Source organism: Rhyacophila brunnea, unplaced genomic scaffold (genome assembly GCF_057557595.1).
Source record: "Rhyacophila brunnea isolate RB1 unplaced genomic scaffold, BYU_Rbru_1.0 scaffold_23, whole genome shotgun sequence".
Classification (NCBI taxonomy): Eukaryota; Metazoa; Arthropoda; class Insecta; order Trichoptera; family Rhyacophilidae; genus Rhyacophila; species Rhyacophila brunnea.
Window position 1 is genome coordinate 11,294,412 of NW_028232893.1, and position 58,143 is coordinate 11,352,554.

The window sequence follows — 58,143 nt, forward strand, 5'->3', positions numbered from 1 at the left end:
CCTGGGAGGCGATCTCAGGAGACTTCACGAGAACTGGGGCAATTTACACAGGCAAGCCGGAAATTATAGAGTGCTCTGTCATATATTGTTTATACGATGAGCGCGTCTCCTTATTCCAGACTTATCCGGGAGCCGCTCTTGGGCTCGCAACAATCTCGCGAGAACGTTCGCCAGGATGCACGGTATTCGCGGCAATATAAATGAAGCGAAAGCCGAACACAAAAGTCGAATATTTTAAAACAAACTCTTCAACTCAGAGCGACGCAGCTGGATTCAAATGGTTATCGGCTAGAGAGCAAATTCAGGTAGAGAAATAAAATTCGGGTCGGAGCGATTTGCGGATACGTGTGTTCGGTCCGAGCGCTAGGAAGCGAGTCCGCGTGATTTTGCTTGCCGTGTTTAATGAATGGACTACGTTGTATTTGCGTTAATTCGTATCGCTGAGAATCCAAAAACGGTGACTCATGGGGCAGGCGGGCACAATGCGTCATCAAATCCAGTGTGCGCTGGCGTATTTGATTACGTTGTATTTTCGATGATTCACATAGAAAATGCGCGAACGCCCCGCAAGCCTGCTTTAGTGGACTTTATGCCTTATAGATAACAATATTTTTTATATAAAATTTAGCCGTGTTAACTAAACGATATTGTTATTATTTCAGATAATTCCAACTCAAATTTAATCAATGAAATAAGAAATACGAGTGAAAATGGCTTGAATGGCTTTTATTTACTCTTTGATTAGTGATTGTTTTTACAAGATAATAATATTTATCCATAGTCAGTATTCCGTATTTATTTTGTATTAATTTAATTAAATGTATAATAAATAAAATAGGCTCCAGTTAATGAGCCCCACGAAAACATTTCGCTTCCACAAACAAATTGCCCGGTCAAATAGCCTCGATAAAACGGCTCACACTGGTTGAAATTAAACGTCACTGGTTTTAATTAAAGTGCCACTTTTCCTACTTAAAACTTACCGTTCAGCATATAATATACATATCATAAATATTCATGAAGCGTGTTATCTTTCATATTAAATATTATACCAAACAAACCTCGTATTTTTTTTAAATCTTAATTTTCTCGGTTATGCGTTAATACGGAATACTGACTATGGATATATATTACAATCTTATAAGAACAATCACTAATCAAAGAGTAAATAAAAGCCATCCAAGCCATTTTCACGCGTATTTCTTATTTTATTGATCAAATTTGAGTCGGAATTATTTGAAATTATAACAATGTCGTTTAGTTAACACGGCTCAATTTTATATATAAAATATTGTTATCTATAACGTTATTTTGAAAATTGTTCCTTATTTTCGCATAACTATTTAGAGCAAAGAGATTAGACTGTGGAGAGTGAACATATCGTCATTTTCGTACGAACACGTACGAAGCAATACGAAACAGAAAAAAAGTCTGTTGGTATTACTGTAAGCTGCTACTTCACTATCGTTTGCTTTTGTGTTGTAAATAAATGTTATTGTATTTTACAAAGATTTCAGATGTTATTCGGCTAAAAAAGTTTTTTAAAGGAAGAATACAAAGGAGTAACAGCATTTCGGAACAATATATGCATATTATTAATTATACATTTGACACCCCGGAAGTCCGGGTAGGGAAGGGAGTCGGGGCCGCACAGCCCGATCCGATCTCCGCGCTCGACTCTCCGATCGGCTAGGCGTCAATTACGCCCTGGTAGCGTGCCGTCGGTCGGCACGTAGGAGTCACACGACCTGCTTCCACCCTTCGACTAGCTCAGTGGTTGAAATTGTTTAGGGCGGTCAAATAAAGCTGGGTTTTGGTGTTTCGGTAGAGCACGTTCAGTGTAAGGTTAGGTTAGGTTAGGTAAAGATGCAGGATTGACAGTTGATTATGTTGGATCTTCACAATGAAACACACGTGGTTCGTAGCACAGAGTTTTATATTTAACAGTTAGGTTCACAACAAAAAAACATACACAACACAATATCAATACACATTAATAATTTCGCCACAGTCCTAAATTTGTTATTGATGAGCGCCGTGGACTGCGGCAATTAAAAATTTAAGGATTTAATCCTTCCACGTTACTTTGTAACACGTGAACGCTGAAATTATTTTTGACAATCGGCGAAAACACTAGGAATGGTACGCGGAGACACCCTGTCCATCCTACCCAACGGCCTCGGTTTTACTGCCCGCCAGATTACATGCGTCCGATGCCCGGTCACCAACGCATTTCCTAGAAGTGCCTTTCGCAGGTTAACCCAACCCGCTTATGCGCCTGCGGCTACCGACTTTGCAATTGACAGTGGTAAAAAAAAATCCTGGACCGAAAACTTCGCGAACACACTTTCTTTCACGAGGTTTTACATATAGCGGATTACAAACAAAATATAATAAATAAAATAATACCTATTACATTTAAAAATATTTTGTCAGAAGAGCACTTTCGCAAGGAAATTCCGCGATACAAATAAAAGTACAGAGCATTCCACCTGATCGAGCAGCGACAGAAGGAAATCCGGCTTGGCGGACTACAAGAAACATGAATGTGGCATCCATAACTTCGCTCGTACTTTACCCTTAAGGGGTCCTCCATTCACGTATAAACGTGGAGGTATCACATTGATAGTTTTTCCTAAAACATCAGCTGTTACAATAACAATTATGTCAAACGTCAAATGTTTACTCTCCAATGTCTTGTGCCAGGGCCGCACTCGTAATATTATTTTGAACCCAAAATATAAAATTTGTTTTTCAAAGTAAAAAATATTAGTACTAGTTAATGACATTCATTATTTAGATAAATTTATAATAGTTTTCAGAGTTAAATATATTTTGCCCTGCACCAAAGCGGAGGCATTCGTATGCATCCAAAATTAAATATATATATATATATGCAGGGCTTCTCTGATAATATTATTATGTTAAATAGATAAAATATTGTAATTAACCATATAATCAAATGTTCAACATACCTACCTGTATTTTGTGTCTAATAGGTTTATATAAACAAGTAATTTTATACACAATACCTATGTCAAAAACGAACCCATGTTATATTTTTATTTCATAAAATATTTTCAAAATACACATGTGTAAATAGGTAGGTAATATAATAAACTTTTTTTTGTTTGTAATTACATAACTGTAATTATTTGTGTTTTTTATTTAACCGTTTTATCTAAACAATAATGCTATGTTATTTTATATAGAACAATATGTAATAACAAGACCATATTTCTTATTACAATATTTAACCATTTGCTATTAACTGATTTGTGTATAATTTTTCATAATCTTATTGTGTTTTTTGTGTTATTAAAAATAAAATACTTTCATCCATTTGCATTATTTTTTCTTACCCTGAATCCTAATAAAGTTTTTATTGCGGGAACTTTTTATAATGAAAATGCGTTTATCATAAATTTGTTGTAAGCTTGTGTTGATAAAAAAAATACTCAGTGGGGCATTTTTATGTCCGAGTATGGCCCATTAGCAGCAAAGTGTACCTAATTTCAGAGAAATAGAACTTTCTCTCACAAAACGAGTACACACTGACATTAATTTGTGTGCTACCTCTGGGGAGGAGTCCAATCTCTTTGATTTAGAGCGTTTTTATACGAAGTAAATGCTCGTCCGTGGTGGTTTGACGGACGCGGCGCGGTGGCGGTGCGGGCAACTCAAACGTATGAACATGTTTCGACGTGTCCGTAGACAATGCGCGGGGACGGGTGTTCGCGCGTGTTGTTTTGGCGCGTCTAGCTCGACGCAGGCAAGATCGTACATGCGGTGGGCTCTTCCCATACTGCGCGCATAGAGATGTCCGCACTGAATAGACGGGCGCCGACGCGGGAAACGAGCGAGTAGCGGGTGTCTCAAACCATCATGAGCTTACCGCGCGCGTCTGGTGTATTTGTGGTATTATTTTCACAAAGCATAGATAGTGCGAAGTGATGTAAAGTAGGTATACGTTTTATAACTTTTCACTTTTTACTACACTGATACGCCTCTTTGCCTTATTACGTCGCATAAAATTATATCAAATGATATTCACTTGTATTAATTAATATGTAGTACTAAATAAATATATATTATGTAAAAATAATACTTTAAATTTCAATAATTCTTAACGCACATATAATATTGTATACTTATCTTAGGGTTCAAATAGACTATATGACGATCGGGCACATATATGCTAAGAGCGTTTTAGTGTCTATGGTCAAATCTATGCCATTCCGACATATTATACATACATATTGTACGAGAGCTATGACATCGTATTTACACTCTGTGACACCCTGTGACACAGGACGCCAACATAAGAAACGGGTTTTTCGACATATATATGACCGATCGTCATAGAGTGTATTTGAAGCATAACTTATATTTATAAAGGTAGATACATAAAAAAATGTTTTTTTGTCTATAATTATTCAATATTCTTTCTCATTTATCTCTTTATCTAATTTCTCTGTATTTCAATTATAATATGATTAACTATAATTATTATAATTTATATGGAAACTTTGCTTGTTGCAATATCTTTTTCTCGTCTATTTTATACATATTTGTAGTCTATGTAACTGTTTGTTTTCCTTAATAAAAAAATATAAACATAATAAAAATAAAATATATTAAGTAGGTACATCATTTCCATCCTAGAGCCAGGGTGCAAAGTTATGAAGCGTACATTCTACACCTACATTCACACCATATGAACCGAAAAGTCTTTTTTAAACTTTGACTTACATATTATCCAATTTATAATCAAATTATAAAATCGACCAAGGGTAGGTACTTGATGGAATTTGAATTTACCAAATAAACAGGAATTAACTGTATCAGATGACAGTATGTATTCACCATTGGTGGTGTTTGAAGATGCCAAAAGGCGATAGTCGGATCGCAAAAAATGACTCAAAAAGAATAGAAAAAAACTTACATCAATTAGAATATTTTCTCATGTTACTCTTTTTCGAAGAACTTGTCTGGTTGTTCCCGCAGTTTCTTGTATAAGTTATAAAATTCTTCTGTTAAATTAGTGCTTTCCATATTGATTTCATTGGCCCCATATTTTGCTGCAAAGTTTTGCCATTTCAAATAGGAGTTTTCCAGTAAAAACTTTTCTGTGTTTATGGTTTCCTATCCCTGATTTGACGCTGAACACGACTGGACAGCGTTGCCATGTCTACTGAAATTTCAGTAGATCTACTGATATTTTTTGCCAATATACTGAATTTTTGATTTTTTTTCGAAATTCATGAAATCTACTGATATTTGGCTATTTCCCATATTTTTAAGTCAACGATGGTGAATTTATTAATAAAGTTGAAAAGATTTACGCACGCCTTTGTTGATTTGGATACACGCTTCTAAATTAACAAAGGATGCATTGTTACGCTACCCAATACCGGCATTTTAACCCACTGACATCATCATTGCTTAGAAAATAATAAATTAATACCTACCTATTATTATTTATTACGTAAAACGTCACACCATAACGTAACATGACTCAATAATCATTATATTTTAATGCTATGCTATGTGTGACCAGCAAAAATAAAATTTAATGGGGATGAACAATTGCATCATTGTTAAGTGATAAGCTGATAAGAAGGAAACCGAAGAACAAGAGACATTATTCAAACATTTCAATCATTGTTAGTACAAAGGGTTTTTGTCCACAAATATTTTTTTTAGAACGCAAAAAAACTTTTTTCTTCTGGTTTCAAATATTTTTCTTATGCACGTAAGTTCGAATGAATGATACTTTTTGGATCCGGCTCAGGTACATAAAGTAAATTTGAACATTTAATTTGGTTAGGTATTAATTACTGAATAGCAATTTTAAATTTTAGGTCAGGTTTCTCAAGAACCTTTCAGCAAGTAAAGGTGAATGTACATAATTATATGATATAACAATTTATAAGTCTTCCGATTAGTGAGAGCGCCACATGCTGATTTTGATAGGTATATCATTCAATATTTTTTATACTGTGGTGAGCTTAGTACTAAATTCGAAAACCGGACAATTTATGGTGGCATATCTATAACTAAAACTTTCTCATGATATTTAGAATGAAAATAAAACTGAATAAAACATCGCGAATGGAGAGATTTCCTTTCTATAACCAGGAATTATTTTAATTACACCAAACAATGGGATCTCGAAACTCGAACAAGGAACAACTGGGTACCTACCTAGTACCTACTTTTTATAGTTTTGTTTTCATCAGATTGTTTAGAGTTTAGACAGTCGAAAATGGTTTCTACTGTGCCCTTAATTTTCATCAGTTTTATTCTAGCATTCTCCGATAGCAGCAGTTATAGCAATATTAAAATTATTAATACAAGTTCGTTAATATTGATACCTATTATTTTTGAACTTCTTAAAATATTTTTCCTGATTCATTTGTTATTCAGAAAACATTTTAAATTGTCCTTAGTAGTAATCGTGAAACCAGTGATATAAAAATAACTAGGTGCCTACTTAAGTGTAGTGATAAATCGTATTATAAACTAACATTATTTTGTGTAGAAAACAATAATAACGAAAACAAACAATAAATCAAACAATAAATAGATGGTGATGAATAGTTTTATTATTGTCATTTTATTTCATAATTATTATTACAAGACCATAATATTCTAAAGTAGCATCAAGGTCGTTTGTTATCTGCACAAGGTGAGTTCTTTCCTTATTTTTAAATCATACCTATCTGATATACTTATTGCATTTTCTAAAATCTACTAATATTTGTGTTTTCCATAATATTTGTGAGTAAATTCATGATTATGTTAATAGTAAACTTGACATGATTAATGCACTGAAATGAAATGAAATGCAATGAAAATTTGGAAAATAAGTTTGCAATGGAATATTTCTTGAAGCCCTCGCTAATTATTTTTGAACTTTCTGAATTTTTTCTAAAAAAAACGAGACGTTAATTACTTTACGTGTAATTTTTTGAAAATCCAGAAAAGAATTGGTCATTCAATGAGTAGGTATTCAGAATCTGAAATCTACTGATATTTTGTCAAATCTACTGAATTTTTTTGTCACATTCTACTGAAATTTTAAATTTTGACTTGGCAACACTGCGACTGGACGCGCGCGGGCTACTACGGACACTCTACCCGTGCCCGTCCCCGCGCCTATTCCGCGTCGTACACGCCCCATGACTACGGCCAAGCGCTAAGGCTCGCACAAACCAACGCGAATATTCACCAAGTACCCCGTCAAAATATCCCGAAAAAAGCACCCGCCATCGGTACGGAAGGTCCGGTCAAAAGAGTCTCAAAAAAAGCCAATACCGCTGTAATGCTCCCTACTTACCTGTTGTTAATGAACAAACGTAACATTTATTCACGCAGGCGATCAAAAGATACAATGAAAGCTATATTATTATTTGAATGCTCGATACCGAAACGTCAAACAATCGCAGCGCTCCATATTGAACTTTGTAATATAATAACTTAATTCCCTTCCGAAATCTGAACGTCGCGTGCTCTTTTCCCGTAAGCCAATACGAGCTTGATTGGCGAATATTCGCTGCGAATAATTCGCTTTGGTGGGTGCACGAAGGTCTTAGGTTACTTTATAATTATTTAAATTTTATGAAATGCATTGGCGAACTCTATTATGCTATACTGATTTTTGAAAACGGCGAAAATTGGGAACATGCGGCCCGCGGTGAAATATTTCTTCTAAAAAAAACAAGCCGACTATGAAAAATTGGGAACCTGCGGCCCGCGGTGAAAAAAAACCTATATACCTATTTTCAACAGATGACAACGCGTACTATATTTTATCCCCAAATACTACAATTTTGGAGGCTCTGTACAATTCCACTTTCAAAATATGGCAACACTAAACTAAAACGTCAAATTCGCACGAACTTGATTCTGACATTTTGTGCTGTCATATGAGTTATAAATTAAAATAACATTAAGTATAATGATTTTTGAAATGTGTTGGTTATTTGACTTTATGGTGGAATCTAAATATTTTATTGTTAAATCAACGAATTAGTAAAGTGTTATAGCGTGCTAATTATTATTATAAAAACTAAAAAATGCTGAATCTAGAAAAAACTGCGCAAATCGTGTTAAAAAATCACAGATTATGTAATGCATTATCGTTTGTACCCAAATTCGACCCGGTAGACGAGGCAGATTGTGAAAAATTGAGGAGATTCCTAACGCAGACTGAAAAAATTACAGTTGTTACTGGTGCTGGAATATCCACAGAATCAGGTAGGAAAGCATTTTATTTTGGTTTACGTATTTGGTGGAACTCCATTTTGACTCGAATGGTGGTACCATAGAGATACCTATTCAAATAAAACCGCAATCACAGCCACAAATGCAAAATTACACTGTCAAGATGACAGCACTAGAGAGGTATCTAGGGTCTTTTTACTGGTTCTCCGCCACCGCTCGCTGTCATCTGTCAGTGAGCGCAGTGTTGCCAACTGAACTATAATTATAGTACATTTTGTTTCGCGTACTATTAAAAAAGTATAGTACGTCAAAAATACCACAATTTTGAAAAATGGAATTAATTGAATTTGCCAGTTGTGCGAATATTCCCCATTGCTTATTTCATTGCGTTTAAAATTTGTCTATATTGTCGATGTTTAAAGTTCCGTAAAATGTTCGTACTTCAATCACAGCAATTCGTAATAACGTGAAGCGATGGTAGTAAATATAATCCATATAATATAAATAATATAAGATCTCAGTGTGCGATATTAGTCAACGGATGTAGTCTTGCGTTGTATACTCTAAAAAACTAACGTGACAGTTAATAACGGCGGCCGGTGTTAGCATTTTTTGGTCGTAAGAGGTGTTTTAATAAAGCAGGGCATCGGAATTTCTCGAATCCGTTATGTTTATGTGACAAACAAAAAACTTACATTTTCAACACGTCCTATAATTTTTGCCAAAATACTATAATGTCTTGGACCGCGTACTATAATTCGATGACAAAAAGATAGCTGAATTCCAAAATGGCGACTGACAAATAAAGACGACGGAGAACCAGTAAAAAGCACCGGCATCTATCCCAGCACATTGTCATCAGCTTGGTTCATGGCAGAAAGTCCCCCAGGACAGGCGTATGGTGCCCTATCTGTAGGATATACTTCTTCTTTTATTGTCGTCTTCTATAGAAGGTTGGCGACCAATTTGTAGTGTAATGTCTAAGTTCAGTCTTGAGTGAGTCACACCTTATCGTTTGACTATCAACCATCATTGACAACAGTAACTACAATTCATTTGTTTAATTTTTTATCAAATTCGAATTTGCCCAACGGATTTTCTTTTGTTTATTATTGAAAATTCTTATACTTCAAATACATTATGAAGTACGTCGTGTACAGACCTACAAACTTATCTGCAGAATGGCCAAAAAGGGAACTACGAACTACCATAGGACGCCATACAGACACATCTCGAAAGCCTCCAGTCTTATTGTTTGTTCCTTTACCGTCTAGGCTTCAGCTCGTAGACCAGTACGGGTATGATGTCGCACGTGATCATCCTCCATTGAGTGCCCAGTGTTAGGTATGTCTCGATTGCAGAAGACATGTGTAATTTTTTCAAAAGTAATTCTTACCATCTCAATCCTGATCTTAATCTCATGGTCTGGGCTCCAGTCTTCATGTAGAATATTATGATTGTCAAATAACAAGGATTAGGTATATCGAATGATAAGACATTTTGAGAAATTAAAGTTTCAGTGGAACTCGTCAACATATCTGGTTCTGTGCAATAAGAAGCAATCTCTGCTTGTTGTCAGCAGTAAAGAACTGAACTGTTTAGGTATTAAGCCCACAAAGTGTGGCAGGACAACATTTACAGATATGTCCGATGAGTAGGTAATGCAAACAATCACACGAAATACAATATAAACTTTTAATAGCACAATTGTACATTAACTCGCGGGGCGGTAATGGACCTCAGGCATGTCATTTCTTCGCCATGCACCGAAATGGCACACACCACTTACTACAGCAACGTTTTGCATTTGGCATTGGTGCTATCGAACTGAAATATTACCAATTGATTCTTTGTGTTAATTTCTTATGTAATTATTACAGTTGCATCTTTACGTTTCTACTTTTGAAAGTTTACAGGTATACCTGACTACAGGTCGGAGCACGTAGGCCTATATGCCCGGAGCAATCACAAGCCCACGCAGTATAATGAGTTCCTCAAGTCGGAGTACATCAGGAGGAGATACTGGGCCAGGAATTTCGTTGCATGGACCAAATTTTCTCAATTCCAGCCTAACGTGATACATTACCGACTAGCGGATCTTGAAAAGGTTTGTACCTTACATTGTACCCTAGATTGGCATTACAAACTTTTCTGATAGATGCACAATGCCTATCGCTTCCATCTCATCGTCGGTATTGGTAGAATTTTATTACATCTACTTTTAAATACAACATTTTTGTTTTCAAATAGCAAATGTCAATATCAGAATTATTTTCTTGGCAATGTTTCAGCAGGGTTAGATAGTCTAATCCTGCAAAAAAGTAGGCATAGAAAGTGAATCAAAGATTCTCTTTCGAAATCTTGAGCAAAATGGGATAATTTGTTTTCAAATGAAATAACTTCTTCTAACATCGAAAAAATTGTGTTTCCTTACCCCTATAGTTTGCGATTAAGCTGATTTAGATGAGATGTAACGTCTTCCAAGAAATACAATTTTTGGATCAACTGATCGTCTGATATTTCTGGATAGTGAACACCCTTCTCAAGGAGAAATGCTTTAATTTCTGTTAATCAGGAAGCGAAACGTTTTAAAACATTTCCTCTTGATAATGTGTTGTTCTGTCTTACTGCCTTGTTTCTGGTGTTTCAGTCTCAATTATTTGTCTGTGAGCTGCTGAATCAGCCTGTAGTCTCTGTAGTCTCCTGACTTTTCCATGAAAAACTTCGCTGAACTAGTTCATTTGTCAAGAGACAACGCAGAGCTGAAGGTTCTTCTTCATCCATGTTTCTATTTTCTTATTGATTTAGGTTACGTCATCCTATCAATATTATAAATAGATATGTATCCTTTAATCTTTACAATAACACATTGATTCCTCGATAATAGTCACTCAATATGATATTACCGCACTCCAAGCATCTGTCAAACTATTATGAGACTGTCATTTGTTTTCTTTTATGAAATAAATGATTCCTTTGATTTTTTAAATTAAGAATTTGCGTTTATAATTATTGTGTATGTGATACTTTATCATGCCTCTTATTATTTGAGCTGCCAATGCTTTATTTTTAATAATAAAGAATTGAACTTTCTTAAATCTTGTATGTAATTTAATATGCAATAAAAAAAAAATAATATACACTGAGAAGCCTATAAATGACAACACTCAGGCGTATTACAGGAAAGCGATCAGATAAAATGTGAATACCTAGATCCTAGAAATTAGTGAAGTTAAAGATGTAATCAGATGGTGAAAAAAACAATCACAAATGATGTGATCTACATTATGCAACAGAAGATCTGCGTACTCACTCTCCATTTCAATTAAAAAGTCTTTAAATTGGCGATTATTAAGAGCTTTAGCTATAATAAAGTTGATAATCTTAATCACCAATTCCATAACTTTGCAAATTTGTTTTTGAAATGTCTGCACACAAAGCGCTTCTTGACAAATGATGCAATGGTAATAAAGTATCGAGTGATTCAAAATAGCAACAAACCCTTTTCTTACGCCGGTCATACTTTTCGCCCCGTCTGTTGAAATTGACACAATTTTATCGAGTGGAATATATAATGTTTTTCCATGCATTTAATTACAGCATTTGCAATATCCTCTTCTCGTGTTTGATCTTTGACTGGCAATAATCCTATAAGTTCTTTTTTAGGACCGGTAGATGAAATAAATCGTACTAATAAACTCGTCATACCCACTAAAGAGTGCGTTTTTATTAACTAAATGATCCGTGCTCCTTTATATCACAGACAGTCCTTGATAATTTGGACTTTCACCAATAAAATTAAAACTATAAATAAATTTTCTTTTGACACCTCGTTTCCACCGACTGAGCTAGGAACATCATCAGACCCTAAGGGTATGTCATTAGGTTAGGTTTTCATTCTTAAATTCTTGAATTTTGCCAAAATCAGAGATGACCTTATTGGTCATCTCTTTCCAATAAGAAAGCACACGGCAAACTGTTCTATGGTGAAATGTAATACGTACAATTAACATGTAACTGGAATAATTAGGTGCGAATGAAATATACGAGATATTTCGTCTCTGGCCATAGATTATTAAATGAAATATCTCATCTCTGGCAGTGATCCTGTTTTAAAAGAGTAATTGACTCCTGGATATTCTTCCAAGCAGCTGACGTTAATTCTGCAAGTTTTGATGCCGGTGGTTTCTTTTATCTTACCAAATGCAGTCATCCTTTGTTTTTCACATGTGGTACCTTCTGTTATTATATTAATAATTTAACATCATAAATATTCACATTATCTAAATTACATAACTTGTAATATTTACTTGAAAAATATATTGCTATCGTGACAATTGTATTATTTCAGAACGGCAAAGTAAGCTGTATCATAACTCAAAATGTGGATCATTTGCATTCGAAGGCCGGTTCGAAGAATGTCATCGAACTACACGGAACGTCTTACAGAGTTATGTGCCTGAACTGCACAAACATATTTCCAAGACATGATTTCCAAGATATACTTCTGGACCTGAACCCAAAAATGAAGGCTGACACAACCATGATTAGACCAGATGGAGACGTTGAAATGACAGAGGTGAATTATTAACAGTATTAGTACGGAGAAAAAATCTGTATAATATTTTATCTGTAAGCCGGCTCTCACATTTAAACTCGCCTCGTCTTCCAACCCTTCCAAGAACGTCGATCCGGTGTTGCATATGAAGATCGTGCAGATATACGTAGCAACAATCGCACGTAACCTTCGAAACGTCTAGATATTTGTATGTGGCGATCGGCCAGCCGGTATAGGAATGACCCATTCACAGATGTTTGTGTCATCGACTCAGCCCGAGAAGTGTGCAATTTGTCGATTGCAACAGCAGATGTTTTTTACAAATTCTGCGGAGCTCCAATTGGCGACGATGAAGTTACATCGACACATTGCAGGCGAGACGAGTTTTGATGTGAAAGCTGGCTAAGAGGCAGTTCAAGTATTATGCCTTGATTACACGTAACGAGTCCAGTGGCGAGACAGTGTTCTCGGCCGAGTGCTTGGTTCGTATAAACATATCACCGAGCGCTCGCGCTAGTAGGATGGCGAGACAGTCACTCGGACTCGCCACAAATAGTCGAAAAGAGAAAAATACGTATAAACACTCTCTCGGCCTAGTGACATTTTGCTGTCTCGCCGCTGTACTCGTTACGTGTAATCAAGGCATTACATAAGTATGCTTCGGTGCGGTGCAGTGGCACACTCAGGATTTAATATTGTAATATTGGGGGGGGGCCCAAGGAGGAGAAAGTAAATTAGTCCCATAGGTTCCTTTTCTTCTTCATATAATTATTTTTATATATTTTCACAATACACGGCTGCATATTTGTACAGTTTCTCCTAGTTTTTACTAAATTGGAGGCATAGTGTCGGTTGAGTGTGTCAGTGAGCAGCGACTGGCGGATTGGCGGAGTGACTAACAGCGACCATGCTGGACATGTGCGCCTAGTATGCTAAAACATTACTCAAATAATATCGACTGTGCTACCCGCTTGGTCTAGAGAGCTACAATATTTATGCCGAATTCCACTGAAAAAATGTTTTTTTTATTTACACTACCACTGACTGTAGTGGGTGTAGTCGTTCTTTTCGCCGAATGTTTATCGTCAATTTTTGGTTTTTTAATATTGAGGTTCCAAAATATTAATTGAAAATGGACAAAAAAAAGTATTATTGCATTTAACTTGTACACAAACCTACTCAACACAACACAGCCTAATTTATCGTTTATCGGTCTTTTGTCTATTGCACTCGGTGTACCTACACCATGCCCCCCACATCCTGAAACGGGCCCTCAGGCTAGGATATTTGGCTGGCCCCCTACCTACCGCTAAGATTAAAGGCAGTGTGAAACACTACATTAAAGTTTTTCAAATTGTGTTTTAGTTCAAATTGAGTGTATTTATATGGTGAATTATTAGTGATGTTTAACAAATCTACTTTAATAATGGAGCTGTCGAGTATCGACATAACAGTGGCGAAGGGTGGAGGTAGGCTGTTAAGATCCGCCATAAACAGTGCACATTAAACTTTTTCAGACATACATATTTGTTTTCATTGAAATAAGACTACAATTTACAGATATTGTTGGTTAGTTTTTAAAATTCAATTAAACCCTGAGAAACCAAGCCATAATAGATAATAGTCAAAAAATACATGTCTATATATAAAATATCTAAAATTATGCAATTAAATCATACATAACTTTGAATATTTTATAAATAGAATAATATTTTTTATTTATTATAGTTTGGTTTAGGCAGGGCTTAATGAATTAAAAAAAATAACCAACAATATGTGTAATATGTATTTTTAATCCAATGAAAACAAATAACTATGAATGAAAAAGTGTGCACAATTTTGTCGTATTGCCCAAATTAGACCAAAACTATTATGGCTTCGTTTAGGCAGGGTTTAATTGATTTTTAAAAACTGACTAACACCATCTGTAAATTGTAGTCTTAGTTCAATAAAAACAAATACATATGACTAAAAAAGTTTAGTGTGAACTATATATAGCGAATCCTAACAGCCTACCTCCACCCTTCGCCACTGCGACATAATAATCATAAAATATATTGCACAAATATATAATTTAAAACGTTCATGGCCATGACTTTTTTACTATTAAAGCTAATTTATGATGAGTGTTTATCTCACTTATCTGGTCAACCCGACACGCCGGCCACCCACTGCCCCGGCCCCCAGACTAGAGCCCTGTCAGCCCTCCCCAGCCATGACCTACACCACTCCGGAATTCGGATGGACGCCGAGATTTTTTTGACAGTTCAATTAGGGATTGGGTTTCTAAAAAAACCCGACATTAGAGAATCACAAATCATTTTTTTGCCGTGCTTTTGTTTGTCTAAGCATAAGGTATAGTTTATTGGCTTTCAATTTCAATGTTTAAAATCATTCTGATAATTTTTATGTTTGGGGGGTGCCAGGGCCCCTTGCCCCCCCCCCCCCTGGGTGCGCCACTGCTTCGGTGGTGCGGTAGAGATTGTGAACGAAAATACTCCTTTTTTTTTCGAAAATTTTGAAATTCTCATTTTATGAGAATGTAAACAAAATTATGGAGAAATGATCAGCAGCACATATGCAAATCAGTGAGACTGGACGACACTATTATTTCAAAAGTCGCCACATTAACTTCTTGCACTAATAACTCGAGCAGTCTACTTTCATACATGCTGTGTTCTAAGGCTTGATGGAATTTTTTGTGTTGTGGTAGACGTTTGGTTACCAGAGCAAAATCAACATTCTGTAAGTTTGTGGATGGCTGCATGTTGATAGCCGCCATATTTGTTTTCAGTTTTTGATACGAATGACATACGTGTCTCACATACTTGTGATCATTCATCTAAATATTCTCTTGGCAATTTTTACTGAATCTGTGAACTTACCTAATACATGAATAATTACGATTCAATTCCATAAGAGATTTGCCTCAAATCATTTGATCGCTACGTATTATCATAATATGCTATTTATAGTCTAAATTACTCGGGATTCATACTTCCATAACACACATAATTCGGAAACAATATAGGTGCCGGACGGGACTCGAACCCGCATCCATCGGATTCTGGCCAATGTACTTGTGTTTCTGAATTATGTATGTTCAATAAAGAATGTTACATTCTTATATCTTGTGAATTATTCGTTAAATACAAAAAATAGTTTGATTTAAAATCTTCCATAACAATAAGATGCGAGCGAAAGTACCTACTTTCGCTGCTACAAATAAATCTGAAATGTGAAATCAATCACAGCTATAGTGCGAAATCTTTACAGTGATAGGCGCCGGCTTGGAGAACTAGATCCCCACCTCTCGCGTTTCAGTACTTACAATACTTCGAAATCGAAAACCATAGACAAGACACAACACGAGCGCCGCCGCCAGATTAAGCTAAAGTTAAAGATTTCGCAGTCTAACTTAAACGGTAGTGCACAAGTCCTTTTTTCTTATCTTTAATAATTCATGTTTATTTTGTTTAGGACCAAATGAGTGGTTTTCGAGTACCGCCATGCCAAGAATGCGGAGGAATCCTCAAACCGGATATCATTTTCTTCGGAGACAACGTGCCAAAACCTCGTGCAGCCCGGGTGCGGGAGGAGGTGTCGAACAGTGATGCGGTGCTTGTTCTTGGGTCGAGCCTTTCCACATTTTCCGGCTACAGAATAATTCTGCAGGCCAAAGAAGAGAAGAAGACGGTTGTCATTGTGAATATAGGCAATACCAGAGCTGATAAGGAGGCCGATTTTAAGATTTCGACAAAGTGTGGTGACATCTTGACACGAGTTTGTGATAATTTATGATGAAAATGTTATTTAATTGTATAATACATTGAAATTTATTTTTATATAAATGATGTGTTAGAAATGTCAGATTTATTAAGTTTTATATCCCTTTTATGCGGAAGCGTTCTTCGATTCTAATGTTGTAAGATCGTCCTGTTTGTCCAATATATTTAGTTTCACAGGAGTCCCAGTACCACTTACAATAACTAGGGATATAATATGCTAGAGGTAGGCTTACCATAATTATGAAACACTAAACCGGGACACGAACGGGAGATAGGGCAAAAAAACAAATTTAAACACTAAAAATTGTTTTATTATTAAAAGTATGTACAAAAGAAGAATGCAGAAGGTCTGCTGTAGCAGAAATTCAAATTAATTTATTTTTGCGAAACCCTCGAAAATGTCCCTCTGAGTCGAACGAAACCGGTCCAGATATTAAATAAAAGTGGAACAAGTACGATTTGATATTATTGACAATCATTCATCCGCAGAACAACAGCCGGGACAAAATGCCAAACCGGGACGTATGGTAAGCCCAGCTAGAGCACGTTTTGTTAGGGTGTATGTAAAGTTATGAGAGTTACACAAAAATCCGTTTTGGGAGACGCAGAATCAAAAAATTAAATTTTATTGTGCATATAAATGCATATTTGAGACATTAGAGCAGTGGTCTCCAAACTTAATAAGGATGTGAGCTACTTTCAGAAATTGAAATTGTCTGGTGAGCTACTTATACATATTCCATCTTTATATTTTTTTTATCATCCTTTAAATACATAATTATTATTTATTTTAATTATTTATTACTTAGGACATCTGAAACGGCGGGATTTTAGTACGTTAATATTACAGCTAGGATCACATTTTAATAAATTTGTTTTCGGAGAGCGTTAATTACGCTCCTTTCTGTTTCGATGACAGAATGCTTCAAAAATGAATGAATGATGCAAAATGGCTGACCAACCGCTTATCCGTTCTGAGCGTGCGCGCCGCGGTTTTTGTAATAATTTAGTGCTGCCAGCGGTCTACAAAATGCAATGTTGCCAGTAACTTTTATTTTTTGACAAAGTACTGAATTGCCAGTTTTATTATTCATTTATTTATTCTCGCAATCAACCCTTACTATGCGTCGGCTTGATAATGGTTCGGCCCCTTTAGATCCACAGAGACATCCCCAAATGGGAACCATTCGGGGGTGTAACACTACCCACCAGTTATTTTACTTCCTTATTAGTAATATATTTCCAATTGTAAATTTATAAATTGATTATTGGTCTAAATATAGTCATGTTGATAGAAATATAAGGACACTATCCCTCCATTTTGTACGAGGCCCGCCAGGTCTTCGTTTGTTTTCCGACTTGACTAGTCCATCCTGTGTACATGGCCCAGCCATGTAAGGTGGCCCAATTTGATGGACTGTACGATGTGCGGGCCAAAGCTTACGGTTTTTTTTATTTAAATTTTTGTTTTTTCTTTTAATACAATTATTCAATTAAACAAGACAACTCCTTCTGGGAAGAAACATAAACTGCTCTCTCCCATCTGGAGAGACACTTACCTCACTAATCTTAGAATAAGCTTTTCCACAGCAACACCTCAAGAGAGGCAACGGCATGGGAAACCCTACGAACGACCCACCCCGGGGGGGTAAGGTAGTCCCCGAGGACTGGTACAATGCACAATCTGACCCCTCCTCCGAGGGCTCTGACACAGAACACGATTCCACCAAATCCGGAAAGGAAACGGTGAGAACCAGGGCGGAGGCTGCCGCAAAGGCCAAAATCCTTGCACGAAAGCGGAAATGATCCTAACGGACACCGCCGCGAAGACCAAAGCATCCGAACGCTAAGCGGCCGAAGTAGAAAAAGAGAGGAAAGAGGCGGCAGCGATCAAGGCCACCAAGGACAAGGTGGAGGTCAAACAAAAGAGAAAGAAAAGATGTTCCCTTCGTTGAGTCAGCCGATGAAACACCACAGAGCTCCAAGGAAACCCTGAAAACCGACCCCACCCGGGAGGACGATGTGACAGCCAAAACAAAAACAAAAACGAAGGCCAAAAAGCCGTAGAGCGCTGCTCCCTCCGGGGACAGGACAGCCGACTCAGATGTGACGGACTCCCAAAACGCGGCCACCAAGGTTGCCCAAGCAATCAAAAGAGTGAAGGAATTACTGTCCGTCGACAGGCACATCTCCACGGCGACAATAAGGTCCATATCAAAGGAACTGGATGCAGTGGTCACGGAGACTTGGTCTCTCGCAATTAAACTCGAATCCAGCAGACCCATACTGGAAGATCATGCCTCTTTCAGAAGCGCGGTTGGCGCTGCCACCGGTGAAGGAAACAAGCACTCGTGAAGCGACATCGCTCGGAAAGGCGCCAAGCTGGTCAGGTAGACCTCTCCGGAATGGCCGATTGTGCCACCAACAACTGCTCCGCAAGGTCTGGCGCGTCTTTTCCACACAAAAGGGATGGATTCCCCGGCCACCAAAGAGGTCGTCGAGAAAGTCATCGTGCCGCGAGCCTAAAAGTCCAAATAACGGGCTTAAGAATGGTACGTGGAGGCAGGGTGATCATTCAGCCCAGAACCGAGGAAGAGGCCATTGACTGGCCGCCGCCCCTGGTCTAAAAAAAGCCGGTCTCCGGGCCGAAGTCGCAGGGAAAAGGCTCCCACGGATAATTGTGTTCAACGTACCGGTCAAGACGACCTTAAGGAAGCCATTGAGTCCAACACTCAAGAGGTCGTGGGTCTCCCCTCGGAGGCAAACTGCCATGTCAAACTGAGCCACAGGTCCGGCCCCAGAACCGGGAAATGTCACATGGTGATATAGGTCCATCCTCACACGGACCAAATTGGCAACGCAGATCTGATAACAATCAAAACCAACTCTGCGGCATTCGAGAAAATTAATTTTTTAAATGTCGGTTAAAACCGGTTCCCCGGTTAGTTATTCGCAAAATAACCGCTAACCGGGTGGTAATTTTCCTACAGTTATTGGAAGCCCTAGCGGCCGTGCATACATGACGGGTGGCGGTGGGAACCTAGGTAGTTTGTATTTCTATCTTCGTGTCCACCCCAACGGTCCGAAAATTCCACATAGCACACTCTGCTCAAATGAGCCCAACCATCTTTCCATGCCTTTGGTCATACATGACAACTGGTATTATTGGTGTTTTGTACAAGATGCGTTTCAAGTGTCACTTTAATATTTTGAAACGTAGCACCTTCATTAGACCGAAGAGACATTTGTTACCTAGCACGATTCTTCGTTTAATTTAGATTCCACTGCTAAGGATTTAGGTAAAAGAAATTGTTGATTTTTTCCACATTAACAGTGAGTCCTAGTGTGCCGACGTTTTTTTCAAGGTCCATAAAATACTACAGTATTTTCATTATTTATACGTATTTGCACTCTGGCCCATGATAATATTTTATGCAATTGTATATGGGTTTATTGACATTTAATGACTAAAATCGGTTACCTTTTAATCATTTATTGAATTCCTAATCACTTTTATTGAAATATCTCTGCTTCTCCAGGAGTAGATACGAAATCAGAGGTTTTAAAAGTGTTGAATTAATAATATTTTTTTTTCTAACATATTTTATAAACATTTTTGTGGTAGGTAGAATAAATTATAATAATAAAAATAGTAGACCTCCAAATAAGAACCTCATATTATTGATATGCTGAATTTGTGAAGTGACACATTTTCTTGAACCTATCATATTGTAGGTTCAAATTCAGTCCAAATATTTTTCAAAAAAAAATCTAATACTTATGTATGTTTCTGAGGTGTTTCAAATTGGTATATTATTTATATATATCGGTGTGTATGAATACAAAAGTTATTCATTTTTTCATGAGCTAACATTACAAATTATAAGTTTAAAACATTCACAAGATGGCATAAAAGATGTCTGTTATTATTGCGTTTTTATTGAATTATAAAAACATGACTCATAAAAGAAAGCAATTCAATGAATATTTGTAGAGGCACAATTTTTTTTTAAATTTTTCAAGAATTCAAGATTTAAGAAACCATTATTTTAATAACGTGTATTTGACGGCAGTACGTTTTGGTCGCCGTGGAGGATTTCGGAACATTAGTGTATAGAAAATTAATAATTGGTTCTTTAATTAGTGTACAGGCTTAACGGTATGTAATGTATTAGAATAACTATTATAAATTATTATTTTTTAATTTTTTTTCTTCTCTATTGATAGCATCTAATATAATTATTATATTGAGGGTTTCTTATATCCATCAACCGTGTTAGTCTAGGATCAACGAGTTCAGGCAATATACAATTCATATAAATCTTGTCAGTTGTGATGTAAAGAGTAATATTGTTTTTATTATTCAATGAACTAGGTTCTTACCTCATTATATTTTTTACTTGTGTTAAATAATTACTAATAAATGCCTAAGGTGATTCCATTCAATTCAACTCGGCATTAAATATATTAAATTCTAATGGATTTAAGTTTTGTACTATTTCATTTGAGTCGTTTTATGCGATCCTGGTTTCACCTTTCGACATCGTCAGGCACTATGCGCACTCATCAAATACACACTGACAACGAAAGCAGCTAATTCTCACTTAACAATAAATTAATACAATAAAGTAAGGTAAAAACTTTATCACCTACCTATTAAGTCAAAGATCACTATGAAAAATTTAACAAACAATTAATTATGAATAGTTGAATTGTGGCAGTATGAAAAAAAAGATTTTACCACAAACCATCTGAAAAATACATATATCATAAAACATATACGTGATTTTGTGCCCCAAAAGACTTTTTTTATTATTATTTTAACTATTAATAAAATTGTGACACATGTTTCAGTGGCCATTACGATGACAGCATTCGAAAACGTATTTTACTTTAAATTTTCGGTACTGTTCGGTTAAAGCGGATACAGCGGAAAACGCATTTTGATAATGCCAATAAACATACTCCTGGATACGTACGTCCCTTTGAAAATAACAAAACATGGCCACCCAGGTACATAAAAACTGTATTAAGTACATGCAAAGTTTTTCAAATCGCTTAAAGCCTAACCAAGTAGGTACATATTTATCAAAACAATTAAAGTCCACCTATATTTTATCTAAACTGCTCAAGACCAAAATATTTTTTTTTTATAAATGGGTCACCGAACGAATACCTTCAGTACTTCCTTGTAGCCATCGTGGTTGTTAGATTCAATTATCTTACAATATCTCACATGCTGCAACCATTTCAATTACAAGATAATAAATAATATAATAAATATAATAAAACTACATTTTTTTCAGTTTGACATTCAGTGGTACTATATGATGTTTGATATTTTAGTCAACACAAATTATAGCACCTGGCATGCGTCCTGTGTTCTGAATAGAACGATACAAATAATTGCGACTTGCCAATTTGATTGTTACTGCAAAGAGAGTAGAGGTAATTTTTCCATGAGTCAAATAATATTGCTTCGAATAATTATATTTCTAAATTGTCTGAAAACAGGATAAATACATGAAAATGTACGACGACGTGTTTTGGTAATATAGCATCACTAATTGTACCGAATTTATGGGGTTTTATTTATTTTTTTATTATAAATTATTATTTATAGTATTACGGAAATGTTATTTTATAATAAAAAAATATTTTTATTGTGCAGAATATATTATTTTGTGAGAAAAAATCATTCAAAATTGGCTGATGTATACTCAAACTAAAATGGCTTTAAAATCTTTATTTTTCTGAAATTAAAAAAAGTACGTGGGTTAATCAATGAAATGTATTGTTTTACCCATTTCTCTCATACAATATATACCTGCAAAACTATTATTAAGTTCAACATTCATTGTGGCGTGACAGTCGTTTTGACCAATTTCGAAAACAGGACTTACTATTTGTCATTTATTTTAAAAAGTAAAGCGATTCGAAAAATTTTAATGACACAGAACGTTTTAGTTGAATACTATTTATTAGATTTTAAATAAATAAAGAGTTTATTGTGTATAAATTCGTTTTAAACATGCTTATCATTTCCGCGATTCCGAGAAGACAGGAAAAAACGGGTCCAATGTCCTTAATATTCATTTTATGCTGTATTAAATACCTAAATAAGGTTATACTAATGTTTCCTGAAAACCTATGTGAATTTAATCAATTAATCTTTGAAGAGAATTTCATGGAATTGTTGTCCATATCTTCAATAAATAATTTTTGCCTTTAAAATATGTACCTATCCGTATTATTATATTTTGTACCAGTTGACAATGTCCCTTTGATCGGATGAAACCGTTTCTGATTATTATTAAACTAACTGGAATAAATACTACAAAAATATAATGTATTTTATTTTAATTAAAACAATCTACTTCCACCAAGAATTGACAGTTATTGTAACAATTATAATACATCAATACAAACATATTATTACGATAAACTACCCTCGTTAACTGCCAGGATAACAGGCACTCCTCGAAACTGCTTCGTTGTGGCAAAATAATACATAAAATAAAAAAAACACAAGTAATTGGTTTGATTCAATTTATTATTCTCATATCATGAAGGCCCATATTTCGGTTTGTTACATTATTAATACTTACTGCATTAATTGTTCTTTTGGTCAACGTACCATCCAATTATTGACTCAACAGTAATACCAACACGCAACCAAAAATCGGTTACAAAACACGCTTCCAACAATCTCACACACGGACCCAATGCTATAATCAACTCGTCAATTGTTTTATCCGTACAATTCAATTGATACCACCAAAGCATGTTATGTGTATTACTTAATACAAATGAGGTAAACATACCACTATTACAGGTAAAAAGAGCCCTCCAACTGTCATTTGTACATCTGTTATTTGTTATCAGGTTTCAAAGAACTCAAAATAGAAAAAAAACATTACATCGGAGAGTTAAATACTTATTGAAATCCCTTAAATTCATCGTGTTCACTTTAGGCAACTATTTTACAAATTTGTTTTGTGAATGAAAATTTATTTAAAGACTCGCAGTTATCTGCAGTGGAAAATGTGTGTTTACAAAAAAGTTGTAGTTTTTATTCATAGGTGACACTATAGATTTAACATAATATAATAAATCATTAAGTTTAATATTATAAATTTTATGTAAGTGATTTTTACCTATAAAAAAAAATATGCACACTACGCTGTAGAAAACAGTGAGTACATAAATAAAATTTCATTCAAACAAAAAACTATAATTAATAACGTGGTCTGTCGAAGACGTGCAACACCGTGTATTTAAGAGTTATGGATGTATCTACACTTGATGACACATTGACAACAAAAACATTTTAACGATGACCGAAGGGCTTGTTATGGAATATTATATTGCCGACGCGTACAAATCTATCGTAACAGGTATCTAATCGAATGTAGGAGATTTTATTGTATTTCTGAGTGCATATTGCATTGATTCTGAATATGGACCATCAGTGTTTTTTGCAGCCGAGAAAAGAGTCAATAAAATTAATGACGAATAATCAATAACCTTCTTGATAACAGTCCTTGTGAAATTCTGATATTTTTACAGAAACATTAATTTCACAGATCCGGCACAATGTCTTGTACAGGGCATGCTGTACATTTGAATGCAGTGGGTACATCAATTTAAAAGGATATTCGGGAACATCTCTGATATGTATCAAGGCAATAAATCATTGAATTGCTAATTGATTGAGCATTTCATAGAATACTTATGTTGAATTCAAATGCATGTCTGGTTTTATCAGATTTGCAGTCCATATTGCATCGATTTTTGGCTGCGTGCTTTTGAATTACTGTGAGAAATCATTATCATCATCATCATCATCGTCCACAAAACATGTCAAGTGATAATCAAAAAAAAAAAAGAAGAAACTGCCTAAGTATACAACGAATCACGCTTAATCGAATGCGGCGGTCGATATGTACAAAAGTAAAATATTGAATACACAAAAAATTGATCTATTGCGCTTGGAAACCAACAGAGGAGGCTCCACACTGGTGATATTCTTTAAGTGGTAACACTCCACCAGCAAAGTGCCCATCACATTCTCATGATAACAATAGACACCCAAATATGAGATATTTTCATACATGCTGGAGAAGCCATTTTTTATGACATCCAGGGGCATCTATTGAATTTTTTTTTTTCTGCACCAAATAAGATACATAAGCAGGGTTTCCTACCTAATAGCACACATCTCAACCCAGATCCCCCCAATTAGCAACGGGCAGACATTGAATGTTGACTGCTTAAAAACCTGGGGGTGCACAACACTAGAGATGATATTTCACAAACAGAGCTCACTATCAACTCAATGCGGAATGTTTGCAACTCATGACTATACACGATTAAAACCAAATGCTGCATGTTCAACGCTTGCAATCCATTCAATGGTGCTGCACCTAATGAAGGCTCAGAGCAACCGTATACTGAGTTCTGAGAACAGATGCTTGTGGTCGACACCGAGTGTGCGGTGAGTATGACTTTGGGAGTAACGATGAGATAAGAGTGCATACCACGCCGCCTCCTGGCTTGGCTAAGTGCTACAGATGCTTGAAGAGAATCTCAACCAGGCGTGACTTTTACCCGCTAAATACCATCCACAAGGTGTATACGACAGAACAACAGGATGCTGAGATTACCTGGGACAATGAATCAAGCCTGGCGAGCGACAGGAATTCTTGGATGCGCTGTGTCATGCCCATTTGCTTTGATTAAGCAGCGGACATGTACTAAAAAGTAAATAGACAATAACTATAGGTATTTAACAACACGGTGTTTGGCCCTGCTATGTTGAACTGGCCAGCACCCATTTGCCTTATTCAAGCGCAATAGATCAACCTCACAAATACAGTCAAATAATAATCTTAAAAATATGTTAATTTAATCTATTAAATTGCCTAGACTTACCTCTCCAATACGCACGTATAACGAATTTTTATAGCAATTCTTTACTGTCTTAAAAAGAGTATATCGACACACTAGCCAGGACTTCTGCAGGATCCTAGTTTTGCAGACGAAACCAACGAAATACTCACTCGCATGTCGATCCACCCTCTTTATCCAACATAAAAGACAGGCACACACAAAACATCATCGACACTCCAACTACGATAGAATCTATTTGTGTTGTCTTAATTACATTATTTTTGTCCTAAGTCCAAAGCACACTGGAAGCGCCACCTACGGATACGACGACGTGCGTCGTATCCAGTGCGCTTCGAACCTTATGTTGACAAAACGTGATCCATATGAAACGTATGATTCTAGAACTAACTGATGGTAAAATACGGTGTAACATCTGCTACTTCAAAAATAAATGTCACCATATTTTAATTATCTATCATGAAATAAGTTACGGCGAATCGACTTGAATTAGAATTTCGCTATCTTAATGCAGAACTAGCTGAGTTAGCACATGGCCAATCGTTCACGAGAGATTTTCAAGTTACTTTTGCTCACGATTTTTACAGTTAATTATGTCATATCATGATTTTTGATAGACAACATCGGGCATGTCTGATATCAAATATGATGTGATCCACTATCCAATACCAAAACAGGCGGTGATTCACCACACTCTCCCATCTCTAACCGTCGTCAATTTAAATAAACGTATTATATTTGACTGAGGACATTGAGGCGCAGTGTTGCCATCTTTTTCTTTGCTGATTATAGTACAGTTGGCAACACTGTTAAGGCGTTAAAAATTAACTAGACTTGTTTTTTAACATCGCAAAAAAAATATTCAATTTCACATTCATCATGAAAATGACCATGGTATTCAATATTAATCTATTCTCCAACTGCGTGACTGTAAGTGGACTATGCCTCAATTTTAAGTATTGTAATTCACATTTACCCTTCCTCTCACATCTGCAGCAAGCCATAAGTAATGTAATACGAATCAAAACATACAACGTTCACATAAGTTGGTTAAGGAAATAAAAATAGGAATGGATGATTAACGTTCCGCTCCTCCTTTAAAATGTCAATGAGATCATACTTTATTACATTTTTATGACTCGATTACTATCATGGTGTAATCGATGCGTTAGACATGCCTGGATTACATGAAGAAACATTTATATTAACTCAGGTCACGCCAAACTGACAAACGTCCACAAATGCTACAGATTTATGATTAAAAATGCATTTAAGCCAGTTCTGCATTAAGGTAGCGATTTGTTTCTTTTCATTTCATCACGATTTGTAAAACGAGACAGTAATTTACGAACGCGATTTAAAACCGGTATAGTGCGTGGCTCTATTGTCAGTTTACGAAACAAAATTAATACTATAGTACTCCCTAAACTTATTTTGTATTATTAAAAAAATATTACAAAAAAAAGAAAAACACGCGTGGCTTTGGAAAAATGGTACAATGGAAACCACACGGATATTATGTCTGATTGTATCGATTGATTTCAGTTACAATAATAATAATTGCTTAAAAATAAATGATACAATTTTCATAGCATTGTGTTCACCATGCAACCAGTTGTGGCTGACCTGTTACAGCAACTCGCATGACGTTTCTACAACCGAGTGGAGTCGTATAAAGCTATCCCACGAACGGTTGCGACCACCCGGTGAACACAAGGCCTCAGTTAGTGACTGTTCAAGATTTCTTCTTCTTGGAATATTATAAAAAGTAGTCGGCTTGCGGTTTCTTGGATGGAATGCCTCTGGACTCCTGCGGCGCTGCTTCAAATATCGTGAATTCCCTTTGCAAATTCTCGTTCAGTTCCAATATAGCAGCAACGTTTCCGCACCTGCAAATACAATGGAATAATGAAAAAATTTTATATTCAATACACCTCAGTGCGATTGTAAGTTCCGGAACGTGTCTTCATTCTCAAAATATTATTACGTATTAGATTCAGTCCTTCATAGTCGTAGTCAAGATGACGTCGAGTGACGTTTGTTTTTAATATCCACTGGCCTCAATCCTGCAATATTCATTTCCGTTCTATTAATTGCCGTCGTGTGCAAGTCTCTTTCGTTTCGTGTGACTTTAATAAGGAACCTATCCAATGACACTTGCTTTTGCCTATTTTTCAGGATTTCTAAGCGAGAGAGAGAGAAAACAATCGGCTTAGCTGTGATTACGTGATGCTCGGCAGTCAAAGCGTATACGTACTACTCATTTTGCAAGATCTCACTCGTTTGCTTGTATTGCAAAACATTCGCAGACCAAGTTACTCGCAATCGAATGTACATACGTTCGTTGTTTCTCAAAGACAACAATGATTTTGCATAAATCCATAAACTTCAACATCATTTCGTCTGACCGCTTTAAAACTTATTTTGAATGAAGAAGCCATACTTAATTCAGAAACTAAAACAATAACACTCAGTTACGCAAGACAATCAACCAATTGCTAGCAAATTGAAACAAGTTTCACATGCAGACGCATATTGACTTCAATGACGATTCGCTATTGAATTGAAGACGGCACCAAATCATCGGTCAAAAGACACTAATCCTATCTTTCCACCAGCAAAGGCACGATTAAAAAATGATCAAAGTGGCCAAACGAACCTATAGCAATAGTTTGGCGCTGACCAAACGGTGAGTACCGTCTCTTCAAAGTGCCACTTGTATCCTTCCATGACGAGCTGGTGCGCCCGGCAGATCATGTCAATGTCATTGGCTGCATTGAACTGGACCACCACATCGGATCCGAAGAGATAGCCAGCTCCTCGGGGTGACACGCCCCAGCCTAAGGTGTCTGAAACAGAGGAAATAAAGTTATTATACTGTTATAACTTTCTGACAATACCATAATAGAATTATGAAAGTCTTTACTGTGCGAGTTGCCAACGATTTTATTCAGTTGTCAAAAATCAACAAACAAAATCACTGTAGTTTTGTGGTTGCCGGAAGAGAATTTAAATTTACTATTTCACAATACTGGGGGATAAATGCCACGGCGAATGAATGAATGATTTTTCTCTATCATGATATCATCGTTTGTTAGCTGTGTGCAAACACAATAAAATTATTTCAGATACTGAACAATACCGAATTTCTTAATACAGCTTCTTACTGAGTTTTTAATTGTATATTGCCTCAACATAATATTATTAATGAACCAAAAGCGGGAACCAAATTGAGGTGCATGTCGCGGACTATCACGTGAACTCACGGCGATAAATGTCTATGGTTCGTCATTCCGCAGAATATTTTGAAACATCACCATCTCTGTAAATTCACTGAAGAATGACACTGATTGACACTGATGAAGAGTGCCAACTATAATGCATTAAGGGGGGACATGCTCGTCGAAGGTCAAAATTGAGTTTTTATTGTATTTTCAAACCATGATCCTGGACACTCCTTAAACGTTGTAGATAATCTATTTATATAATTTTGAAGCCTTATTATCCTTTATAGTTATTTTAAACATTTGATGACTGCATGAAGTATTTTTGTTACATAAAATAGTATTCTTTTAAACCTCTCGCTCTAATGTTTTAGAATATAGTCATATTTCGGTACAGAACTGTGCAGTGGTGTTAAGATTTTTTACATTTATTAATTTTTAAACGCATTTATAAAACCATTAGTATAATTTATTACGAGATAATTTTTGTAAAATATTCACGATAAAAAATTATTTTGATAATCTCTGTGATCCCAAATTTGACAAGAATTAGGCATTTTATTATTCAAAAAATCGGCAAGATTAACACATTTGAAGATGAATCTAAAGATACTTATAATAAGCTATGTCTTTGACCATTCAAGTGTGATAAACATCTTATGAATAATGATTGCTTTATAATAATTATTGACCTAAGAATAAGGTAGTGTTTTTTTGAAATACGCCATTTCTTTTGTCATTCCCTAGTGGTTAAGCTACAACATACGGCCGTAGCCATAAAATGACAAACTATAATTAAAGTAGGGAGTAAAATTATGTTAACGCGCGTGTTTGAACATGTACTTAACCGATTTATTTTTTATTTTTTTTTAAACGGTACATGTCCAAACACGCGCGTCAATATCATTTTACTCCCTACTTCAATTATAGTTTGTAAATTTATGGCTACGGCCGTATGTTGTAGCTTAACCACTGAGGAATGACAAAAGAAATGGCGTATTTCAAAAAAACGCTACCTTATTCTTAGGTCAATAATTATTATAAAGCAATCATTATTCATAAGATGTTTATCACACTTGAATGGTCAAAGACATAGCTTATAATAAATATATTTAGAATCATCTTGAAATGTGTTAATCTTGCCGATTTTTTGAATAATAAAATGCCTAATTCTTGTCAAATTTGGGATCACAGAGATTATCAATATAATTTTTTATCGTGAATATTTTACAAAAATTATCTCGTAATAAATTATGCTAATGGTTTTATAAATGCGTTTAAAAATTAATAAATGTAAAAAATCTTAACACCACTGCACAGTTATGTACCGAAATATGACTATTTTCTAAAACATTAGAGCGAGAGGTTTAAAAGAATACTATTTTATGTAACAAAAATACTTCATGCAGTCATCAAATGTTTAAAATAACTATAAAGGATAATAAGGCTTCAAAATTATATAAATAGATCATCTACAACGTTTAAGGAGTGTCCAGGATCATGGTTTGAATATACAATAAAAACTCAATTTTGACCTTCGACGAGCATGTCCCCCCTTAACAATTTGAATTATTATTAATTATTCATGCTAATTTCAATTAATTCAACAGTTTCTACGTCTGCATATGTTATAATTACAATGCGACATGACACCCACAGATAATATTTTGAAAAGAACCCAACCTGCAGACCATAGATAATAGACCACATTATCATAGAAAATACATAATGCCAACCGCTAAAAACAAAAAAACCTGATTTTGACATGAAAGTCGAAAAGTGTAGGCATGTGGAATATGATAAAAACATTCAAAACGTCATGCAGGTGTCGATGCAGTGCAATTTTTTCAATTCAATTCAATACTGTTTATTTATTTTACATATTGCGGACATTACAAATTATAAGTTTAAGACGTTCAACGTGAGGCGACCTCATCGTTGTTTTAGTGATTTCGGCAAATTTTTCCAACTGACAATGTTCGTTTAAAGGTTCAAAATGTGCTACGGGATGGGAGCATCAGTCTGATAACATTTTAAACACCAAGAACAACAACATTACACACTTTTTTTCCCGTAGCGGCAGCTTACTGTGACGTCACGTGATAGTCAGCGACATGCACCTAAATTTGGCTCAAGCATTACTTTCACAGATATCTGTTATTCCTTTACAAAAGATTCCAACAAAAGAATTAGGAATCTTAAAGTAGACAATATTTTAACATGATTATGTTGGTTAATTGCACAGATAATATATTGACACCACTAAGTTGGCATTTTCGATTTGTAACTCAAGGACATAATGGCTGCATAAAGACTGACCATAAGTGTGAGTGAAAAAGCATTTGTTATAACCTGTATAGCTGTGTTTAGGCCATCAAATCCCTTAGTTAGTGAGCTGAGATTCTCCTAACAATCCTAACCATTGAACACGTATAACATACATATTATATTCTAACACCTCCCGTAATCTTTATTATGGTATTGTATGAAATTGGTCAATTACCAACCACTATTAAAAAAAAAAATTATTGTGTTTGATCCAGAGATGGTCAAAAAGATTCCATTTAGGTTTTGTTGCCCTGCCGCAACTGGCAGGTAGAATGAGACATCAAGTAAAGATTAAAAAAAACCCAATTTATTACAAAATCAGACACTGCAGGACCACCGCATCACGCTAAAAACAAACATAAAAGTAACGGACCTTCAGGGTCGCTCCAGAGAAGGTCACACATGGGTCCATCATGAGGCACTTCCTGTTTTCTGTCGATAGTTCTGATTTGGTCGAGGGTCTGGATTGAGGGACTGAGGCCGCCGTGCACGCAGAAGATCTTTCCGTCGATGATCGCCGATAAGGATAAGTAGTCAAATAGTTCGGTGCAGTATCTGAAAGTGTTCATAGCACAAAATATGTATTAAAATAAAGGTGTTTTGATGATCGCAGTGTGTCTGACAACAAATTCAAAATGAGAAAATTGCTGAATCAAAACCTAAGCTGGATCAAAGGTTTTATAACAGTTTTTGAGTCAACATGACGTACATATGAGGCGTCTAATTACAAAAAGCGACAAGTCCACAATTCAATATTTTCGGGAAACGTTTTTATGTTTCAAGCTTCAATTATTTGTTTTAACGTGAGATTATTTTTTCCGTTGTATTCTATGTCGAAATTAGAACCAAATGGCAATTTGTTTTAGCCGATAAACTCTTAAGGTGATGTCTCTAGGTAAAGTTGTTATCGAAAAATAGCTAGAAAAGTTTATTAATCGGTAAATATATATTCAAAAGTAATGAGAAAAATAAAATAAAAAATTAAGATGTATCGTGGAGTTCTATATACCAAAAATACGTGTCAAATTCGGTACATTTCTATCGGGTGGTAAGAATGAATTACATAAGATTTATTATCAAAATTACGATAAAAATGTACGTAAATCTATTACCTAGGGAAACGCTAAACGTTAATTGGAATTTATTATATCCTTATATCTTTTTTTTCAAATTTAAAAAACATCGATTTAGAGGTTAGAAAGCATGCAATTAAAATCGAAACATCTCGGTTCAGACTTAATTTATCGCAAAAAACGATTAGCGTTTCTATTAAAAATATTATTTAATAATTTTTAGGCTAGTTATTTAAATTTAATCTTGTATTTTTGTATATTAACGAATCGATTGTAAATAAAATGAATATTTGACAAGACTTTATCGACATATGCTGCTAACGCGGAAATAAATCGAACTATTTTTGAAACAGTACTTGCATAGATTAAAAAATACATACACACACACATACATTGAAAATAAAGGTTCGCCAGGTACGAAGACAAAAACTGTGTTAATTCTGCTGTCAATAATTTTTGTTTGCGATATTGGAGCATATGTCAATGGACTACATATATCAACCTCCACTTTCTGAAATAGTGTTGTGTAATTATTTCAGATATTTATTACTGTTTTGACGTACCTACCTTTTATAAAGCGATTTTAAAATAAATATAGTTTCATAATAATATAAAGAAAGCATACGAGCGAAAATGCCTAAGATACTTCTGACACACATCAAATTTAATCTTTGTCTAGTAACTGTACAATTTATCCATATTTATGTTAAGTGTTTAAAATGTTATAAGTAAAAAAAAAATCGTCTATTCACGTGGTAGTCGCGAAAATTATGAACAATATACAATGTTAAAAATAATAAGAATTGTTAAAATTCGCGGCAAACACATTTTGAAAATAGCCGATATACTGGATTATTTGTTAGTTTGGGTTAGTTTAAGTTAGATTAGGTAATCCTAACAAATAATCCAGTATATAGGCTATTTTCAAAATGTCTTTGCCGCTGTATCCAGGATAACCGACTTGTACCCTAATTTTAATTACATACATACTATTGTACTATATTTGGGCCATCAAACGTTCATTCCTGTCTACGGCCTTAAAATTATTATCTACGTGCCTATATAACTGTATGCCGTCCTGTCAAAAAGTGGAGGTTGATAATTTAGTATGTAGAAAATAGAAGTTATTATTAGTCTCCATAAAATATAGGGTAAACAATTCAGTGAATGAACACATAAGAGGTGAATTTGAAAATAAATTAAATTAAAAACGATTAAATGAACTAAGAAAATTATAACAATAGGTAGGTACAATAAATTGTGTATAACCGTGGTATTACTAATTTTATGCCGTGATGCTTTGATAGTTGAACTTTTCATAATATTTGGATCACTATTTAGTTGCTCATTTATCTGCTACATCATAAAGTCGTAAATATTGTTTTTTTATGAAGCAATCATAAATACAAAAAATTAAGATCTACTTTTCAATCATAGTAGATACCTAGTAACACCAACATAAAATACCGTTTAAATATCTATGATAATATAATATATATTTGATGGCCCAAACATTGTCACCTAATCTTTACCCCGGCGGCTTTATAAAACTCGTAACTAAAATCCCTTGGAAAATCGTCAAACTATCTTTCTATTTCAGTTTAAGTCTTCGCTCTGTGTATGCACTGGTGTACACTAGGCGGGAAGAAATTGAAACAAGTATGCGAGGTGACGAATGGAGTCAATAGATTAAGTAAATATTTAAATTGTTTAATTATGATTTCAAATAATATGGTATGTACCTAGCACGTAAGTTTTAAATAAAGAAATATCTTAATAATAAATATGTATACTGGTATGCGAGGAAGATGTAAAATTGTTATACTATAAAGGAGATGAATGCCGGAGTAAATGAGAATTGAGATAAATAAATGTAAGCGAGGATTAAAATATAATAATATGTATAGCAAAATTACCGAAGAGGGTTACTATTAAACTCAGTAGTTTTGTTTTGTATAATTAAATTCAGTAGCTGCATTTTATAATTTAAAATAAATAACGTGTTTAAATAAAATCTGTAAATTTAAAATAATACACGCACTGCACTGTGTATTCTGTCAATCACTCGATATGCGTGAATCGGGACTATTTTGATAGTGTGTGTGCACCGCTCACACCGATTCTAAACAAAGAGACAATTTTCGGCGGGAGATATGTTTTTATAATTTGGAAATTGAAATAACTTCTTAAATACTTAACTTTCTACATAGCTTTCTTCCGTAATTATGCTTTAAATAATTTTACCTAATTGTTTATAGATTAGAATAAGAGTTTATAACAAATTAAATGTTAAGGAATAATACGCGCGATCGCACTGCTAATTAGGTGGTGCCTCTGAAGGGGGACAGGCTTTAAAAAAATAAGGCCTCTCCCGAGATCGAGTGCGTCAATTCAAAAGTATATTAGTCTAAGATCAGTTCGATTTCGCTCTTCTGATAGGATAGTTGAGTTCGATTCGGCTCCTCTAGGAATATAGTATAAAACCCACGCTCCTTTATGGCGTGCCAGTTAATAACTAAATAAGTAAAAATTATCAATTGAATATTAAAAAATAAGTTCCTAAATAAATAATCCTTTTTATATAAAGTTAAAAATTAGATGTATAAACCCTGAAATGTTTTAAATGATAAAAACCGTGTTATAACAAAATAAATAAATAAACAGATTTTAATATTTTCTTTAAGACTTTAATTCACATTGTATACATTTCCAAAAAAAACTATAAACATTTAATAACCACCCTATGGTACGTGCACTAAAAAGTGAGCTAGCCAGATTTGTGTCGTGCTATTGAGGGTGTGTTACTAGGAATATGGTATAGGTGTTGATAATTTTTAATTATTTATTCGAGATCTTCAGGGAATTACAAAAGTCCACACCTAGAAACCACTGGGCCAATAAGGTTTCTTTTTATATCTCCAAATCCATTTCACTTACACATTTATAGGTAAAATAAATAAAACTATCTTTTATTTTATCTTGCACTGTTCTTTAAAATCGACATTAGATTTTTTCAAAGAAATAACGTTCTGTCTTTTTCTTAGAATATTATGTAATCAGTGGTGCACTTACTTCAAATTCTAATTTTTTTTCTTACGTTTTACAATTTTTTTTTTAATTTGTCACTTATTTTGTCCTTGGGTTTGCTTATCAAGATTTGTTCGCATGTTTATTTACGTTTTTTCTTACCTCCAACTTCCAATTCAATTCGTTGCGTGTCTTACTTTATTCTTATCTCAGATATAGTTAGTTAGTTAATACAAACCGTCCACTCTGTGGAGGCCCATATGAACCCATTAGGATCGGACATGGTTGAAACGAAATGAATTGGGATGTCTATATAATATCGACATTGTCATAATTATAACTACAGTCGAACTCGGTTATTACAATTTCGGACATAGCGAGATCTCGGATGTAATGAGGAAACAGTCGTTGACATTTGGTATATGATTTTCTCCGTACATTTTTATTCACTGTTATAACGAGATACTTATCGGATATACCGAGCTAAAATACTGGTAATGTGTTGATCGTTTAAAGACATTTCGACCCTAAGCAATAAAATCCGATCGGACAGGATGCCGCCGGGGACAGATTACATTTATGACACTAGTTAAGTGTCTAATTGTTGTTTTCGCCGACAATAAAAATACCTATTCTCTGATATAACGAGTACCGCTTATAACGAGCACATTCAGCCGGTCCAACCTTCCTAGTAATAACCAAGTACAACTGTATATTCCTTATTTTGTTTAATAATAATTCGAATGGCATTTGTTTTGCTATTCATTTCATATCATTCTTTTATTCCACCTCTAGTAGAAATTCGATGTAATTGTCAATTGTACAAGATTAAACTCAATCTTATAAACATTTGTACTTAAATGTTCATTTACTACTATAAATGAATTTTACTGTAGAAAAATATTTATATTAATTCGTATTGACAACGTAAAAAAATCTGGTTCATTGACTGGACAGGATACCCTTGTATTGCCACTGTAAAAAAAACTACGGTAAACAAAATGTAAAAATCATAAACACTTTAAATCAAATCAAATAGATATGTTAGAATTGTAAATATTTTATGGGGAAAATATTAATTGTAAATATTTTTACATAGGTAAGTAAATATATAATAAATTTAAATGCATTTTTATCAAGCTTATGATTTTTAATATCTGGCGACACACAATATTTTATTTTATATTTTATCGCCATCTGGTTGCGATCGACGAAAGTTTTTAGTAACACATTTTTAGAAATTCATGGTAGATGCCTGTAGATGCCTTTAGATGGCGTTGAAGTCACATTTGATCGTAAATTGAGGCAAAGAATTCGCCTTAAATGTAATAAATATAGGCAAAATAAAATTGGACGTAGCGCTACTTTTACCTCACTTTTTAATTTATTCCGCATAAGGCACATATTTCCATGGCACTGTCATAAGTTTACCAGATGCTACAATAAACACGCGCGAAATCCACCAAGCTTTAAATAATATGAAACATGGACTTGGCGCTTTTTGTAATAAATCGAGACTTAAAATATTTTTTTTCGTAGGGTTATGTCGCGTTTTGGAATTCATAGATCAATACATATTGTGTAAAATTATACAAAGAATACGTGGGTATTTTTTCTCGATTTTGACCAAATGTGGACTTATCGGTTTTTGGAATTAGATGTCTCATATATTGATTTGTTTTCCTTTGTAAGCAAATAGCTAACAACCAGTCTTTTATCTTGCCTGGAAACATGAAATGTTGACATCGACATATTATACACATCAAGTCTACAGATTGTTCACTTTGAATTATCGAGGTTATACAGTACTACGCTACCAAAGATACACCAAATTCTAATATTTTCGACCTTTACAGTCATGTGGACCCCAAGGATGAATCACATTGAGTGTAGCAGAACGGAATTTTCCCGCAGTATCTAGAGGCTTCCAGTACTACCTGCGGAATTGCAGAATTAGTGTTGATCAAGCTTTGAAGTGCACATACGTTTCAAATTTGGATCTGAAAGATTTGAAGGGATAATCTTTTTTTTATTACATTGGTTTGGAACATATTATGACTTTGTGTTCTGATCAGTGCCACGGACGAGTTAACTCGCGGGTTCTAGTAAACATCATAATTTCTGAATAAACTATTTGTGTATATTTTCTAAACAATATTTATCATTTTAGTGTGAAAATATTGACGATAAACTTGAGAAACATGTTGATTTGGTAAGTTTTCACAAATATTTATCAATCTGTTCCTATTTCATATTTTTTAAGGGATTTATTTAATTCCAAAAATAGCTGGCCTACAAGTGTCCACCTAGTAAAAATTGGCTGGCAGTGATAAGGTTAAACCAAAGTTTTTCTCTGCTGAGACATTATTAAAACGTAAACAAAAAAAAAACACAAAAACAACAAAAGTGCATTGAATTGAATTGTTGAAATAAGTCAGACTTTATAATTAAATTGAATTTTGAAATAAAAACATAAAACCGGGAATTAGATGTACCAAAATGTAACGGGACTGCAGAAACTACACGTAAATAGCAGGAAAATGTGAATTCTGAGTTGTAGGTAAAATCTGGGTTCCGCTGTGTTTTTTTTTGTAAATAATACTCATAAAAATTAAAAGTAATATAATTGGGGAAAGTAATCATTTGGGGTAATAACATTTATGTAAATAATTTATTTTTAAGCCTAACATAAAACCAACCAATACATAGTAACCGCACCGTTAAAATGATTTTAGTTCAAATTCAATTATTATTTTTAAATTGATGACGTCAAACAATGCAATTAATTTGAAATCAAACGAGTCAAAGAAAGAATGACCGAGAGATCAAATGGTCAATTTGAACTCTCTAATTAAAACTGATCAATTGTGCCCGTGTCCAGAGTGGGATCTGTAATATATGTGTTCTCGCTTACCTCCACACTGTTATGGATCCGTATTTCCGTAAACATTCGTCGTAGAAGCCGTAAACTTGCGTAATCTGTCTGGATTCGTGGTTGCCTCTGATTAGTGTAATACGGTCTGGGTAACGAACCTGTAACGTACATTATATTATTTTCATGAACAAACATTAAACGGAACGTACCCTGCAACTGCAGGATGGATTCACAAACTTAATCAAAAAACAATAACTGCGGGGTCCGGGATAATATAGTATCAATCATCACATTATACTCAGTTTCGCCACCAGTATATATTCCATGTGACACCCACGGTGGCAGCGTGGCTTAAGCGTTGAACTATCACGCCGTGGGTCTCAGGTTCGAATCCTGGGTCTGGCAAGTACACATATTGTCTTTCAATTTGTGTGTGAGTCAGGGTATGGACCAAATAGGTTGAGCAAGTGGCTGACATCCATTTCTCGTAAAAAACAAAATCTGTTAATGCAAACCTCTACTCCGTGGAGGCCCATATGATCCTATTAGGATAGGACATGGTCGGGATATATTCCATGTAACAATGAGCTATATCAAGCTGCATTTAGCGTATATTTGTTCTTCCCCCTCGCTTTTTGTTGAGCTAGCATAAGAATTTCGCTGGAGTGGGGAAGCACAAACATTCGCTCGCTTGTTCTAAATGCGGCTTCACCATTCCACAGATTTTGCATAAAAATTAGACTGCGAAAATTTTAACTTGAAGTGGCATGTTCACGTCGTGGCGCTGCGATATATTATGAAGGTATTATTGCCAGTATTAGGAGACTTTTTCTCCCCTACTTTGGATCAGAATGTGAATGAATATCAACTACAATACCAGACAACAATGTTTTTCCAATCTGTTGGGATATTTTTAGTTATACGGTAACACTGAAATGTCAAAGAATATCTACCTGTCATTGCATCAACTTTATTTATAGGCCCAGTGAGCTCATTTTGTTATTTTTCTTCTTCGCGGTAGATTATAACAACTTATGCTACCACTTTTCAACACTTAGTGCATTATTAACACGTTTAAACACTTTACACGAACTTGCAGCACGCACAAATATCGGATGTCAAATGATTACAGGGCGAGGGGAACGAAGAGGAGATGGCTAGAGAGGATTGTAGTTCTCGAAACGGCCACGCTTCACGTTATACTTGCCGCAGTCTAGTAGACATGGGGCTCATATCTAATGAAAATTTTATTCAATCTTACCTTTAGAGCTAGAAGTAACAGAAAAGTTTCCACAGAATAGAATCCCCGGTCAACGAAATCTCCCATAAATAAATAACTGGTCTCTGGTACATCGCCTCCCACTTTGAACAATTCCTTCAAGTCATAAAACTGACCGTGGATATCACCGCAAACCTGAAGAAACAAAACAAAAAATTACTCCCTATATTCATTCATATGGCGGCAGTGGAGTTTACTTGACGCAAATACAAACGGATCATGACTCTCTTAGGTAAGGATACAGTACTTACTGTACCCTATATTACCACTAGTATTTTGTAAATGGTTTTAGGTCCCGGCATCCGCAATAAAAAATATCAACTGTGCCTCAAATCTGCTTGTGATTTGATTTCACTATATTATGTCTCAATGGGAGGTACGCAGGACTTAGCAGTTTGTAGGACGATGAATCATATTCGAACCGTATTAACTAGAACTAAAAACAATATTAAGACTGGGGGATAGTCCAATGATCCTTCAAACTGCAAATCTGGCTCAAAGGAAACTGTCTGTTTGCTCGTTCTAGCCAGCTGTACCATCGATGCTATGTTTGAAGCCAATGATGCAGCTAAGGCATGGTTGGGAAGAATCTAGGGCCTAGGTGTATCTCTTGCACGGACTTAATGGAGGAAGACTATGTTGTGTAAAATAACAAATAAATTTGAATCTTAGAGCACAAGTGTGAAATTTGCTACTTGAAATGACTTGCAGCTAGTTGAATCATTAGCTTTATACCCTGTTTACACGTGATTTGCCGCTGGCAGTACGTATTATCGCGGCCATAACAAGAAAATGCACGAGTAAACATGTATTATCGTACAAGTTGCAAGATTGCATGCATGGATCAAAAAAGTTCAGAAACTTCTAAATTTTCACGCGTTAGAGCTTGCATGGCGTATACGCATGCACAGTAGAACGATAGTGCCGAACCAGCCGGAAAAAATACGAACTACAACGCGCAGCGTATTTTGATGTTTACCAAATTTCACAACATATCAAACACCATACAACGACAACAACGCGTCCTACTTATGCTTGAAGAATGAACAGTTATTACTGTGATAGTTTAATTTACACACTATTAGTAAATGCCAGTAAATACATGCATGTGTACAAGCAGTATTAGCTTATAAACGCTTCTTCAAAATGGAAAAGGGTATTTCTTCTGAAGCAACTCTTTCAAATTGAAAATCAAAATCTGGTGTAAGGTCAATGGTATGATTATTCACCTAATGATAGGATTTTACAATAGGTATGATCATCATGACCTTGTGAGAAGAGCGTTTGGTTTATTTGTAATTACAAACAAGGACTGAGTCATCAATCAATTTAGAAAAGAAACAAGCGGTAATACTTACAGTGACCGGCGAATCTACCCGCTGAACGTTGCTTTCTTCGACGAGTATTTCTCTCGCCTTCGCGCACAGGGCTTTTACTTCTGCTTCCATGATAATCTCGCATCTCTTCAGCTGCTCAATCTGTCTATCGAGATCGCTGTTGTCAGACATCGTCAATGATTCAATTCTCCACTGTATCAGTTCTAAATCCCTCCTCGTTCCAAAACCCAAAGCCAAATTAACCGATAATTAAATAATCTGAAAGTGCAAGCGAATGAAACATCTTTCTAAACAAAAGCAAACACAATAATAAAGTTGATTTATTCAAACAAACATTATTAATCGACATTCGAAACATCAATTTCAAATTACAGATGCGTCAATATCACGGCGTATAGGTTGCATATGATACTTACAATACTATGTTTTGTAGGAACAGCAAAAACTTTAAGTTTCGACGTAGATATATCACAAATTATTAGTTAGTATTTACGTTATCCTTATAAATTAACCTCCAACTTTTAGGCGACCAAACAACCCCAGTCCGCCATTGTGGAGCGACAGCTACAAGCATGCGCATTCGCATTTCATAGTATTTCGATTTTTTACAACGGCAACATTATACTCTGTTTCTTTCTCTCTTATAGAATACGTCGTCCGATGCGTGAGAGAGAAAATTTGGCGTCGATTCTTACAGTATTGAGGATTCAAAAAGAGAAGATTAATTAATTCAAATTTAGAATACAATAATCATGAATGATCTTAAGGTTATCGTAGAATAAAAGTATTTTTATGAAAAATATCTATACGTAATTTTGTATGTAGAGGTAAAAAAATTGGCCTCATCTTCAACTTTGATAATATCACTGCTCTGTTATCAATAAATTTGGTAGCTTACTGACACACGTAGTATATGCGCGCGCTACGGAGAAGGGATAACAAACTTTTTTGTAATAGTACTAATAATACAAACAATTTTGTAAACGATAATCCGCGGTCCAAATGTAATAATATTGATGCAAAATCTTGTTTACGCAGAACCTTAAAAACTTAAAAATGAAATAGGATAAGAATATCTCAGCAAATTAAAAAAATATTAGTATGCTGTTGTGATTACTGGACTTATTTGAAAAACGTATTCCTCATACCTAAGTGCATTTAACTATTTCAAGCAATAATCTAATAATTTCAAGAACGATGCATATAAAACTTATATATACACATTAATCATTAGTAAGCAGTAGAGTATCTTTTTAATTGGAGACTAATTTTAAAAAAAAAGGACTATTCGGGGAAAAATCACTACAATTAGGACGGAAGAAGAACAAGACTGTACTATTGATACACATTTAAATCTACCCTTGAAAAAATCATGGGCTAGTGCATATCGATGACACAAAAAGTATTCAAATTAATCTCAATAAAATAACCTAATCCAATAAATAGATGCTCACAATAGTCAAGCGGTCAACGCGTTATAATGTACAGGTTAGAGCCTTGGATCTGGAAAATACACATATTGTTTTTCAATGTGTGTTTGGAGTCGGAGTATAGACTTAATAGGTTTAGCAAGTGGCTAACATCCATTTCTTGTAAAAATTAAAAAATCTATTACAAACCTCCACGCTGTGGAAGCCCATATGATCTTATTAGGATATTTTTTTTTTGATTAAAACACAAATTATAAGTAGGTACCTAAGTAAAATTATATTGTAATTATTCGTTTAATATTTCAAACTCATTCGATTGACTTTGAAGGATATGAACATATTAGATGTTGGCTAATAAAATATGGGGACACGGGTTTTTAAACTTATGTAAGCTGGAAAAATACTTGCCAATGCAATTAAATCACTTTCAACCTCTAAGTCATAAAGTCCACTAAAGCACGCTTGCGGGGCGCTCGCGCATTTTCTATACGAATCATCGAAAATACAACGTTATCAAATACGCCAGCGCACACTGAACTTGACGACGCATTGTGCCCGCCTGCCCCATGAGTCATCGTTTTTTGGCTTCTCGGCGATACGAATTAACGCAAATACAACGTAGTCCATTCATTGAACACGGCAAGCAAAATCACGCTCCTCGAAGCGTCGTCGATAAGACGGGCGAGAAGCCATTATTTAAGAACAGCGAACTCTTTGTTTCGTTATTGCGTGTCCGATATTAATTACAAGCCCCGAGAAATTTAATAATATTTTTATTGCTTTGTTATGAGAGACGCTGATAATAATAATTATTTTGTGCTCCTTGAGCCCCTTATTACATAGGTGAAGGGTAATGCGCGGATGGGAGGGGGCCTACTCAGTAGTGAGCGCACCGAACGATTTTTTGGTGGGCTTTATGCCTAAGGCTCAAGCAGATTAGCCCAATGGTAAGTTGGGGCCCATATTTTATTTTATAGTATTGTTATAAATAATAAATTAGAAACCATACAACTGGACAATAATGTTTTCATATTTTTTATTATTTGTTCGATAATATTAGTGACTTAAACCAAACCTAAAAGAAATAATCAAATGGTAGATATCTATTTGATGGGTATGTTATCATTTAAAAAATGAATTAATTATTTGCAGTATACAAGGTAGGTATACCTACTCACATACGTAGAGAAAAAGTCGTATGTGCCACACATCGTACCAATATTATTTTATTGATATATTGGTAGGTACGCGTGCTATAGTTGTCGATACCTGCGCTACAGTGTTTCCGAAGCGCTTTCAGAATGGCTGGTTTCTAAACACTATGAGAACTGTCACTTCATCTCCTTGATTTTAATATTATTTATGTGTCATCAGTCGAAGTTCGCGCGAGTGTTTGTGTTATAGCATTGTGTTTGTGTTGTTAAAAGTGCCATTTATCCGAAATCATGGGAAACATTCACACCGTTGGACCGAACGAAGCGCTGATTGTCTCAGGCAAGTTTAGTTACTATCAAATCGGAATACCGCGGGTGTTTTTGCTTATTTTGTGAATGAAATGATAAAAAAACAACATCGCCCGCGATCGCGATCCACTCAGTTATTTGAAATCATTTTAAAAATAAATATTTTTGCGCTTTTCCGTCACCGGAACAGGCGACGTCCGGACAATTAGAGCGGCTAAATTTGTTTAATTATTTTGCTAAGTACTATCGGGGGGCGTGTGTGGAATTTACGATTGCAAAGAATGTGGACAGAATATTTTGTCGAATTACTGTATTCACTATTAGTTATCTAGCCGCGTGTGTCGTCAATTATTCACAAAGTTCAATGCAATATATTGCCCTTCGCAAGTACCACGAAATCGTTTCCTATTTTGGGTTCGACGCTTCGTATTTCGTATTATTAATTATTAGACAACTGTGTATTTTGCTTGGAATAGTTTTATGGGCACAACTAAAAAATCTGACGATTGTTAATTTATGCGATGTAAATTTACGGATATTTGTTATTATTCAAACAGGTTTGAATAGCTACGTAAAATTATATTACATTCAAGTAAAACTGCAGATCGTTATGAATGTCATTCATTATATTATTGGATACGATGGAAATTGTATTACACAATAATGACTCAGTAGGTTGTAGGTATGCATAATATTATGCTTTGATGTACATTTAATCAGTGATACCAGTCTCTTGAATTTTCAAGGTTTATCAAGTAAATACGCAGGCACTAGTTGACTAGAACATGGAATTACTTAATACCTACTGGCATTGCATGTTTGATTAATAACACAAATAGTTTTTGGGATGTGTGTTGACATAGTGATTGATCATTATAAACATCAGTGGTTCCTAACTGGTGGTTCGCGTCGAAATCCCCAGGGCGTTGAAATATGTTATATAATGGGGGCACATTGAACCAGGCTTTAATAATAATATTATGTACCCACTATGTATGTAATAAATAATAGGCTAAATGTGCCGCAGATGCCGTCATGAGATTTTATAACATCCTTTTTAGACCAAACCAAACCTAACCTAACCTAATCTAACCTACCCCAACCTAATATTGCCGAATAATAATCATAGTTTGTGATAATGATGTATCAAAATGTATGAAAATGTCAAATTTTAAATTAACAGTTGGACCAAAAAGGCTATGCGCCGACAGAAAAAGGTATTTATTATAATTGTCTACATGGAATAAACTGTTTTCGTAAAAAAAATATTATAAAAGCTCATGACGGCATGTTTTTTATTTTTATAAGTTGTTGGTTAGTAAATTAAAACTACGTTTGAAAATTGATAATAGAGCACTTCTGTGAAGCTATTCTATAAACAAGGCGGTTATCGAAGGTAGGTTATCATATTTATGTATTGAGACGGTTAATTATTACAAGAAGTTAACCGTCTGAAGTGTCAATAAGTGCGATGTTTTAACAGCCCCTCTCTTGGCTGTGTTAACTGTTCGACGGTTAAAGTATTACAATAATACCTCAATACATAAATATGATAAACTGCCATCGATAGCTGCCGATAGCCGCCTTGTGTATGAATATACCCACTGTAAGCTGTGGGTCCCTACTCCCTGTGGTCAGCATGAACTTTGGCAGGATTATAAACAAGCGAAAGTTATAAGGGATCATACTTATATAATATTTAAAAAATAATATACCATACACGAGATTTTAATAAGTACATGCATTTAAAAAAACATAAACATTCTTAAAATGGTGACCTGTAGTTCAGACATTGCTGTGACTGAAAGATATCTTTCTGTCACTACGGAAATAATAATCATTCATAATACCTACACACTTAAGTACTTAATTGAATAGTAAACAAAATACGAATTTACGATACCTGTGATTAAATCTAAAACCGTTAGAAAGGAAGGCCAATGTTTTTCTTTTGTAATTCATTGTGAATCAGGGCTTCGAACTGGAACTGAACCGAAAACAGAAAACCCGAAAAAACCGTTATTTTTGTCGGAACGAAAACCGGAACTGAACCGGAAAATTATCGCTTTTTTCAATTCAGTACATGTTCAAACACACTCGATAACGTGATCTTGTTGTCGTGTTGTCGTGATGCAATACGAAATAATTATCATAATGTATAATATATTATTTAAAAAAACGGCCGCTACGGCAGCATAACCATTGGTTTCGGAGCATGGCACCGGGCTTTCATGATACAAGTACGATAAAATGTTCTAAATTATGATATAAAACATTTTCTCAATCCAAATAAGAAGATTTAAAAATTAATCATTTGGAGCTGAATCGAAAACCGGAACCGAACCAATATATATTTTTACTTGAACCGGTACAGAAAAAATACGGTTCGAAGCCCTTTTGTAATAATAATAAAAATATCTGAAGTAACCATATCGTTTTCATTGGTACTTTTTTTCCAAATACATATAATTTGCGCATTGTCTACGATTGCATACGTAGGTATATATATTCAGTTGTCTATGCTCCTGGAAAAAATCAGATTGTTTCTTTATAACACAGGAACCACAATGTACTGCAGTGGCTAAGTATATTAATTGAATAAAAACTTAATTAATATAACATTTATTATAGTAAGTTATAAAATAGCTTCGACAATATTCTTCATTTATTATTATTTATTTTTGCCTTCTAACGAGACTTGTATTATTCCCATTACTTCCTTTATTTGCTGCTGCATGGCCTATCTGCCCCCACGTAACACTATTAGTCATACGATAGTTCAATAAGTGTATTCTCGATACTTCAACATCATCCAAGTAAGTACAATGAACATAACCCTTAGACTATAGATACATCTAGACGCCACCTATTGCATTGCTAAATGAAGCTGCGTGCCGTGCGTTTGGTTTGTGGGCGAGCAAACGTATTCGTATACAAATGTTTGAGACCATAGACCATTTCGCTAGTGCTCGCCCAAAGTGCTCGCACTAGACGCTCAGAATTAAAATATAATTTTCTATTTTTTTACGTTATATAGTATTTTTAAGCGGTCAAAATGCAACCATTAGGTAAAGATATCCGTAATTTAAGTTATTTTAAAGAAACACTAGGTCTCTTGATATTAAAATACATAATAATATACAAATAAATTATCACGAACATGTATCAACTTACCTATGAAACGTAATACCATCTTCTTGCCTATCAGTACGGCTACCACATTTTAATACAACACACAGCACCATCTTTTCTACTTAATTAACTAAAAATATTTACCACTGACTTTATGTTTAACACAAAAAATAGCAATTTTAGCAACACGTTTATCGACGCTTAGTTAAGCAACAAACTAAGATTTGGCGGTGACACTATAGCAAACCATCTTCCACATTTGTAAACCTTTTATCTTACTCTAGCGTGTGTCGCAGAGATTATAAGGGTACCGAATACTTTCTCACTCGCACTTATGCATCGTTTTTGTTCAGGCCTTAACATAACCCCAACTATTTCCAAAGTCGTGTTGTACTTATTGCTAAAGTGTTATGCTAAGCTAAAAAGGTTGCGCTCCACTTACCTCATTAAACTATATTATTTTCTCATTCACTACTTGTGTTGTTAAATTTGATGACACAAATGTATGGCGGTAGAAGTTGATTGTTCTCGAAATACTAAACTTGTCTTATTGTTGTTGCATCAATATTCAACAACTTGTAATCAATTTAATATAACAAGTAGTGAATATCGCTGCAGGTGACATTTTTTCAATGCAATTGTGTAATTTCCCTGCAATATTAAAATGGTTTACTATTAAATCTAATTATGAAACAAGAGCTAGAGCCACAGAACAAATTAATAAGTAATATAATTCAGATAGACTATACCCCAATATACTACATTTTGACGCAGGGTTTTGAATGTGTGAGTGTCCTACGAAAATGAAACAAACATATACGTGTGATAGTGTGTGCTGCAACCTTGAAATACGTCAATATTGAATGAGCGTCAGTTCATAAACCGAGAGCAGTTGTCAGGACGAAGGACAAGTTTAGAATGACGTATTCTTGACACGTGTTTAAGTTTATCTCACAATTGAGATCGGTTGCTTGTTACTCCGTATTTCAGCTCCCATTAATTCTGTGTACCCTGATTACAACTAATTAATCCTACGACCCTCAGCCACGCATATGCTTTGAAACAATATTACAATACTGCTCCTATAAAATGCATAGCTTTGAATCACATTTATGTTAAAGTGACAGTTGTAATATTAATTGCAATACACGTTTTCACGATTTCAAAACCCCCCCCCATTTGTATAAATAGCTGTTGGGAATTCCCTTCTAAACAGACAAAACCGTTCCTGATCATTATTAAATTATATAGATTACCCACCATTATAATATTGGATAAACAACCGTAGGGACGCTCTAAAACCCACTGGATAGACCAGTGGTCGGCAAACTCATTAGTCAACAGAGCCAAATATCAATAATACAACGATTGAGATTTCTTTTGAGAGCCAAACTTCTTAAACTTAAATTATATGTAGCTACACTGTTTATTAACTTTAGTTAAAGTTTTAAGTCTTAATTAAGCTATAAGTACACTGAATAAAAATTGATAGCATACGTAATAATGATCTTAAGTATTGATAAAAATTAAATTGTAAGTAAGGTATCCATAAAATTAAATCATGATAACGACTGACAAACACTCGGTGTGAATAATGGTCTTGCATCTCCTTGGAAAGTTTGGGTGAGTCAGGTTTGTATGTTGTTGTTTTTAATTTTAAGCACGATTCCAGATTCTCATCAAAAAGACGACTTCTCAATTTACTATGATTTCCTCTCTATAAATATCTTTACTAACCACAAAACTTGCTATATTAACATTATTGGTATATTGTATTGTATTCAGTAATTAAATACAGAACTTGATTTTTCTTGACCCTTCTAAAGTTCCACAACTGCTTTCTTTCTTGCATCACCGACAGGATATTTAGTGCGAAATGACACGTGTTTGTTGTAAAAGTGTCTCTCTAAATTTGAATGCGCCAAGTTTTCCCGACACATAATACAGGTCGGTAGGCCATTGTAAGTTTTGAATAAAGTCTCGGTCCATTCAACTTTAAATTCACGGTTTTCGTCTTCCGTTTTTCTTTGTAGCCATGTCAAATAGGGCAAAGGGCATTTGTGGTGGAGCCGCACTCAAGGGGCCAAAGAGCCGCATATGGCTCGCGAGCCGCGATTTGCCGACCGCTAGGATAGACGAACCCATAAAGTCAGAGACGAGTGGAGAGAACTAGGGAGGCCTTCATCCAGCTGTGGATCGACGCCGGCTGATGATGATAATATTAATTAAATTTAATATTCCATCAATCATCATTTTACTAATGTAATTCATAAGTACAGAAGTTTGATCATTTTTACGATTAAAACTTTAGAACCGTTTATGCATGTCAATCACCTAATATCGAATAAATGTTACCTATTTATTTAAAGAGGGTAGATTCAGAGTACCTAATTATTATGCATAATTTTACGGGGTATTATTTGGTTTTGTTATGTTTAAAATTTAACGAAAACACGCCTCCAATATTTTAAGTACAAATAATTTATTTGACAGCGTAGCCGACAATATTATAATTATACTTACCTAACTGTGTTTTAAAAATGTTTTTACCACTTATTAGATAATGACTTACGAGTACCTAACTAGTTAATTGGGGTAAATCGCCGATGTTTACTTAAATTAAAATTTGAACTTCTTGTTGTTGTTATGACTTTTGATTAATACTTAGGTACGTAGGTTTTACCAATATCTGAACATTATTTACAAAAACAAAACACATGCGGAAACTGGAACAGTTTCTGTTTAAAAATAGAATAGCTTTAGTCTACGAGTATAACGGATCGATCGACCTATTTCGACGATATTATCAAAACATAAAAAAATGATAGTTTTTTTATAAATATATTTAAGTATTATTATAATATAATTAAGTATTATTATAATATAGTCGTTATATCTTGTAAACTTCTTAAATCCAAGACTAGCAGTCTCAGTGACCTTGTGTGAAGTAATTAATATGCAAGATGTAGTTATGATTTGACACAAAACCGACTCGAACAAGATTTGTCACAAAACTCGTGCGTCCTCTTTCTATTTTTAATAGATACACTGAGTCATTTATTTGTCCCGCATAATAATAAACAATCGTAATTACTAAGGCTAAGGCCACATAAGCAAGTGAGTTGCTAGGTGGCTACGTGCTAGGTGACATATCCTAGTGAACGAACGCACACTATTATATCGCAATGGCCACACTGCACGCTTCGCTACGTGATTAGTAGTCACCTCGTGAGTCTCCCGGCGAACAAACGTGTTGGTTATTTTATTGTGTCAGCTATTGTCTATGCATTTTGCAAGATGGCGGATGTTTCTTCAGTATGACAAACGTCAAGCATCGTATATTTTGAGGTTATGAATAATGACGTATGGGATGAATTGTCATTATCCACCCAACAAGTTCACATTTGAGACTTTCGAATTTTTAAACTTAAATTCTCTGTGAGAAGTAGCTTTCTGGTTAGTTTTGAGAGTGCCATCGTTGAATTGAGCGCTCCCAAATGTCAAATGAATTTGTACCTAAGCACGTAGCGTGCAATGTGGCAGTAGTGTTTTTAGTAGACAAACATAACATCTAGCTCAGGACTAGCGAAGCACCTGCATATGTGGCCGAACCCTAACAAACCGCTCTTTGACTCCGAATGAATACGACGAGGAATCGCAGGAGAGAGAGGTGAAATGTTTTTGGTGGGGGTTGGTTCAGGATGAACAATGTTTTGGTGAACTGTTTTGTTAATGTCGATTTATTAGTAATAGTTTATGTATGGTATGCTATGGGCAATCCGACAAAAATAATGCACACTTTTTCAGTTATACTTAGATAGGTATATTTTGTTGTCGTTGAATTAAGAATAGGTACATATTACAGTAGTAGATTTTTGTGTTTCATTCTTTACTCATATATTTATCATCTCTTGATAATGGCCTCTGCAACGAGCCCGAAACGTCGAGTAAAGAAGGAAGGACACACGGTGGAAACCCAAACATCTACTACGATAAAAACAACCGTGAAAGCCTCAAACATTACATATTACAGAATGATCAGTGTCGCTTAGTTTTTTTTTTTTTTTTTTTTTTTTTAAATATTAAGCCCTATTTACCCAAACCGTAATCGATAAAAACATATTCTACTCTCTATAAAACATCTAAAATTATGTAATGGCATAATATATCATATATTTACGAATATTTTTTTTCTATTTACAATGGCTTGAATCAGGCAAGGTTTAATTGAATTTTAAATACTAACAAACACTATCTAGTCTACACACTGTAGTTTTAATTCAATGAAAACAAAATAAAATACGTTTGACTGACGTTTAATGTGCAATATTTATGTCGTATCTTAACAGCCTACCTCCACCCTTCGCCAATGGGATTTATTAACATTTATTGGATTAATGTTAACTAATTATACTTCATTTATTTATTGTGTGTAAATGGTTCTCGGCTATACAATTAAAAAAACGAAAATATACCTACCAATAATAATGAGATAATACACAGTGTTGCCAAATTAGAGTTACAAAATTTAGTAGATTTTTTATAATTGAAAATCACCATAAGAATTTGTACGGAAGCTCAAGCACGCTAACGTCATGCTAATTTTAGAAGCTAGATATTTTTATTTTAAATGTTTTGTATAGGGTTGCCAGAATCACAAATTCATCAATTATTTACTGAGAGTTGCTACAAGTAAGTATGTCTTCTTTCTTTTTCTTTGACAATGTCCGATCTAATAAGATCATTTTTTATTGGCCTACACAGAGTGGATGTTTGTATTAACAGGTTTAGTTTTTACTAGAAATGGATGTCAGTCACTTGCTCAACCTATTTGGTCCATACTCTGACTCATACATAAATTGACAAACATTATGTGAACTTGCGAGACTAAGGATTCGAACCTAGGACCTACGAGCGGAATGCAGAAACATTTGTCATAACTAAAATTTCCTTAGCAGAAAACACTATGCAGAAACATTGTCCTTAGTTAAGATCATTTCTATTGAAAATAATACCATATTTAAAAATTCTCTTTCGTATAGTTTAGGTAAATTATTTTATAATTGTTAAACGATGACAAAAATATAACAACTGCATTTTATAAATGCAATGACTATAAATACGTATTATTCCGTTATAAGTCATTATGCGTGGATTACACAGGCACCGCAAGATATTTTTTTAACATGGTAACACTAGCGTCAAGTGTCATTCTATCACCTGGCATCTTGTATTTCTGCGGGCTGGCGTATAAAAGTAAAATAATATTCTGCAAGTACATGTCAAACGAATTAACACTATCAAGATCCATATTGAGATACATTGTTAAATGAATTTGAGTGTATGGACTGTTTTATAGACATTTGAATGTATTTTCACAGCAGCTGTCAGTGGTAAACGGTAATACAGAAGGGGGGGTGTTCATAACAAAAGTAGTCTATACTAAGGATTCCTTAACTCTATACTCAGGATTGTTGCTTTTCGGCGACTTATCCTTAGGATCGAAATCTTAAATTGTGCATGCCGTCCTACGACGCTACAGGCTGACACTAAACCGCGCGGTATTATATCGCATCCTCGCAACTAAACCGCCATAAGTCCAAATTTATGTGTTTTGAGTTAATTACTACGTTTCATTGTCTATCGTCCATAGTATATGTACCGTTCATATCTCTAAGTCATCAAATTCAAGTCAAAACTTCATTCAATATCTAAACATATTTCGAAAACACAGTACAAAAATGCGAAAGGTAAAAATTTCAAAGCTGATTTTCTCTATTTGACGTCTTTTGGATTGTGGCAGTTTAGTTGCGAGGGTGCGATATACTAGTTCTATTATTTTACAGCGTATGTATTATATACTAATTCTATTAATTTACGCAGTGACGTCCCTAAGCAAAGTGCCGCCCTTAGGAAGACTTAGAATGCCGCCCCCTTTCATTTTTATTATTTATTTTCGGCTATCTTAAACAGACGAATACACCAAACATCTTTAATTTGACAAACTCATTATGTACTGAGAATCAGAGCATTTCCACGAAACCTACTCACAAACAGTGACTGTTTTAGGTACGTGGAGATTTTGTGACGCTGACAAGTTTGGTGGCATCATTCTGAAAAAATAAAATATATATTAAAGTGGGTATTAGGTATCTACAATACGATAATAGTTATATGTCAGAAATTTGTTTGCTTCGATTATTTTTTATTTCGATATTTTCAATGATACGACAGCATTGTCTGCTTCATTGAAAACCCTCACTGCTCTAAAATATTGTAATTTTTGTATTCGTACCTTCGATGTATCTATAGTCTAAGGTTCCTTCATTCGCCGCCCTTTATATTGTACCGCCCCCAGTGACGTCCCGTGGGGGTAGGCAGATTGAGCGTCGCTTAGGGGCGGCAGTTACTCGAAGGGCGGCAAATAGAGGAGAATCATTTGGTACATATGGAAATAGCTACCAAAACTGACTACATTAACGAAAGTATCTTTCCTTTAAAAATTCAGCTCACTTGTTGGAAACAAAAGGTATTAATTTACATACAAGGTAAAACACGACTGTAATATTGTTGTGGGGGTCGCAATGTCTAGTTTACTTCCATTGCCCTTCGACGGCCTTGGTGACCAGAAACGACACGACCACGGATACTGTATAAAAAAATGGGGCGGCATTAAGGCGCTGCCTCGTCACTGGCCGCCCCCTATGAAATGAATGACTTACCTACCTCCACGGTACGTCACTGAATACCAGAATGCAGAGTTCTCATTTACACGGCGCCAAGTTTTAAGGGACTCGCACGTAATGAAATATTGTATATTTTTTAATGTTAATATTTTTTATTAAATGAATAAAAACTCATGACTTTGAATCGGTTTTATAAATTTGTGTTATCCCTGCTAGCACAGTTAGGCACCTACCAATATGTTACGAACTATCAAGAGTCAGGCCATATGTGTTGACCTCCTAAATAAACAAAACGACCATAGTAAATTGGAGGTAGGTGCTTGATGAAGTGATGATTTTAAAATAATTTAAAAATCTTGGTTATTCTCCTGTTTTTTACAAGGCGTTGGCGACGGAAGTAGCTTAGTAAAGTTATGGAAGATAAATTATTTTGATTAAAATCACATTTAGATTTTATTATAATCTGTCACAAATTAATCGTAATGTCGTTTCGTAAGTATCGGTCAAACTATTATGAGAGTAGGTACTTATCATATAATTTATTTTGTTTTCTTTTACGGCCCAGTTTATTTTTCAAATTTCGAATTTGCATTTTCGTTAATCTTTTCTTTCACCTTACCCCATTTAATACATCTTCTCCCTGTCTCTATCTCTCCTGCACACAGTTACGTAAATGTTTTCTCCCATGCGTTAAAGACAAGTGAAGACGTAATCGTTAGCTTTATACTCTGGGAATCGCCGTTAATATTTCTAATTTAAAGTCGCCATTTGCACGAATCGACCGGGTGTTTTCCAGAATTATTGTCTCACAGTTTTATTTATGTGTATGTACCTACATGGAGAGTTTTTTGATGGTTCCGATTCATTAATAATTAAGGTCCATATTTGGGTCACAATGTTACATTGCTCCTGGTGAACCTTGGAATCACTTAGTATTGCAGAGATTCCCAACCGGTGTTACGCGAGTTGTTACTAATTGAACCAATTTGGTTAGAGTGAAAAAAAACTACGTGATAATATTTATATTTAATCAAGTATTTTATAGTTGTCATTAATGAAGGACACCGCCAGGTTTGGACACGTTTGAAAATTGCACGATTATAGTTACAGTACATAAATGATCTGTTACAATCAGGGAACACAGAATTAATGGGAACTGAAATACCTAACGGGTGTGGAATAACAGGCAACCGATCCCGAGCGTGGAAGAATATGGGATAAACTTAAACACGTGTCAAGAATACGTCAGTCTAACCTTGTCCGTCGTTCTGATAACTGCTCTCGGTTTATGCACTGACGCTCATTAAATATTGGTGTATTTAAAGGTTGCACACACTATTGCACGTCTATATTGTTTTTTTTTATTTTCGTAGGACACTCACAAATTCAAACCCCTTCTTCAAAATTTAGTGTATTGTATAGACTATCGGAATTTTATTTATTGATCTGTTCTGTGGCTACAATACTATTTATTGAAGTACCTATTTATGTCTTTATTGGCCTGCCTAATAGCTTTGGACAAAATGTATGTTAAAATGAGTATCCCTTCATTTTTTTAATATGCTAATATGAACTAAAAACTTTGCCTCCGTATTATACATTGCCTATTGCTTTACGTTTACATGTATATTTTATGATTTTCCTATCTGGACCTTAATGTGTGTCGTATAGATAGGGTAGTCTCTGGAAAGTGGCCGAACGGTTCCCCCAAACAAAAAAGGTCGGGAATCACTGTAAGTTTAGTGTCCGTTGATTGGACTAAAGAATTTCCACCAATGAGTTATTAAGTATTAAGTAATTGACCATAGCCAAAATTTGCGGGATCTTATTGAAGACGGGAACATCTCTTCACTAGTTTTGTATGTGCGTATTGTTTTAGCTTTGTTTTTTGTACTATATATTATTTATTACTATATAGTTTTGTTAGTTCACTTGGGCACTTTTATTAGAAAGTCTCTGTTAACTCAGTAAAAGCATACTTTAGTGCGTGGTGACTTTAGTATTGGGTATCTGCTCCTGAGACACGAAAAAAACTACTGATGTTTCACAACAAACGTAGGACCTCGTGATACGCTCGATTAAAAAGTGGTGCGGGGCGGATGGTTTGGAGAAGTCTATGTCCTGGAGAGGCAATCTCCAGATGGCGCGATTTGACTCGCGCGCATTCCAGGTACACGTGACCTAATTGAGCCGTCCACTCGCACTAGCGTGACAAGTGCAAGCATTCGCCAAACTCTCGACAACGCGATGTTTTTACAGCCATTCCGAAATTAATTACAACCGCTTCGAGCTCGAAACGATAGTTTTATGGCCATTTCAAAATAAATTACGCCTAGGTTGTACACTGCCAAGAATATATCTTGCTAGTATATCGCGATATATTAAATCTTTAGAGCCGTGTGTCACGACTGAGTTTTGTTTTTCATGGCAATTAAAAATGTATTACGTCACAAAGCCAAATGAAACGCGTTATATGGACGCAGCACACATTTGGTACTCGAGGGTAAAGCGCGTTTAGACACGCGCCATCTGGACATGGCCTAAGCCGCATTTCGTATAGCGAGTTTTCAAACCACTTCTTCTTCCACCCTGTCACGTCCCAACATTAGGGCATAGGGCAAGCACAAGTTGGCGCCACTTCCCTCGGTCCATCGCCAACTCCTGCGCCTCCCGCCATGTCAGACCTGCAGCACGTAGGTCGCTTTTGTAGCATCGCTGCAGGGTGAGGGAGGGCCGGCCACGGCGACGGAACCCTTGAGGCTGTGCCATAAGGGTACGAAGTGCCGCACTCTTTGGCGGCATCCGGAATACGTGTCCCAGCCACGTAAATCGTCTCTTCGTGATAACTTCAATCACCGAAGGCTGCTGTGTCTGCTCACGAACTCGGGTGTTTGTAACGCGGTCGTACCAATGTACCCCTAAGATTCGGCGGAGACATCGATTCTCAAAGCTCAAAAGCCGAGACTCTTGAAGCTTAGTAAGATGCCATGTCTCACAGCCATACAGGAGCACAGGTAGCACGCACGCGTTAAACAAACGACATCGTTTGTTTTTAAACCACTACAAAGAGTAAAACAGTGGGCGTGGAACAAGGAATACGGAACGATAGTAAAATAGAGATAATGACAAGCTTTACTTTAACTTCTTCCAGTTTTATTTTAAACTCAAATGCGATCTCTTAATTTTCAGCTCCACAGTTTTCGTATATTTCTCATCTCCAATCATCGGCTTCTATCTGAAATGTCGTACAATAATTAATACTACTTCCCTCTAATTAAATTGGGAACCGCGCTTTTAGTAAGTGTTATCATATCATTCGTCACACTGTGAGTGGGTTTCAGAGCTGAAAGGTTGAGAAACGTTGGCGCTACAGATATGCAGGGAGGAGCACAGCTATTTTTGGGCTTCTTATCTACTATCTGATAGTATAATAATTTATTTTCAAGATAGCGACTTAATAATGTTGTTATCAGTTGGTTAACAATTCATTCAAATCGCATTTTTGTGGGTGATAAGGTTTTTGATAAAATCTCAAGCGGTTTTAGTCAATATGTAGGTAGTGATGCCTCTCAGCTACGGCACTCCCTAAGAGGACAGGAGCCAAGTCAATTGGTAAACATTTTGATAACACGGTATTTGGCGGCACTGTCTTAATTTATTCAGTCACTTTATGTGATAAAAGCTACAAAAATTATAGAGCTTAACATTTATACATATTACTTACGATAAATTAGCTCCGTCGGTGGACGTAGTCCGAAGTGGGGTGCCAGAATGTCAGTCTCTTATGTACTATATATATAAAAAGCAGCGCACAAGACGAGGATGGAGCATTATGATAAAGGAAAAAAGCACCGCCCTTTTGTAAACGATAGGTTACCGGTAGTTATATAAATATGTGTGTCAAATTCAAGTCGAAAAGAACTTACGATCGTGTGACGCATCTCGACATAATTATTCTCATACTTTATAATATTATGTTATTAAAAAAATAAATAGTAATAGCCGTGCGGTGCAGCACAACTATTGGTTTCGGAGCGTGGCTTCGGGTTATCATACAAGTATCATAAAATGTTCTAAATTATGGTAGAAAATATTTTTTTAATACAAATAAAAACATTTAAAATTTAATCACTCGGGGCTGAACCTAACACCTAAAACCAAAAAAATTCGAACTGAAACGAAAAATATATAACGGTTCGAAGCCCTGGATAGAACACAAGTTTAAAAATCGGCCAGTTTTGCGATCGTTCTCCATACAACGTAACTGTCAACTGGAACTGGTTACATGTAAATTGTACGTAAAAAAATTCACCGTAGCACAGTTCGCCGTGAACTTTCTTATCGGACCGTATACCATACAGTCTCTAATTTTATGACATTCAATATGAACTATAATTCAATTTTCATATCCGATTTTGGCAAAATTCATGAATTCAAGAATGAAAACCTAACCTAACAAAAAAATCTAGTATATCGGCTATTTTCAAAATTTGTTTGCCGCTGGCTTCCTGTAAACCGACCAGAACCGTGTTTTATTTAGACATGAATTTTATGTCAGTACTATACGACCCAAATAGATTGGACGGTCTTTAATATACGGCCATATATTTCCGATACAATATTTCATGGTGAAGTGTGATATTATGGCGAACTGCATACGTACAAATTTCTGCACACAGTCGGAACTTCGCGATTGTTGAACTGCCGTTTTAAAATTAATCGTTCATGCGCGCCTATCCTTAGTGTGACATTTGTATGTTTTCACTGTTATACCTACTATCGTTAGTTACGTGATCAATACACA

At 35.1% G+C, this 58,143-nt stretch overlaps 2 protein-coding genes across 2 annotated transcripts; one reads left to right on the forward strand and one right to left on the reverse strand.

Annotated features, from left to right (window-relative positions):
- The first annotated feature begins 7,901 nt into the window (after nt 1-7,901).
- LOC147069486 (NAD-dependent protein deacylase Sirt4-like) lies at nt 7,902-17,187 on the forward strand. The gene is made up of 4 exons (XM_085950150.1): nt 7,902-8,262; nt 10,146-10,336; nt 12,581-12,808; nt 16,268-17,187. The coding sequence occupies exons 1-4, from the start codon at nt 8,082-8,084 to the stop codon at nt 16,586-16,588; spliced, it is 921 nt and encodes a 306-aa protein (XP_085806276.1). The 5' UTR covers nt 7,902-8,081; the 3' UTR covers nt 16,589-17,187.
- A 7,559-nt stretch (nt 17,188-24,746) lies between these two features.
- Pp4-19C (protein phosphatase 19C) lies at nt 24,747-41,187 on the reverse strand. The gene is made up of 7 exons (XM_085950149.1): nt 41,045-41,187; nt 40,650-40,886; nt 39,274-39,426; nt 38,052-38,170; nt 31,411-31,592; nt 28,145-28,334; nt 24,747-27,374 (listed from the first exon to the last, which is right to left on the reverse strand). Exons 2-7 carry the CDS (start codon nt 40,797-40,799, stop codon nt 27,245-27,247), a joined length of 924 nt encoding a protein of 307 aa, XP_085806275.1. The 5' UTR covers nt 40,800-40,886; nt 41,045-41,187; the 3' UTR covers nt 24,747-27,244.
- Between the last annotated feature and the right edge of the window lie 16,956 nt (nt 41,188-58,143).

Coding starts and splice junctions, on each gene's coding strand:
- LOC147069486 (XM_085950150.1), top strand. CDS start 8,082: ATGCTGAATCTAGAAAAAACTGCGCAAATCGTGTTAAAAAATCACAGA. Junction 8,263..10,145: donor TGGAATATCCACAGAATCAG/GTAGGAAAGCAT, acceptor GAAAGTTTACAG/GTATACCTGACTACAGGTCG. Junction 10,337..12,580: donor GACTAGCGGATCTTGAAAAG/GTTTGTACCTTA, acceptor GTATTATTTCAG/AACGGCAAAGTAAGCTGTAT.
- Pp4-19C (XM_085950149.1), bottom strand. CDS start 40,799: ATGTCTGACAACAGCGATCTCGATAGACAGATTGAGCAGCTGAAGAGA. Junction 39,427..40,649: donor GGGTAGATTCGCCGGTCACT/GTAAGTATTACC, acceptor TTGTTTCTTCAG/GTTTGCGGTGATATCCACGG. Junction 31,593..38,051: donor GGATCCATAACAGTGTGGAG/GTAAGCGAGAAC, acceptor GAACACTTTCAG/ATACTGCACCGAACTATTTG.